Here is a 69187-nt window from a genome sequence, read left to right on the forward strand (position 1 = left end):
AAAGGCAGCCATGATGATCACAGCCACTGGGGAAGGCCAGCTCTGAGGGGCCCCACCCCACATTCCCAATCTGTTTACCTTAGGCCCTGACTGGGAAAGAGGTATGTCCCAGTCGGGGCTAGCCTGACCCCGTCACACAATTTAATGAGACCAAGTGAGGGGAACCAAGGAGATGAACAAAGGTGGGGCCCCAGGGCTGGGCCTTCACCTGGCAGAAGCAAACAGCTCAGTAGCAAAATCCACAGAGTGAAGTTTATTCCCAACAAAGTTCCCCTCCCCCCTCCCCAGCCCAGGACAGGGACAGACAGGCTGGGGCAAAGATGGGGCTCCAGGGGCTGGGGGGCCTCTCAGAAACAGGAAAGGTCCCTGGCCCCCAGGCCACACTGTGTCTGTGTCTGGCTCCTCCAGCCCAGCTGAGTCCACTGCACCTCCCTGCCCAGTCCTCGGGAGAGGGGAGGGGGCGCTGGCTCCTGGGTAGTTCCAAAGTGGAGTGTGAAAATAGAGAGATATATATATTTATACGCAGCGGGCAGTCCAGTGTGGCACTCACACCTCTGTCTGGAAGTCACCATCTGGTGGTTCTGTGGGCTCCCAGGCTGCTGCCCGATGCAGGGCCAGCCGTTCTCGGGGCTTCGGGGGCAGTGAGCCCAGCGTCATAGACTTGAAGGTGCTCCAACTCTGATGTCGCCGCTGTTGGGACAAGCTAGGACGCTCTGCTGGACTGGGCTTGTCCTGTGGAGGGAGAAGGAAGGGCCCGTGGAGATGGGACCATACCTTCTCACCCACTGTAGAGAAGAACACACCGAGGAAGCCCAGGGAGAGCCAGTGATGCCCAAGGTTAAAAAAGCAATCAGGTGCCAAAGTCAGGTTCAAATCCAGATCTGCCTGGCTCCAGAGCTGGGGTCCTGACCCCTGGGACCACGTTTCCTGAGTCTGCCCACCCTCCTCAAGACCCTGGTGGACCCCTCATCAATGCTCCCCATCCCCACACAACCCCAGAACTGCTGCTCATGCCATGGGTAGGCCCTTGGTGAGGCAGGCTGTTTGCCAAGGCAGAGGAGGTGGACAGGGAGGGAATGAGTCCCTCCAAGCCCCCTCACCCCCACCCAGCCCCGGGGGACTTACGCTGGACAGATTCCGTTCAGTCGCCCCACCCGAGGACACACTCCACCGCTTCTCCCTCTGTAACGGGGGCCATGGGTCAGGGCCTGACCCCAGGGACCACTGCACCAGGTTGGGCCTGGGCTTCAGGCACAGCAGCCCCAGGGGGAACCCTCACCTTGGCTGTGGACTGGCTGCGATAGCGGTCGAAAGTGTGGAATTTCTGGTTAAGCTCGTGGTAGAGTTCCGAGTGCCGTTTCCGGGTGTGCATCACCTTCTGGGAGCCACAGGGCGTCAGAGGAGGTGTTCCCCGCTGGGGCAGCACCGTGAACCAGCCCCCCACTCGGGGCACTCAGCATCCTGGGTCCCCAATCCCTGCCTGTTGCTGGCCCCCCTAGGACAAGGCCCAGCTCTCTTTTCACCCCAGAGCAATGGGACTGGATAGGGAGGGGGTGTTGGGAAGACCCCACAGAAACCACAGGCTCGTGGGATCAGGCTCCACAATGGGGCTTGGGATAATTTTTGGAGTGGACCCTTCAGGGACAAAATGTATATACACACAGCACTTACCTCAAAGTCCAGGTCTGAATACCGTAACTTCTTTCTCTAAGAAGGGGCAGCAAGGAGATAGTGAAGGAGAAGAAAGTTCTTTTTTACCACATGGGGGGGCTTTAGAGCCCCGAAACCTGGTACCCCAGGGTGACCCCCTGCCCAGGCCCACCCAGGAGTTCAGAATCCTTAAAGGGTAGCCCCTGGGGTTGTGGGGTGAGGAGCTGAGACCCCCCCCCCGCCCCGCCATGGGCCGCAGCTCAGACCCCAGGCCCGCACTCACTGCCACCCCTGCAATGCACACACGCAGGCAGACACTCACAGGAGGCGCGCACTCACCAGCACACGCGCACTCACCGGCACACGCGCAGACACACAGCCGCACATGGGTCAAATGTCTCAGTACAGACTTACAACGTGGCAGGCACATGGATTCCCACACGGGATCCCAGAGCAGACATTCCTTCCTGTGTGCCCTGGATTCTACCCCTTTGGCCCATCTTGGCTCTTTCTCATTGCCAGCCATGGGCCTCCCTGTCCTTAGAACCCTCCACTTGTCCTGCAAACACAAGGACTCAGGTGTTTAGTCCTTCCTTTGACCCTGTCTTGCCCCTTTTCCTGAAAAGCCCTGCCCTGCCTCCTTGGCCTCCCCGCTCCCTTGCTGGCCTCTCTGGCCCTCACTCGCCTAAGGGCATCTCCTCTGAGGCCCTAAAAACCGACTCTGTTTCCAGTGCCACTCAAGGAGGAGGCCTTAGAGTCTTAGAAGGTTGGCATGAAACCAAGGCCAGCTTTCCCAGGTTACATTGGGGAAACTGAGGTCCAGGAAGGAGAAGGGACTTGCCTCAAGGCCCTCAAGGATGATGCTGAAGCCACCACCTGAATCTCCCAAGTCCCAAGCTCAGCTGGCCTTCATGACTCCACTTTCCAGTCATCCTCCCACCTCCCTGCCTGCTCTTTCTCCACCAGTCACCCTGGCTTCCCCATCACCAGGCTCTGCAAGCTCTGTCCTGGGCCTTCCCCTGCCCTTCACGATGCACACATGTCCTCCCTGTTCCCAGCCTATTCCCAGCCACACCTCTGGTTCTGGAGGCAGCACACCCTTGTCCCTATGCCCATAGCTGTGCCCAAATGAATAAATTCGGAATCCTCCTCGACCACAAAACCATTCCACCACCTCCGCCCCATTGCAGTTTTCCACACCAGAATTCAGGATATCACCCTTGACCCCTCAAGCTGCTGCCACACTTATTGCCACCTCCCACACGGAACCCAGTGCTGCTCCTCCTCTCTGGTCCAACCACGGGCAGGTGTCCACAGACCAAAACCATGATGCTGAGCACATACACCCCCCTCCAATGCCGGCGTCAAGTTCTGTCTTTGTTACGCCTTCCTGTTTTTGCCATCTGCAACAGGAGCAGGCACCAAATGTTCAAGAAGCATTTTGGGGAAAAAATCTAAACTTGTGAACTTCCTAGATGCTAACTTAATTTCCTTCATGCGGAGGATGGGGAGCAGGATTCTGAGGCCAAATATGAGCTGTCAACAGTGTCTGAGCTATGACTCTTGTCCCCTTCCTTATCCACATCCTCCCTGTCCCTCCAACTAGAGTTCTAGAATGTTCTAGTTCTATAGAAGGTCACTACCACTTGCCTGTTCCCAGTGATTCTGTGCAGGGAGCAGGTCTGATGAGGCCAGAGGGAAAGTGGGGCAGAGAAAGGGGTTTACATTTCCTCAGAAAGGGGAGGGTCAATTACCAAGGTCTATGGGCAGTGATGAGGCTGATCGCAGGGATAACAGCAGCAATTCCCATTATCTACCACTTTTGACCTGCCTCACACAGAGATGAATGTTTTATAACACTCAGTCCCCCCAACAACTCTACAAAGAAGCTGCTCTGTTATCTCCACTTTACAGATAAGGAAACTGAGGCTCAGAGAGAGATTTTGCTCAAGATCTCACTGCTGATTAGCAGCGTCCTGACCTGAACTCATATCTGCGTGACCAGGAGGTCCAGGCTCTCAGCACTGCACCTGAACCACAGGTCCCTTAAGGGAAGATCCATCCTAACCGTTCACCCAAAAGTAGACATTAAAGCAAGTGTGAAGGCACCAAGTCGGGCACCCTCAGCGCATGAAGTCCAAGCCCCCTCGCAGAGTTCAGAGGAGCCAGGATTTCCTTGCATTCACCATGGGCACTAACAGAAGAGGTGCACAGCATAAGCACTCCTAGCAACTTGGTACAAAGATGCTGCTCTGGGGTGGTTGCTGGCTGTCCCTTCCTGGCTGCTGCTTGGGACTTAGACACAGTCTCAGGCATATGGGGCAGGCCTCCCATGCCCACTTCATGCCCTACAGCCCCTCACCTCCAGGGAGCCCAGCTTCATCGTGGAGCCAGGCACAGTGCGGGGCATGGTCCGGCTGCGCTCCCCCGGCTCGGGCACTTGGCGGGCGCTGGGTGTCGGTGGTGGTGGTTGGAAGGTCATCCCGTAGGGGTTCTGTAGCGACCCATAGGCAGGGCCCAGCCCCAGGCCCGAATGGTCCATAGACAAGAAGCTAGGGTAGCCTTCAGTGTGGGCCAGCGCCTTGGCAGCCCGCCGGGGAGTGCCCTCGGGCCGGGTCCTCGGGGGGTCCTCATTGCCTCCACCCCCACCGCCAGGTTGCAGGCTCAGAGTCCTTCGGGGCAGCACCATGTAGTCCCCCTCGGAGCCTGGCTCGGCTGGCCGTAGCCATGTGAGGTCCAGCTGCCGCAGGCTGCCCTCCCCACACATGTACACGGGGTTGGCCTCCTGGGGGGGCGGCGGCTCCCCGAGCCCTGGCGAGGCTGCCATGGGCATCAGGATATTCCCAGGCAGTGGTGAGAAGCTGAGGCCACCTTCAGGACCCACAAGGCAGGACTTGGGCTCCTCGTCTTCATCCAGGGACAGGCGGGACAGTGTGCCCGTGATGGTGGATGGGTTGCAAGTGTTGACCTCCTTGAACAAAACTGGGGGTAGGAGTGAGAGGGAGGTAAGTTCTGGGGAGGAAGAACCTCCAGACGCCCTTGCCCAGGCTGGGCAGGTACCAAGCCCCTAAGCTCAGACAGAGGGGGAAACTGAGTCTTAGAAAGATGGTTGGATGAGTGGTACTCTCTCCCACATCAGAGGGTTTAAGAAGACAACGCCCAGAGACCCAAAGCAAGGCAGGGCAAGGAATGAAGGCCTAACTCCTACAGGTCAGCTCTTGCTCCAGGTCCTGACCTCTTACCCCACAGCTCTGAGGCTGTCAAAAGGGCCTTGTTCCCCCCCCTCCCCAGGAGGTAGAACTGGAAAGAGATTCTGGTAAGAATCGTCTCTTGAGACGGACGGCTGCCGACGAATAGCTACTATGTTCCAAGCACCCTGCTAGGCATTTGATGTCCTCTAATTCATTTAAGGCTCAGAGAGGTAAGCTGTTTGCCCAAAGCCACACAGTAGGTATGTCCATAGCCTTGATTCCACTACAGGCTGCCTGACTCTAAAGCTGAACTCCACAGTCAGACACCTATCAGGGCCTCCCACAGTGGGGCTGGGTCATCTGCCTTCCTGCCCTTCCCTGTGGAACATTCTCACCTCTGTGCCAGCAGACTCACCTGTCTGACAAGCCAGATCCACATCCTTTTCAAAGTCTGACTATAGGCAGAGAGGGACAGAGCAGGTGGGCAGAGAGAGGATCAATGTATCGGGGTGGGGACTCAGTCCTCTCCCCACCCACCCAGAGGTGCTACCCACCCAGAGGTGCTATCCACAGCACACTGCCTGACAGAGCCCACCGGGGTCCCAGACAGGTCTACTCCCAGCCCCACTTGACAGGTGGGAAAACTGAATGAGGGAAAGACTTGCCCAATGCCCCCCCGTGGTCAGTGGCTGAGCCTGAATCAAACTTGATCTCTGTCCCCTCCCTGCCCGGGCCTCCTCGCTCACCAGGATCTGCAGCTGCCCATTCTTACAGGAGTCAGGGGAGTCTTCACTCTCATCGGCCCGGCACACGCCCATCTGGCATTTCACCACGTCCTGGACCTGGGGGCAGCGGGTGCCTGCTGGCCATAGCTGGCTGTGCCTCCCGCCCCCGGCACCCAGGCACGACTGGAAGGACAGAAGCACAGGCAGCCTAGGGGAAGGCTGAGGGGAGCAGGAGGCCCACTGGACCAGGAGGCCAGGTTCTTGGCTTCCACACCAAGGGCTGCCTAGCTGGAGGCCTGGTCAGGGCCTCAGTCCTCCCTGTCTGCACAGTGGGGGAAATGAGAGCACTGGCCCCGTAAGATGAGTGCAGAAGGACCGGAGAGGCCCAGCCCCACCTCTCGGCGCAGAAAGCAGTGCACAGCCGTGATGACAAAGCCTTGCGCAGAGTTGAAGACGGCGAAGAGGGCCTGGAAGAGGACGGAGCGGCGGTCTGTCATGGCCAGGACGGCGGACATCCAGGTGAGCGCCAGCAGGGGTAGCACCACGCAGGAGCTCCAGAGAGAGGCCCTGAAGACACAGCAGAGGGTTCATCAAGGTGACACTCCAGGAGACAGGCAGGGTTAAGCCCAGGGCCTGAACAGAGCCTGGGGCCCTTCAGCTGCCCCAGACTTGCAGGACCCCAAACGTCAAGACCTCAGTAATGTCCCAAAGCAGAGATGGACTGAGGAGCCGGAGTCAGAGAAACAGAACAGAGACAGAAAGTGGAGAACTATGGAGCCAGAGCAGGAACCAGAGAGATGGGAGGGACAGACACACAGAGGTGGAGGGACAGACACATGGACCCAATGGGACTGAGCCACAGCCAGAGGCAGCATCAGGGGACAGAGGCGGAGAAGGTGGAACAGGGCAGTGGGAGGGAAAAGGAGAAGGGAGACACATCCAGATGCTGTAAGAGAGGAGGGACAAAGAGGATGACATAGCGAGAAAATGACAGGCAGAAAGATTAAACAGGCAGAGCCCACAGAGGATGTCACAGGGCACAAATCTTTGGGGAAAAGATGGGGGCCAGGGCCGGTGCAGCAGAGGCTCCGCCCCGTCAGCTCCCCAGGGAGGGGCGCGAGGCCCCCAGTGGCTGCTCAGAGTCCTGGGTGAAAAGACCATAGTTAGGGCTGGAGCTAAAAACCAGGGTCAGGGCTAGCCCCACACATACCCTGTCTCGTTGACAGGGGAGGGCCGAGAAAAAAAAGGTAGCCAGGCCCTGCATCCAGCTGCCAGCACTAGCCCATCATCACTGGATACAGCCCACGTGGGCAGAGGAGGGCGGTCTCACTCTACTGGGCCAGGTGCCATACCCAGCTCACTCTGCCTCATGCATACCCCAGGTGGGAGAGCCAGGCAGGGTAGGCACAGCTCCGGACAAGGTAGAGAGATGGGTAGGGGGCCAAGACCTGCCCTATGAAGAGTGGCTGGGGGCTGCTCAGCCTGGCAGGGGCAGTCATGGTGGTCTCCACAGCCCTTGGGGGCAAAGCCAAGACTAAGAGAGGGCCTAATCACAGTCAAAAGAGCTGCCATTGATTAACCACTAATTCTCTGCCAGGCCCTACACTGAACACTTTACATACATTAGTTCACATTGTGATCAAAACAGCTTCAATAAACAGGCATAGTGGGGATTATTATCCCAATTTACAGATGAAGAAACTGGAGTGCACCCAGCTGGGCAGAGAGACCATGCTGGGATGCAAATCCAGTTTGGCTGCCTCCAAAGCCCAAGCTTTTAACTGCTAGTTCTGACAGACTGGGTCAGAGAGGCAGCTGGTCACCCAAGTGACAGTGAGCTTTCTACTTCACAGAGCTCCCCAGATATGGTGCCAGCCACCCCCAGAGGCAATGAGCAGCCTGACCCTAGGGGTGTGCAAGACAAAGCTGGACTCCACTGGTCAGGTGGGCTGAGGTGGCTTTCTGGCCCTGGTGGGAGGTTGGGCCTGAGGCCCTTGTGGATTTGTGCATGGCTGAAATTTTAAAATTCTCAGCTGCCAAGGCCAGGGGTGTCTCAATGACATAATTCTCTACCTCTAAGATTCTCTGTCTCCCAATTGGTTGAGATCCAATGCCTCTAAAACTCTAACTTTCAGATTCCATGATAGATGATAAGACTCTATGATTCACATTCTAACATTCTCAGCTTCTGTCTTATCCTAAGATTCTATCGTTCTAATGCTAAGGTTCTATGGGCTTAAAATTTCTAAGGACCTGAGATTCTATGAGCTTCTGTAGGTTAAGGTGTAAGGACGTGTCTTTAGCTGTGCCTAGATACAACATAAGCTGGCAGTGAGAAGGCAGGGGCGGGAATGAAGGGGTGGGCACAGGAACCCAGAATTTTCCAGGAAGCACGGACATTCACTCCCGATGCCCTCTGTCACCTTGACACCAAGCCCTTGGCAGGACAAGCTTTCCAGGGCACTGGACTGATATCCCTCCTCCCCCCACCAAGGGCACTGCCCCCCATTCTTTTGTCCCACTCACCCCCCACCCCCCAGGGGGCACAACTAACATGGCGTTCCTGGCCGAGGCTGAGCTGAGCAGGGGGCTGGGGACCGCTCCACACGCTGAGCAGGGGAGGAGCAGTCTGGCCCAGGGGCACCGCTCCGACCTCGGGGGCGGCACAAACACAGGAGAAGGGGGAAGGAAACACATGGGAAGCAGGAGGAGAGGGGCAGCATGAGCCCCGAGCAGGGTGGGAGGGGGAGGGCAGGTGAGAGAGAGAGAGAGGCGGGTTAGGGTGGGCGAGGGGCTGCAGCTGAGCACTCCGAGTGCCCACCTTGCCTGCACCCTTGATGCACCAAGGTTAGGGAGCCCCCATCAGTCACACTGTCAGGCCCTGACTCAGAGAGTGGCCATGGCCCTCCCTCCCTAAACCATTTCCCACAAGGTCAAGTCACAGAGAAACCCCCACCCTTACCCGGCCCTCTGTTTCTTGGACTTGTCTGAGATGCCATCTCGAGCCATGAGCTTGTTGAAGACGATGATTCCGATGAGCATATTCACCTGGGGGCCCAGTGGAGTGGGGGGAGGGAGACAGGATCACTAGGTGCCTTCCTGGCGGGGAATGCCCCAGGTGGGAGCTGGAGTGCAGGGAGCAGTAGGTCCCCTGGGCCACACCCCTCCCTGGACACTGAAGGAACACGTACCAGGACAATGACGGCCGCAGGGCCCACAAAGGCATAGAGCAGGCCACCCTCAAGAGAGAGCCAGCAGCTGGGGGTGGGGGGGAAAGGGAGCATCAGACACCCAAGCAGGCTCCTCCCCACCCTCAAAGACCATCCCTCAGAGCCCCCTGGACTGCCAGGCCCGCATCAGCAATGAGGCTGAGCACCAGACAGGGTTAGAGGGAGCCACTGGCTTTTGCTGAGCCTCAGTTTCCCCTCTAACAAAAGTGAAGACCATCAGGCCCAGCCCCATGGGGGTCAAGCAAGGCTGATCCCTGAGATAAATGGTTCTTAGAGATTATCCAATCCCAGATCATCCTTTTACAGTCAGGGAAACTGAGGCTCTGAGATAGGGAAGGATTTGCCCAAAGCCCCACAGCAGGCAGAGGCCAGAGGTGCAGCCTATGAAGGCCTGGGGACCAGTCAGGGGCCCTCACAGGTTCAGTAACCCCGTGGGAGGCCACGTACTAGCTGGAGGTACCGTATCCTTTGGTGCGGGTAAAGCCAACAGACACGGCCACCACCAGGGCAGGCAGACCTAGGGGAGTGGGGGAGCCAGAATGAGATGGCCAATCCTCAGAGTCCTCTCATCCTCCCAGCCCCCGGAGCAGGTGACCCTGGTGCCCACGAAGGGGGGCCAGGGCCGAACCTGAACCTGTCTTGCTGCCCCTGACCCCAAAGCCCATTGGCAGAGTCCAAGACAGGCCCTGCTCACCCCAGCCCAGGCAGAGGAAGCGCTTGCGAACGAGGCGGGTGCGCATCCGTCCAATGACGGCCAGGTAGGACTGCCAAGCTTCAGTGAGCACCCAGCAAAAGGAGGAGAGGAAAAAGAAGTGCAGGAAGGCAGCCGTCATGGTGCATACGCCCTGCAAGGAGAGGAAAAAGGAGGGAGTGGCCCTGAGCAACCACCAGGGTGGGGGGTGCCAGGCTTCCCACACCCGCTGCTGGGTGCTGCCACAGCCGCCCACTCAAGCTCCGCCCCCCACAGAGCCCTGGCAGGCACCCCCGTCTTCCTGCACCCACACACAGCACGACACAGACCCGGTGACATGCACACAGCATTCAGCATCCGAGAGGCAGGCGGGCAGGCTGCCCACACACAGATAAGGTTGGCAGGGAGGGGGACAGACAAGAGCACCTGCCAGGTCACGGGCAGGTGGGCTCCACACCTGGCACTCACAGTGCTGGCACTGTGCAGAGAAGGCTGAGGGGGCATACGGAACAGCCAGCACAGGTCATCCACAGGCAGATGGCACAAGAGGCCTTGCTGAGGCTCCTACATGTCCACAGACGTGAGAAGGCCCAGGCTCCACAAACGCTACCCACCCACACATGTGCATGCAGTCACTCAGCTCACGTAGACATTCACAGATGCACACGGACAGTTATCACTCGAGTACACACACCCCTCATCTCTAACGCCTTCATGTATGCTCACACGCATTACCCACACCTCACCAACACACAGCTGGAGTGTATACAAACACCCATCACTTAGGCACATACACACAAACACATGCAGCATCACCTGCAAACACTCTCTCCCTTTACCCCCTTCACCCCGCTCTCACTCCCCGACACACCCATGAGCCTGCACCTGCCTTGCTCAGCACCCGCGACTGGCCCACGAGGATCAGGATGTTAGATGCCAGGATGGAGAGGCAGAAATTGAGCAAGATGATGGAGCGTTCAGATTTTATGAACCTGAGAGGGCACAGCGGGCAGAGACAGAGGAGCTGGCTGCCCAGGCCCAACTGGGCTGACTGGTCACCTCCCACCCCGTCTTCTCAGTGACCCACCTACCTCCAGAAGGCAGCATAGATGGCAAGCAGGGTGAGCAGCGCCATGCAGGAAACAGCACAGCCGATCACAAGTGGGACCGAGGGGGAGCCCGCCAGCTCCAGGGTCTGGGGAAGACGAGAAGACGTTCAGGTGAGTCACTGGGAGAGGGCAGTTGCAGGGGTGCCCTCAGCCTCCCCACTTCCTGTCTAGTAAAGACTAGCACCTACACCTTTGTCACAACCACACGCAGAAGGGGACTCACCACTGTCCTCACAGGTGCACAGAATAGACCATGTGGAGGCATATTTATGCTCAGTCACCCACACTCTTGCACATACAACCAGACATGCACATGTGTATACACACACACACAAATGCCCACCAACCACACACCTCCAGGCACAGCAACACTGTGAGCACCGTCTCATGTGCAATCCCAGAAGTGCAGCTGCTCAGACACTCATGTGGGATCCCCAGCTTCCTGCTGACACTGTCACAGATGGCCGCCAGCTGCCCAGGCAACCCTCCCGGCCCGGCCTAGGCCCCTTCCCACTCACCAGGTCCTTGGGTGGCTGGGCCAGCACGGCAAAGGTGGACGGGTGCTGGCACTGGCAGCGGGTGTGGGCTGCCTGGGTCTCCAGGGTCTGGCAGCTCTCGGTGTCCCAGTCCCCTGAGCTGGCATCTCTTAGGTGGCGGAAGAGGTGCAATGAGACCCAGCCAGCTTCACGGCTCCACCCCCAGCACTGGCCACGGCCCAAGAACGGGGATTCCAGGGCAAGGCCACATCCAAGAGGTAGGACCCCCAGGATTTGCCCTTTATCCCTTAGACCAAGGATGGCAGCAAAGAGCCCTCCAGCCTTCCAGGTAGGGGATCCCCTACTGAGGAGAGGTCCTAGAGCCACACTTTTCCCCACACAGAGCTGCTGCCCAACTCACGCTCTGGAGTAGTCCCAGCTGGCGCAACGGGGATCTGTGGTGCCCTGGGGAGCAGAGGACATGAGTGCAGTATGGGCTGGCGACCTCACCACCTGACCACCCCCCATCCTACCATGCAGGACCCACGCAGCTCAGAGGGTCAGCCTGCCGTGGGGCACACCACCTCCCCATCAGACAGGCCTCTGGCCACCCACATTGGGGTATCCCCAAGGTCCCTGCCTGGGCACCCACTCACATTAATGATGTAGGAGAGCTCCACTGTGATAAGGGGCTCAGCTGGTGGCTGGGTAGGGGGCCGCACAGTCACTGTCATCACCCGGGATGTGACGGCCAGCGGGGGCCTGGGGACAGGTTCTGAGGTCAGCTCCTGCCAGCAGGTGCCCAGACCCAGTCAGGAACTCCAAAGTTGCTTTGGATGGGGGGAAGGGGGCTCCCAGGGGTCAAGTCCAGGGAGAAGCCTAGAGCTCAGTGGGGCCCAGAACTTCAGGTGAGGCCCTAGAACTCGGTCCAACACCCCTTGGACCCCAGCGAAGCCTCTGGGAGCTTCATGGACATCTTTGAGAAGCACCTGAATCCAGAGCCAGGCGAGGGGTCCCCGAGGCTGCAGGAGGATGCAGCTGAATCTCTCTGTGGCGAGCACAGGCTCAGTCCTCTTTCTCTCACCTGGAACGCCCTGGACCCTCAGAAGCCCCATTCACCCCTCCCAGAGACTCACCTGGGGGGTGGCAGGATGAGGCCCAGGGTGCGGTAAAGCACAGCACCAATCACAAAGTAGGAGGAGGAATCCTCAGGGTCTGCTGGGAGGAGGCGCTGATGGGAGTAGCCTGGGCCAGGGGGCACCGTTCCTGGGCCCTTTGCCCTGCCAGGACTGCCTGATGCCTCAGAGGCAGCCACCTTCCCTGTGGAGGAGAGGCTGAGCACCTCCTTGGGCAGGAAGAGGCGGTCCTCCGAGTGCCGCACCCAATCCTTCATGCCCCGGCGGCCCCGCATGGGGAATGTAATGTCGCTGGACACGGCTGAGACTGGCTCTCGCTGAATGCTGATCACTGCAGGGTGTTTGGTGGGCGTGGGGGTGGGGAGACCACACCAGAGACAGACAAGACACACAGAGGACATACACCAGGGAAGAGAGAGATGTGGGGGGACAGACACCAGGAAGGCAGATGCAGACATACCAGGATGGTACCAGCCCAGAGGTGTGGGGACACATACAGAGAAACACAACACAGAGATGGAAGAGAAGAAACATGGAAAGAAAGATACAAATAAGGTGTTAAATAAGGAAAAGATAGGGCCCCAAGAAAGAGAGAGAGAAATAGATACAGCCTTAGAAGCCATCCCTCCCCACTGAGGGCCTGGTTCCACATCAAGCACCCCCTCCCTGTCAGCCTCCTGTACCCAAGTTGTCCGTGACAATCAAAGAGCTCTGAAAGGCCTTGAGAGCATCGCCCACCAGGTGAATGAAGTCCTCCACGACCCGGAGCAGGTGCACAGAGCCAGGGGACACCTGGGGACACAGGATGTGTTTAAGGGTCCAGGATGGAGGTGGGTCATGGGGGAGGAAACCTAGAAGCCTAGCCCCTCACCTGCTGAGCATCATCCCACTTGTCCTTGTTTTCTGCATCCACCATGAAGCTCACCACCTGGAAGAAGCGCTGGGGAGAGAGCAGTGACTGTCAGGAAGTCTCAGCCCCAGGGATGACAGCTTCCCTATCTCAGCCACACTCGCCACCCCCAGCAGACTCTGCCATAGGGACCCAGACCCCCTCCCCCTTCAGTCTGGAGCTTCTGCACCCTCAGCCTTGCTTCCCTTCAGCAGGGCAGGAAGGTACCTGCACATCATCAGCTGAGGGCACATAGGTGGCCCTCTTGAAGGTGTCAGTGACATTTCTCAGAATGTCCACAGAGAAGAGCAGGTCTCCACTGTAGTAGGTGCGCCGGGCCAGCAGCTCCTGGAGGCTGCGCACCACTTGTGACATGCCCTCGCCTGCCAGCATGCGCTGCCCCTTGGCCAGGTGCTCCCGAAGCTGCAGTTGACAAGTGGGCTGCTGTCATCAGTGTCATGAGCTGGGACCAGTCCCTGGCCCATCCCACTCCAGTCCACCCACTGCTTGCATCAGGAGAAAAGAGGGGGGAAAGGCAGAGATGCTCAAAGGGACTCATGGGGAGACAGAGTTCAAGACAGAGACCCACAAAGAGAATCTCTAAAGATATTTTTAAAAGCCTGAAATAGAAATAGCTAGAGAAGGAAGATGCTCAGATGTACATATAAAAGATGATAAGCATGGTACAGGGATTGGGTACTCCCCTATCCCGAAAAGGTCATGCACCCTTTGCAGTTTAACTCACTCATTTTCACATTCTCTCTCTCTCTCTCTCTCTCTCTCTCTTTCTCTCTCTCTCTCTCTCTCTAACACAAGTTCCAAATGCAAACACACAACTAATACCAATGACAGTCAGACAAACAAGTACACACAGGCCATAATCTCTGACAACATTCTTACCCCAAGACAGGCCCTAAGCTTGGCACAGGGGGCACAAAAATAAATTCAATTCAGTCCCTGGGCATCAAGGAGCTCCCAGTCTAACAGGCAGGACACAGACATTCTGAAGAGCACTCATTACACTTAATGAAGGAAAAGCTGAGGGGCTGTAAGAATACAGAGGAAGGCACTAGAGATAAGGAAATACACTGGAAAGTTAGGCCTTGAGGTATGAATAGGAGTTGGCCAGACAAGAAGAGGCACAGCCAGGCAGAAGTGGGCACACATATATATGCCAAGGCACATGGGCATGAGTGGGAATCAAGCTCCCTTCACCCCCTGCCAGCATCTGGGGCAGGTCTTGGGTTGCCCCAGCCCAGCAGGGCACACTCACTGACAGGTACAGGTAGCGGTACTCGTGGGAGATGCAGCGAGCAAAGCTGGGCAGCCCCCAGTATGCCACGCCCTGGGCACTGAGGAGACAGCGGCGGCTGGCAGACCCTGCAGGGGACAGGACAGAAGGTTGGGGGTGGGGGCCAAGCTCTCACCCACTTCATTCCACACCTCAGGATGGAGGATCAAAGAGGCTGGAAACCCAGGAGGGGGCAGCAAGAACGACTGGGGTGGGGGCCTGAGGAGAGAGCTACCTGCCCCTCACCTGAGGCGTTGGGGGGACACTTGTTGTAGATGATCTCGCCAGCAGCTGCCTTCTTCCACGTCATCAGCATCACATACTCATCCCTGCACATCTCATGGAAAGCTGTGGGTACCATGAAGGGGCTCAGCCAGGCCCACATGCTTGTCCCCCAACCCCCAGGGTCCTGCAAGCAATACCTGGACACCTCTTCTCACTGCAGGGCTTCACCTCCTCTCCGGTGCCCTCACAGGGATAGCCCTGTGCGCCTGTGGCCTGGCACATGCGGAAGCGACGCTGCCAGCCTGTGTCACACGTCTTGGAGCACAGGCTCCACGAGTTCCATGGTCCCCACTTGCCATCTGTGGCTACAGGGGGGGGGGCATGAGTGACCCGGGGTGCCCCCAGGGCCAGGACAGTCACCTGCCGCCCTTGCCAGGACTCACCCGGGCACTCAAGATTGCTGCACTCGCGGGTGTCAGTGAGGGCACCCGTACACGTGGCCCAGGCTGGACCCGCCACGCTGCACTTCCGACTGCGCTGCTGGGTCCCATTGGCACAGGATGCCGAACACGGGCCCCAGGGCCCCCATTCTAGCCACTGGCCTTCCACTGCATGGGGAGACACAAACAGGGGTGGCTGTTGAGCAAGGGATGTGGGAACTGGCATGGGCAGAGCACCGCAGGGAGATGGCAGAGCCTGCTAAGCACTGAGACTTGAGCCAGGTCAGACCCACTGGATGGGGGGGTTGATGAAGGGGAAGAGGGGGCTGGGGTGAGCAGGTGGTGCCTGGGCTGGGTCCTGCCTGCTTGTCACCAGCTCCAGAAACACAGGGCACCTCTCCACTCTGCATGGAGGCATATGTTCTCTTTTGGCTAGGGAAATGGGTCACCTTCTGATTAATCTTTGTCTACACTTAAGGCCAGCTTTGTGCCCCCTCACCACTCAGCTGGCCATAAGCACCAAAGTGCTATAAACAGAAAAGGTAGCCCAGGGCTTAGGGAAAGGGGCACTGGCAAGCAGCCCCCACTGGATGGGGTCACAATGTGCCAATTCTAACTCTGCTGGGTGAGGTCACCTCCCACGCTGACAGTCTCCCCATGCTTGGTCAAAGTTCATAGGGCCCCCCAGGGGCAGGGCACTGGACCTGACTGTCTCCTCTAAGACTCCCGACCCCCACCCGGCTGGGCAGCGCCCGCCTGGAAGCCCACGGGCGCTACTGACCCGGGCAGGCAGCCATACTGCAGAGCTTAGTCTGCAGCTCAGGACCCTCGCAGGCCTTGCCGCCGTGCTGGGGGGGCACGCAGGTCCGCATCCGGCTCCGGGACCCCCGCCCGCAGCTGCGGGAGCACAGGCTCCAGGACCCCCACTCCTCCCACACGCCGTGCACTGCAAGGAAGCACGTGGCCGGTGGCTGGGCCGCACCTGGGCCCCGCCCACTGCCCATCCACCCACCAATCAGGAGCTCTGGCAGTTCTGCGACCACTCCTCATTGGCTCTGTCCTGGGCCCCAGGACTCCATCCTTTGGGGGATGTGGATGACACAGGTTTATAGTCCAAACTCACACAGGACACCCAGACAGGGAGACTAGAATCAACCCAGAAGGGGAGCCAGGGGTCCTCCTCTCCTGGGAGCACAGAAAAGCCCAGGAAAGAACTCAAGATCTACCCCCACCCTACCCTAACTTATCCCTCCTCACCCCTCCCCACCCCCAGACCCAGAGCAGGAAGTTGACACAGCAGGCCTGGAGCACGAGAAGTGTCCCTCTGCCCCCAAGTGCTCGGACACACAACAGACAAGACCCTCTATATGGACAATGGTACAAAGCGCTCACACTCCAGAACACAGCTTTGCCCCAGCCCTTTGCAAGCTCCTGCCACAGCCCCATATATCAAGACCCCTTCCCAGGTAGCCCTACTTGAGTTCCACAGCGGGAGCTAGCCAGCCCTGGGCACCACTGCATTCCCTCAAGGCATGGAGAGCAAGACTGGCAGGAGCTGCTCCCCCTCAGACTCCCTGTCCCAGGCAAGCACATGCACATTCTGGACTCCATGCTGCACTGAGGAAGGCTTCAGGGTCTATGGGAGGCTCCCTGGGGAATGGGATGGGGAATTATAGGAGGGAGGGGATGGTCAGGAAAGGTTTCCTTGTTTTTTAAAGGGCATTTGTCTTAGATCTTGAAGGACAGACTGAATTTTGATAGCCCAGGTGTGGGGGGTTGGGGGATAGGACTAGAATGAGGAAATGCAGGGAGGCAGGAAAGTGCAAGGGGTGCACGTGGAGGGCGAGGAGGGTAAAAAGAAAAGCCTGATTACCAGGCCTTAGACATCTGTGTCCCCAGTGCCCTGGGTGGGGCTGGGCACAGTATGGGGGACAGTCAAGTTTGCTGAATGAAAGTAGGCAACCATCTCTGGAAGATTAACTTGCCCAAGTCCCAGGCTGGACATAACCTGGCAGGCAGACCAGTCGGGGAGGGTGGGCGTACCTGGGCAAGTGGCTGAATTGTTGCAGGGCCGGGTCTCCCGCAGGGGCCCGCTGCACAGGGTCCCATAGGGGGAGGACACACAGGAGCGGGTCCGCACCTGCAGACCCTGCCCACACGTCAGGGAACACACGCTCCACGGGGACCACTCCTCAGCTGCGGGGTCACCTACAAGAGAGGGACAGTGTCGGTGGCAGGGGGTACCTTTCAAGCACTCAGTCTCATAGGAATCCTCCTACCCTGACCCCAAGTGACAGGCCCTTTAGGAGGCAACCCAGCCCTGCCCACGGGCCTCACATGGCAGAGAGATGCGACTGAGCTCAAGGACACAGACACAGACGGGCACACGCCAAGCACACATGCTCTCAGATGCCACACAGTCGGGCTCCCGCCACAGAAGAAGGGAGGCGGGCCCGAGTTACCTGTCTGCGCCAGGTATACCCCAGGCTCATCCGCAGACCTTGGCCACTGGGTTTTCACCTTTGGTTCCTCTTCCGGCTCCTCACCTGGAACACGGAGGTGGTGGCAGGGGCTTAGCCAAGGCCAGCTCTGTCCTGCCAGAGTGGCACAGAGGAGGCAGCGTTGCTCGCCCTCAGCCTGAGGGTCTAGAACCAACTGTAGGTGATGCTGAGAGAGCATCACATCCTGCCCCACTCCACCATTTTACAGATAAGGAAACTGAGGCTCAGAAGGCCACACAGGACTCGTCCACAGCCTCACAACTATCTTTTCCTCCTCTTGCCTCAGGCTGACTAGGGGAGACTGGAGAGGAGTGGCCGCTCAAATCAATGAGCTCTGGGAGACTTCTATGCCAAGTGCTGTCCACACCTGCTTCCTTTAATCCCCCCCTTGGAAGTAGGGACCCCCATCTCTATTTAAAGGTGAGGAAACTGAGGACTAGAGAGAGAAAGTGACCTGGCTAAGACCACATAACTTGGTGAGCTTGAAACCTAAGCTCTTTCCCTTCACAGGGTTGACTCCTAGAGCTGACAAACACCCAAGCTGGGCAGCTGTGACCACCCCCCAAGCCTGCCTCTAGGACATAATTCACACCAAGCCATGGGCTGGGTCTTGGGCCTGGATTTGGCTCCCCAAGCAGCACTGGACTATGACCTGGAGGCGCAGGTCAGAAGGCTGTTCCTCTGAGACCCAAGGGCTTAGAGTAGGTCCCTGCATCCAGCAGACCCTTCTTCCCACTGTCCCTTTGGCCAGGAGAGCAGCAGTCCTCCAGGAGGTCGATGCCGCCTCCCAGGGTTCTTGGATGCCCTGATTTATGTGTCTGGTCCAAGCCTTGGAAGCACCACTAGTGCTGGATGAGGCGCTGGGAGCTCCCATTCTCCAAAGCCAGGCCCTCCTGCTCAGATGAGCTCATCCAGACCCTCCCCCATGATTGGGTAGTAGGGATGGGGGCAGACATGAATGCAGAGGGGAGAGACCCAGCTGGGCCAGTGGGACTGGAACAGCATTTGGGGACAGGGCTCAGCCCAGACCAGAAAGTACTCCTCTCCCCAACCCTCAGGCCCTCTCCTAAGCCATGTCAGCACAGAACAGGCACTCTGTTTGAAAGAACCCAAGAGGGTTGTACTCTTCCTGGCCCCTGCTGTGCAATCCAGGCTCTGGATCAGAGGAAACGCTCTGAGGAAACCTGCTGTCCAGGAGACCTTCAACTGCCACTCAGCCCAGCTCCTAGTCTCATCGACTCTGGGGCCCTTCCTGCCACTTCAGCCACTGGTGTTAAGACCTGCTCTACATCATCCCTTGAACTTCTCCACCACCTCTGAAACCTGGACCTCCAGGCAACCCTGGATCCCAACTGGGCAACAGATGCTGACCAGCTGTGTGACCTTGGACAAGTGTCTCTCTCTCTCTGACCCCATTTTTGCCTCTATGAAACAATTTTTTGAATACTCCCTGACAGTAGTCCACCAAGCCCTTAGCACATTGCTTGGCACATGGCAACTGCTCAGGAGGCAGGAACTGTCTGGTTTATTTTTACCATCTCCCCTCCCCTCCCAACCGCCACCCCTTCTGCACCCTCACATGGCACCTTTCAGCCCCCAGGCCTCCTCCCTTTGAACAGCATTTGCAGTGTCTCCTGGCCTCAGTTTGGGCCCTGTCTCCATCAGGACCACTGAGAAGGTGCACTGGTGACACGCCTGACAGCTCCTGAATCCGCACACCCAGCCTTTCCACCACGCCCGCTCAGCCAGTCTCCAGCCCCAGAGCCTGGTGACAAGCTGCCTTCTCCACGCCCACCCCCAGGCTGCTGAAGAAACCCACAGCCGTGCCAACTGGCACCACGACAGATTCAGGGCTGCACATCCGCTGGGAGCCCAGGCTGCTCAGCAGCCTTCTCGGCTCCCTGCCTTCGCCATTCCCCACCTTGGCTGGCTGCACCCGACCTCAACCTCTCTCCTCAAGCCCATCGCCACCCACCCCCTCAGCAGCAAGCTCTGTTACAGAGAAAGCAGAAGCTATGATCCAGCACCCCAGCCCCCGCTTCTTGTCCCACCCCTCCAACTCCCAGCCTTTCCTGCAGATCTCCTCACAAATGCCAGCCCCTCAGCCGGTCCTGCGTCCCACTCCTGTGTGCTCAGGAGGGCTCCATCCATTACCCCCCCCTCCCATCAGCATCCCGTTAGCATTTTCTCCTCCCCGAAGCCCATGAACGCATTCAGGCCTCCTCCATTCTGGGGGGAAGCCTTCTTTGGCCCCCCTTCCTCCTCCAGCTACTGCCCTCTGGCTTCCCTTGGACATCAATGAATGGTTCACAGCTGGCACTCCAGTTTCTCACCTGCCACTCATGTCCTTGCTCAAATGTCACCTCGCCTGATAATCCACTGCAGTTTAGCTTCTGACCACATCTTTATACTGAAGCCATTCTTGACAAAGTCATCAATGCCCTCGTGGCGGCTTAACCCTACGGACACTGTGTAGGCCTCACCTCACTTGACCCCTTGGCAGCATTTGGCCCTGTTGACTCCTCTGCCTTGAAGCACTCCCTTGCCTGACTCTCTTGCTTTCCCCCTGCCACTCTGGCTCCTCCGTGCCAGGCTCCCTCCTGGCCTACCTTCCCGCTGCTTCAGGCATTCACACTTTGTACTGTTCTCATTGCACACTCTGCATCCTTCTCCAGGCTTAATTAACCCCTCTGAATGGCTGTTCCAAGTCATTATCCTCAGAGCCCCCCACCCCACCTCCTGAACAGGTCTCCCGATGAAGGGCCTTCAAACTCAGCATGTCCAAGATAGGACCATCATCTCCTCTCAAACCTCCACCTGCGTGCTCCCCACCCTCTTTGCCTGGAAAACTCCTATTTGACTTTCAAAACCCACCTCAAATGACCTCTCATCTGTGAAGTCTTCCTCATCCCCACTCCACAGGCAGAACTGGCTACCCCCTCTTCTATGTGCCCTCTCATCAGAGATGACTCCCTCTTTGGACTGTCTGAACCCCCCACCCCCACCCCTCCCATGAGCCCTTTGAAGGAATCTGGCCCAGGGAAGTATCAAAAACGCCAATGAACAGGCTGCTCCTAGCTTCCTCTCCCTGCAACCTCACGGGGGGTGGGGTGGGGGGCTGGTTCCTGGAAACAGTCATTTACAGTCTTAAGTATTGGCTCTGCCCAGCAGCCCTCCACCCATTGATTATGGAGATGCCTTCAGCCTGTTGCAAACCCAGCCAAGAGTCCCCTTAATCCAGCTCCTGCTTCGGTCTTTTGACCATCATCATGTCTGTAACAGACCCCCCACCAGACTGGCATCTAGGAAAACCACCAAACAGGAACATGTGACAGACCAGCCTGGCTTGCTTGCCGTGGACTCGCACGGCTTCCTGTGGTGTCCAGTCCTCTACTAACCACTTGCCAGCTGTCTGCGGGCCAGCCCCACAGTACAACCAGAGGTGATGGTGGTGGTTGCTGGGACCCACCCTAATGGAGAATCAGAACATGTCCAAGGTCCCCTTGAGTCCCTCTCCTAACCTCCTGGGCTGGGCCAGAGAGGGGAAGAAACAAGTCACCCCACAGAGCTGGGGACTGCACTGCCTGCCTTCCCCACACCCCCACCTCCCTCAGAGGAGTGGCCAGCGATTTATTTCTCCCACGTGTGAAAGCCAGTTCTCCTTGAAACAGAAAGAAGACAGAGAAGGCCAGAGGTGTCAGAATAAACAAATGTTCATTCAGCATCTATCATGTGCAGGCTCTAGATGCTCAGGGCATGGAACAGGGGGGTCTGAGAGGAAGCTGAGCCAAGAGGACAAGGAGGGATCCAGGAAGGAGTGCGAGCGCCCCAAGAACTCCCGAGTGTCCCATCCAGTGAGCCCAAGGCCTTACTGGGCCAGGGGCTCTGAAGCTCGCAGGCCTGCCATCTATCGGTTTTCCCACCTGGCTGCCTGATGTGAGCACAGATGGACCTGCTGCTGCCTGGGACAGGCTTCCCGGATCAAACCTTGGATGGTTCTGTTTTGTTTTGAATAAGGTGACATTTACTGCACAACTGCTATGTGCCAGTTACCATGCACTACATCACCTTACTTCATCCCCATTAGGATGTGTTCCCCCACTTACGAGTAAGGAATGAGGCTCCAAAGTCTCACACTGGAGAGAAGCTGATGGGGATTCAAACCGAGGCCTGTCTGACTCTGGAGGCCAGGCTTGCTCCACTGAACTGCACTGGCTCTGACTAAATACAACTCAATTTGGACCTCCTCAGAGACACCTTTCCTAATTCCTATGAGTCCCCAAGTCACTCCCTTGCCCAACCAAAGCTCCTTAGACTTGCCTCTATTATCCTGTTTTCACACCACTTTCTAATTGTTCCTATGTATACCTACCCCCCTCAACCCCCCACCTCAAGGTGAGCCTGATTCTCCTCTGTAGTGTCCAAAGTGACTGTCTAGGAGTCTGGCTCCAGACACACTCTCCTGCTGAGGAACCTTCAGTGGCTTCCCACTGCCACAGCCACAGTGCCAACCTCTGAGCCTGGCAGGCTCTGGCCCCCACTGGCCTATCCGGTCCTGTCCTCCCCTCCCCACCAAGCAGCCAAACACTCTGGGGGCCATATAAAGAGTGGGAAGAACATAGATTCGGGGGCCAAGCAAACGCAGGTCTGATTCCCAACTCTGCCAGTCTTGCTGTGTGCCCTTGGGCAAGCTGTCTCGCCTCTCTGAGCTTAAAAATCTTCAACTGATAATAAAGATGACACTTCCTACCACAGGTTCACTGTGAGAATTCAAGAAAGCAAGAGATATGGACCACCTGGAGCACAATAACCTTCCAATAATAAGGAGCTGCCACCCTTTCTTGTTTTTCCTTGAATATCCAAATATTTTCCTCCCTCTATCTGAATCTGCTAATGGTGTTTCTTCCCCTTGGAATTCCCTTCTTCCACATCAATCTGCCAACATCTTCTAGATGTCAAATGCCACCTCCCCCAGGAAGCCTTCCTAGGCTGGCCACACAGCAGTTTGGGTATGTTGGTCCCTTCTCCTGTGGCTTAGGCCCCAGGCTACCTCCTGTTGCAGCTCTCATGGGCCCTGAGGGAGGGTCTCAATCTCCCTCTCCCCTCTTGTACAGAGGACCTAGCTCTGAGCAGCTAGACACAAGACAGGCATTCAGCAAACACAGGCCAGATATCCTTAAGGGCTCTTCCACCCAACCACACAGGGGCCATTCTTGTCTCACCCCTGACACTGGCAGGCAGTGTGGGCACAGGCTCTGCCATTTGAGCAGGACTGCCGACCCTGCCCCCCAAACTCCACATAATCCAAACCCCCCCTTTTGTTGTGAACTTGTGAAAAAATAATCATAATCATCACTTCCACTGAGAGAGCAGTGCAGTTTATAAAATAGTCCCCAGGCTCTCTGCATCCTCCCTGAGGCTGCCCCAGAGCCCTGAGTAGGCACCAACTGATCCCCTCCGCACATGGCTCCCCGCCTCAGCAGTGCTTCTTGTTCCCCATAGTGCATCAGAATCCCAGGGGTGCAGGGACACAGGGAGGTGGCTTTTGAAACTTCCAGTCTCTACTGCTACAGTTCAGTACAAGTGGGTGTCCCTATGAGACCAGGAACCTAGCTAGAATGCAAATCCCCTTCCAATGACCTCCTCCCCAAGCTGCTGGCCTATCTGCCCAGCCTCCCAACAAAGCTAGCTGGGTCCCTGCTACCACCCCCACATGGCCAGGAGCTCCTCAAGAGCCGGGACCATGTCTGATTCACCCTGTCTCCCTCATCTCCCCAACATCCAACTTCTTGCTGCCTTACTTAATGCCCTCGGCCATCTGAGTAAGGTCCTAGTGCTTTCGGGTGGCAGTCAGAGCCTTGGTCCCGTCTCCCACCTCTGCAGGGAGTACTACCGTCCAGTAAGGCCATTCTACGTATCTCCCAGTACCTGACACGCTCACACCTATATGCCCCTGCTCAGGCTGTTTCCTCTACCTTGGAAGCCCTTTCCCCGATGGGGTTTCCCAAAGCATGTTGACAGGAGATGACTTGGGGTGGCTCATAAAGTGCCATTAAATAACACTGGATCATTGATAGAGAATCGTATCCCCTTTCCAAGTCTCTTTTAATTAGGGTGACTATTTGCCAACTTGCCTGAGATAGTCCAGATTGCACTGGCGCCCTGGTATAATTAACAGTACCCCTTACCCCCTTTATAACCTCATAAAAGTCCTAGTTTGGATGATGAATTATAGGGTACTTTCCTTTCATCTTTCCAAATGTACGAAAGATGAAGTCCCTGGGTTTCCCAGACATTGACCCCTCCCCAAGCACATGCTGATTTCTCTTTCTAATAAATTGAAAAGAGAGATGAATATTTTGCTAGAATTTGCTAATATTTCTTTGTTTTCACTGTTGCTTATCCTCTATTTCAAATAATTGTTATACTTTTTCCCTTTATGATATGAAATTTCTTTTTAATAAAATGAATTTTAAAAGCAAGTCAACTTAAGGAAAAATTTCACAGGCTAGTGAATTCCTATTCATGCCTCAAAACCCAACCCAGCTTTGCCTTCTTTAGACGGCCTTATCACCCCTTGACAACAGCACAAGTATGACATCATAGCTACTACACTAAATTATGACAATAGGCAACTATTTATTAAGGATTAACCATGTGCCAGGCACTGTGCTAAATAAGCACCTACCCACGTTCTCTTGCTTAATCCTCGCTATCATTCTGTGGAATAGCTCTACCACCCCCATTTTATGGGTAAGGAAATGGGGGTGAAGAAACTCGCCCATAGTCACACAGCTAATCAGCGGTGGGGTTAGGCATTGAAGCTGGGGTTGGGTGACTTCAGCCTGTGGGCTTGACCACTGTACACTAGTGGTCACTCCCCCTCAACAGAGGGCAGAAGGGGTGTCTGGTCCACCTCGAATCTCAATCACTCTGAGGTGGCCCCAGGCCTAGCCCAAACTCCACTCTGATAAAGACATGAAGATGTGAGTGATGGATGTGCCGGGCCTCAGCCCCTGCTGAGATGACTGGGGGAGCCTGTGCCCACCTCTCCATCCCGTGAGAGAGCACAGAGCTCCAGCAGCACATATCTGGGCCAGAAGGATCTTCTGGGGAACACACTGCATTTGCCAGGTCTTCCTCCAGCCCACCCGAGAGGCCCTGCCTACCCGATGTCTGAACCCTACCTAGACAGGCAGGTAAAGCCCCACTTCCCACCACCAGACCAGGCTGGCTAAAAGCAGGCCCTGAGTGCTGAGAGGAGAAAGGCCCACCTAGGACTGGGCTGGGCAGGTTGAAGGCAGCTTCCTTGAGGAGACAGGGCTTGAGCTGTGCTTAGAAGGATTCAGAAGTTCGGGACAACTAAGGGCAAAGAACATCCCAAATGAAGGAAACCCAAGAAAAGTCAGGGAGGCAAGAAAGCAAGGAGTTGAGGGGCCAGAGAGGAGCCTTGGCTGACAGGGTAGGAGATAATTAGAGGGAAAGCTGGAAAGCACTTGGCAGCTGAGTCCAGGGTGGGGCTAGAATGCCAGGCTGAGGAGTTTGGGCCACAGTGAGGAGTCCCTGGGGGCTGTATCAGGGAAGTGATACACAGAGAACTGGGGGTCCTGAGTTTCCAAGGGGCAGCATCTCATCTAAGTCACACAGGATCAGTGACAGAATGGGGATTTGAACCAGCTCTTGCCTCCCAGGCCTGACACTCAGGAGAGCCCAGGCTCACCTGATGGCCATGATTCAGGAATAGAGCCTAGATGGTAGGGAGGATAGGCTAGAAGCAACCAGCCCAGGGTGGGACAGGAAAGCAGGGACTGTGACAGAGGAGGGAGGGGGATTGCAAGAGTCAAAGACACTTACTCCCAGGTGACCCTCCTCTGGACTGGAGGGTCAGTGGCAGGAACTGCAGGCTGGTGGTGACCCCAGGAGCTAGGCTTTGCAGCCGGCTCCACCTCTGCAACCCACCTTCCTGCCCCGTCCTCAGCCAGCCTCCGTACCAGTCCTCTACAAGCTCCTTCCCGCCTGCCTTCTCCCCTTTCTTCCTTTCCCCACACTTAACAGATTGCAGCAGCAAGATGGCACAAATTTATGGCTCAACTCACCAAAAATAACAAGAGATCTATCAAAGGCAGTTTGCGTGAAATTAACAGGCGCCTGTACACTCTTGTCAAATGCACTCGGTTCTGAGGCGAGTCCAGCCACTCTGCTTTGCCACTGCCCACCAGTTCCCAGCCTCATCAGCTCCCAGTAACAACCAGCCCCACCCCACTTGACTTGCCATTGATCCCCCTTGGGGTGTCCCAGAAGAGATGAGCACAGCTTCCTGCCTCAGTACCTAGCAAAGGGGCCATGAAGGTCCTGGGCTTCCTGTTCACCGCCATCCCTACTAATCTTGTGCTCAGTCTGGCAGCTCTACGTGCCTGCCAGCCGGTTCCCCTACAGTTTGTACATGTGTCCAGCTGGCCCGTGGGAAGGAGGTGAAGAGAGGCATGGAGATTAGGCCAAGGGCTTGGCAAAGGTAGTGCTGCCACCAGGCGCAGAGTGCCCTGGGCCCTGATGATGCCGCTGGCCCTCAGACACTCCCTGCCACACAGAACAAACTGAGTCTTGCCCCAGAGAGACTGTGCAAAAGGAAGGAGGGGGCAGAGAAGAAGAGTCCTTTGCATACAAGGGGAGAGGAAGAAGCTGTGCCAGCCCAGCTGTGAGCCCCAATGTGCTGTGTGAGCCCACTTATGATGGCTGCAACTCCCTCACAGGGCCCTCCTGCAGGCAAGCCCACGGAGCAGCCTGGAAATGTGCCAAACAGGACAAGGGGCATGAAGAGAGGCCAGGCTTGGGAACAGCTGGAAGCCCAGGCTCCCTGCTCAGAGATGAAACCAGGCCTCATGTCCAAGGACAATCATCATCGTCTAATCCTCACTCATCCTCAGTCATAGAGGCTGCTGCAGAGTCTCTGATGATGGTAGGGACAATGGTACCCTTCCCATATCCAGTCCTCTCTGATTCCTAAAGACACCCAAGTTACCAACCAACTCCTGCTTCCGGCTTCAACCAAGCCCAGCTGGCATCTCCTGGCTCTGTGCTTCGCATGGCAGCCTGCCCAGATGGTGCTGCCCAGGAGGGCAGAGCTTTGCTTCGTCCACTACAGATTACTGGGCTGTGGACTAGAGGGAAAGCTAGACAAAAGAACCCACCCTCTGCTGAACATGATGAAGGCCCCCACAGAGTGACGGGAAGTGACAGCCAGTCTGGAAGAGCCATAAACCTCCTGATATATGCCTGGTACTCTCTACAGATGTTCGACAAAGAGGTGAAATTCAATTTCTTCCTGCAGGCACTAAATCCCAGGCCAGCCTCCAGGGCCTGTAACCTGCCCACGGCCTAGCTGTCACTGGGACAGCTTCATTGACCACTGTTGATAGGCTAAGCTGGCCTAGGAGAGGCCAGAGCAAGGCCACTGGGCACTTGTCATGGTTGGGCATGATGCCAGATGTCTCATGGGGGAGGCTCAGAAGTCCCTCCCCCAAAGCACTGATGCCCACAGGAGAGCCTCTGCCTCCTTATAATACTCTCAGTCAGATCCACATGCCCCCTCTTACTTATATCCCTGAACGACATCCTCATGATAGTCGGCCAGCACCTGTCATCCCAAATGGGAAAACTAAAGGAACTTTCTGTTAGTATCAAAGCTGAGAACCAGATCCCAGATCTGCCTCCCTCCCACCCCACTCCCTGCCAGGGCCCCTGGCTAGTCCTTTGCCAGCACTGTTCAGCAGTCACGCAGCTGAGGCGCTTGGGGCCTTGAAGCAGCGGGAAGGAGGGCTGGCAGAAGGGAGCTGGGTTGGGAGCAGGAGCAGGCAGGACTCAAGGGCTCAGGGAGCTTTTGCCCAGTCAGCAGGAAGCCGTAGCAGCTGGCAGCCTCGGTCCCAGAAGACATGGGCCCAGAGCGGGGAGGCAGTGGACGCTGGGAGCTGAGCCAACCCAGCCCTCCAAGGCAAGCTCGAAGCTTGGGCCTCTTCACCCAGCCACATTCTTCTGCACCTCCTTGTGCCCTGACCCTGGGGCCACTGCCAAAAATCAGTGACCCATGTGGGCAGGAACACAGCCCTGCTCCCTGCCTACTCCAGTCTCCAGGCAGACTTGTCAACTTGCAGTGCCAGGGCCTTCCACAGTCACTCCCAGCTTTGGGGCTTTGTACACACTGCTCACTCAGCCCTCAATGCCCTCACCACCCCTTTGGCTTGGCTCGCCTCCACTTGTCCTTCAGATTCCTGCTCCTGTTCACCTCCTTCAGGAAGCCTTCTCTGACTGCCCGATTAGGCGGTCCCCTCCCTGGGTTTACCACGATGCACTGTCTGATCTGTGCCCCCATTCATCCACCCAGACTGCAAACTCTTCAAAAGGGTGTGATTCTAATCCATTTCGGTGACCCCAATATCTAGACAAGGCAGGACACTGAGGGGACATGGGTGAAGGGCCATATGAATGGCCCTGGGACCTGCCAAGATGAGCACCAGCAGGCACCAGCAGCCCCCTGGACACAGGCACCCCACCCAGGCCCCGCTGAGACTCACCATATCTCATCTCAGTTGTAAACAGGTCATTGCTGCTCCCTGAGGGCAAATCGGCCTCAGCAGAAGGGGCTGGGCCCCCAGGCACCAGGGCATTGGACAGGGTGTGGGCAGCAGGGGGGCCTGGAGGTGTGGTAGTGGCAGGGCTGGCCCCTGCCTCACCTGGGCAGCTGCAGCCCGGCTGGGCAAAGCCGCAGGCCCTGCCGGCAGCCCGACCACACTCCTCACTCCAGCGGCAGAGCACACCGCAGGTGAACTGGCTGGAGTTGTTGTTGTTGATGAGCAAGACCTCAACGAAGCGGAAGGCCAGGGCCGTGGGTGCCAGCAGGCGCCGAGCTTCCGAGGGCTCAGCCGACAGGCACAGCTGCACGAAGTTCTTGTCGAAGTGTAGGAAGGTAAAGGGGCCTGAGCCACCGCACAGCTCCAACCCCGCTGCTGCCTCCTCCTCCTCCAGCCGCCCCACCTCGGACTCCGCCGGGGCCACCGCCTCCTCCAGGCTAGGCCGCAGGCAGGTGAAGTTGACCAGGTAGTGGTCCAGGGGCAGCAGGCGGGGCGCAAAGTGGGTGCACACCTCCTCCTGGCGGTTGAAGCGCAGGTAGAGGGAGTACTTGGTGGGGTCAGGATTCTCCAGAGTCCAGGAACAGCCCGAGGCGATGGTGGGAAAGAGGTCCTGCAGTGAGAAGGCCCCGTAGAGCACACCAGAGGCCAGGGCAGAGCAGGCACTGGGGTCGGGGTCGAAGGCGGCGGCCAGGCGCAGGGACAGAATCACAGATAGTAAGAGGGGACAGGCTGGGGTCATCCTATGTCCCTTGCCCTGTGGAGAGAGACAGTGTCAGTGGCCCCAGGCACAGTCAGCATGGGCTCTGAATCTCCTACGGCTAAGCTGTAGGTAGTGGGCCTCACGGTTAAGACCACCTGTATGGTCTTGGACAAGGGAGCCTCTCTTTCCTTACCTGTAAATGAAGACACTTGGGAGAGTGCCTGGAATCTTGTACGTAAACTCTTTAAAAAACATGCTTTATTGTTCTTACCATTGTCCTACGGTCCTTGGTCGGTCCTATCAACCACAAGCATCTCAGCTTGACAGTCAGACCCAGCCCCATCCCCACCACCCAGTGTATGCTCCCCAGAACTGTTGCTCTCAGTCGCAGTGTGTCGTGATCCGCTGTGGGGCGTGTCATGCGTAATCCAGCAGTAATTGTCAAAGCGGCGATGTTTGACAACGATTTGCTTTTTTATAAATCAGAGCAATTCAAGGTTATTCCCGGAACACTTGCTTTACTGAGTGGGAGAAAAAGGGGAGGCGTTATCACCAGAGAGCCAGGGACTGCGCACAACCCGAGCCATGTGCATGGGAAGGCGTTGCAAGTATGAACGTCAAGAGTGTGGCTGCTTGGATTTCCTGGTGGAAATAAACAGGAGAGGCACCTGCAAAATGGGTGCAGTAATTCCTCTCAAACTTTTCTTCCCCTCCCGCCATGGGGTTATCTTCCAAGACCTGGCTCAGGACTCTGACTCCCAGTGAGGTCACCATGCCATCTCCCTGCTCTTAGCTCCCACAGCTTTGGGGTTGAAAGTCTGCACTACTCACTCATGACCACTGACCCTTGCTATGTCCCGAGGGCTGGTTCACACATCTCTTGAGTCTTCAGGTTCCTAAGAGTGGAAACCAGAGTTCACTGATTTCCACCCTCCCCCCCCAAAAGTGATGCCCTAAACTGAGCTCCCAGCAGCTGCGAATGTCCTCCAGGTGTGGGAGGACACCAGGGACGAAGCCCAACCGTGACAGATATATCAGGCAGTCGGGCCACCAGCCATACCCATGGCCTGCTCAGCCCCACTTCCAGCCCTGCCCCCGAAGCGATCTGCACTGCCTCCTCCTCCATGTCCACAGCACAGCTTACAGCACTGGATGGGCCCCTAGAGCCTGCTTGTTCCACATTAGAGGAAAAAAGATGAGGCTCAGAGAAAGGAGGCAACTTCCTCAAGATCACACAAGAGTATCCAAGCTGGGACTGGAGTCCAGGACCTGAGGCCCCCGCGTGGGTTACTCTTTTACCCATCAATAGCCTCTTGCTTTGTCCCCTTCCCTCCTCAGGCTTCATGCCCCATGGACAAGCCATTAGTTCTGGGAACTAAATCACAAACATAGGAAAATACACAGGTGTGGCTAGATTTTTCCAAGACAAAGCTGCTCCCCTGGGACAGATATCCCGTCAGTTGTTCAGGAGTCTAAATAGTGGTCGGAGGTAAGGGGGCAGGAATAAGAACCCCAGAATTCCAACCCCTGTGCGGCATCCACAGAGCTCCTCACTGCCCCAGATCCCACATGCTACAGCTCTGAGCCAGGCCCAAGCCCTGGCCACAGATAAGCACTTGCCCCTCCCCAGCTGAGCACTAGGCAGTCCCATTTATTGGGAAGGAGCCATCCGCACCCTCCTCCAAAGACCCCCCTGGAGTTTTTCAGCAGAAACCAAAGAGGCTGTGTCTCTACTGTCGCCCCAAAGCTGAAAAAGGAACCAGACCCTTGGTCTTCCCCACCCCACATCATGCCTGTCCTAAACTGTTCAGCCTGCCCAGCCTGCTGTGGCACCAGCAAAGCCAGTGACTGGTGATGAGTGACATCCAATCTCCCCACTGCCCCCAATTATTTTTAAGCACACTGCAAAATTCAGGCCATGGCTGGGCTCAGCGGAGGGAAGGTGGGAGCTCATTATAACTGGCCTCACTTACTCCACTTAGAGCAGGTGGGGAATCTCCCCACACCAACACACATGAGCCTGAACATCCCTGTGCCCTGCAGGCATGCAGACAAAAGCATGGATGCATAGATGCATATTTAAACAGATGATCACAAGCATTCTGCATGTGAAAAGATACACACGCACATAGATGAGTGCAAACCACTGACGCATGAATTCACATGCACACAGGGCTGCACACATTCACATGCAGGAAGGTGTAAAGGGCCAAATGCTTATTCACATATGCAGAGATGCAAATGTACTCTTTAGTGTAAACACACACAGGTATTTGGTTCTCTGAGGCTCAGCATAGGACAGCTAAGTGTCAGGCAGGATCTGACCTGCTGCTACTTCCTTTGTGTTCCTGGAGCCTCTTGGGCCTCTGCTGCTCCCTATTCCCTAGCCCTGACCCACCAAGAAGCACTAGGTCCACAACCTTCAGAGCCACAGCCTGGCATTCCTAGAAGTGAGGCCCTCTTAACCCAAACCCCTCCTCTACTTGTCTCCTTCAGACACCCCCTTCACATCAATTCTAGAATTTCACCCTGAGTATGTATAACCCTCACTGTTCCTGTTGTGACATAAGACTTTTTAGGAACCCTTCTTTATATTCCTCCCCACCCAAAAAATAAGGCGAGGAGCCCAATTTCAAGCTAGGTCAGAGAGAGCCACCCCTGGGAGGGGACCTAGAAGAATCCTGGCCTCGAAGGCAGCCTGAGTGCTTATGAGCCATGACTAAGCACCCTGAGCCTCAGCTTCCCACTCTGTGGAATGGAACCCTGCCCTCAGTATTGCATACATCTCAGTCGGCCTCACAGAGGCTGGCACAGAGAGGGTGCCCTTTCCCTCCTCTCAGAATCTCACAGACTCCCCCTCTCTTTTCTGCTGAGGTCAACTGCTGCCTCTGGGAAGGCTCTTTGGGTTGAACCACAAGAGTAGCTTTGCCACCTACAAGCCCACAAACCCCTCCATGCACAAGAGCTAAACAGAGAGGCACGGAGGTCAGCCATGAGGAGGCATTTCCTGGATCAGGAGGTTAATGGAGAGAATAATGAAAAGGCCTCCTCCCTCGGGACCTCCCTGGGCTGAGATGGGTGAGTTGCTGGATGGAGTAATCTCAGTCTCAGGGACTCCCGCCCTCCTCAGGCTACCTTCCCCGCATGCCTGCCCAGCAAGCCTGGGAATCCCACCCTCTGCCCAAGCACACTCAGGCCCCCTTGCTCCCAGATCCTCAGGCTTGCCCTGGCTCTGGCTTCCCTCCCTTCTGCACCAATGAGGGAACCAGAGGCTTTTGAAGCAACTGGAAGGGCCGAGACAAGACTGGTGTTGAGAGGGGAGGAGAAGGTAGCAGAGCAGCGGGGTGGGGCATCGCAAGTCAAGGGCTGGAGTCTCCGGGGATCCCCAGGATCAACCCCAGCCAGCTAGGAGCAGGGGAGCTGGGCTGCAAGGAGCCGGAGCCCAGCCACAGTCAGGGGAAGGGCGGCAACTGGGGGAGGGGGCTCGGCAGTTTATCCACCTGGCAGCTCCAATTTGCCCGCCTGTCACTCACCCTCCACCTCCCTGGTGCTCGCAGCGGGTTATACCCAGGCGGAAGCGGGCTGAGACCCCCAGTCAAGGCCTCTGAGTCTCCCGAGCACGCACCTGCGGGGATGGGAATGGGAGCAAGGTCCTCAAGGACCCCTCTCTCGAAGCTCTGGCATCCAGGAAGGGGCACACCCTCCATCCAGCTTCTGAGCTAGTGGGCAGGATCAAAGGGAGGAGGCAACCGCCCCCCCCCCAGGGTGGCCCCTCCCTCAAGACTGGCAGAAAAAAACGCTCCACCTCTCTCACGCGAGGGTCTCTCTGCCCCTCAGGGAGCCTCCCGCACACCATAAGGAGGGGGAGGGGCGGCCCCCCAGCCCTGCCAGGCGGGTGTCGAGTAGGCGGCGGGGGAGGGGGCGGTGACTCAGCCGCCCTCCGCCCGCCTCCCCGGAACTTTGCAGCAGCTGGAGCCACCGTTGCTACAGGAACCGAGAGCTTTTGTTCCCCTATGTCAGGGCTGCCAGGGCAAGAGGGAGGCTGCCACTCCCAGGTGGGATCCAGGCCTGGCCACACTGCCCATAGGACTTCCAGCCCAACAGAATATCACAGATTCGAGCCCCCTTACCCCGCCCTTCACTCATGCCAAAGGCAGGTTTCTTCAAACTCTTGGGGCCCTCAGGTCAGGTCGCCCCCTAACTCTGATCTGAAGCGCTAACGACCCAGAAAAGTTCCTGATGACATCTGATCTCCTGGGTGGGGGAGGTAGAGACGTCTCTTTGCCCCGTGTGCTCCTCTGTGACTGATTGCCCACATAGGCCCTCCCTAACAGGTGGCCTACCTCAGGGGACCTTGATTTGGGTTTCTTATCTGCGCTTATCTCACCTGCCAGCCTCTACACCTGAACAAGGACCTCAGGGTCCCTGACCAGAGCTGATCCCAGAGTGGGCCAGTGGGATGCTGAAGGATGGGAGAGGGAGGGGGCAAACTAACAGTCATAGGCTCTCTGGACCCACTATGGGGGACTGCGGTATTTTCTGGCTTTATTATCCTGGGAGTTGTAGTGAAGTCACTAGAACCTGTTCTGCATTTCTCCTCTGGGACTAGAAGCGTTAGAGAGGGGCCTGACCTTGGCCTTGAAGAGAAACAACCCAACACATCTACTTTTGCTGAGCATTGTTAGGTGCCATACCCTCTATAAAATCTAATTTCATTCTCCCAGCAACTATGAGATAATTATCATTGACCCATTTTATAGAGGACTGACTGAGGCTGAGAAAGGTCATGTAGCTTGTCCAAGTCACACACCTTTTGAACCCAGGTCCTCTGACCAAAAGCTGAGTACCTAACTACTTACTCAGTTCCATCACCTAGGGGTTGGAAGGAGGAAAGAGGGCAGAGACAAGCCAGGACTTCAGTTTGGTGCATACCTAGACCTATTCCTTTCTAAAGTGTTGGAGGGTGAGGAGAGAGCAGAAGAGGGGAGGAGAAGAAGGGAAATCTCTGCCAGTCTTGGTCCAGGGAGGCCCTTCTCTCATGCTTCCACCACCACCAGAGCATACCCTGTACTGAGTCCACACTGACTCCCCACCACTGTGGCAGTGTGATGGGCACTCCCCAGGTGCCTGCTCTGTTCCAGGGCCAGGTAGACTCCCCCACTGCCTACTCCATGCCCAAGCCTGACAGAGCCTAGCTCCATCCCCACCCCCCACACAGATAGAAGCTTCCTGGGGACACCTGCCCAAGCCCAGACAAGCCCAATCAGACTATCTCAAATCTAGGGGCCAGTCCTGCTGGTCTATGCCTGATGGATCAAAAGGCTCCTGAATTGCTACTAGGATGAGCCCTCTCCTCCACCCCCCGCCGGAAGTAAGTGGCCTGATGATCAGAGCTGTTCCAACAGGGCTAGTACAAGAGGGCACCCGGCTTTGCCCACCAACCTCCTCTCCGCAGGGACTTCCCAGCGCTAGTCCCGCAGCCACCAATGCTGCTCGGGCTGCGGAAGCCTGGGGCTGCCCACTGAAGAAAAAGGGGCAGCGGGTCTAGTGTGGGCGGGCAGGGGGCGCCAGAGGACGCCCAGGGGCCCGGCCGGCAGCTGGCAAGGCGGGCGGGCGGGCAGTAGCTCCTGGCCCGGGAGCCCCTCCCCCCGGCGACACCAGACCCTTCGCCCGCTCCGCACCCGCTGCGACTCGGAGGACTTCCCTCGGACCCAGGCGACCTCCCGAGTGGCCGCCAACTCCATACCCTACAACCCCCTCCCCCGCCCACCATGCCAAGCCCCCAGGACTGTGGGAGGGCGCGTTTGGTGCCTGGCTCTATGCCCCGGGGTGGGAGGAGAAGGATGGGGGTGGACAGGAAGACTCCTGCCAAAGATGGACACGGGAGCCAGGGATGCAGGACCAGTCGAGATCCTGGCTGGAGAGGAGGGGGCTCCGAGCAGACGTGGGGGACACGGCTCCAAGTCCAGGTTGAGGGGGAGGGGACTTGCAGCAGAGATTGGCGAGGGATAGCGAGACTCCGGACAGATGGGGGGGAGGGGGCAATCGGACAGAAATAGGAGGGGAAGCATGGTCGGGGTACCGGCGTGGGGAAAGGCAGTAACTACGGGCAGAGATGAAGTGGAGGAGAGGAGCAGAGTCCCGGCATTCAGCCGAGGAGGGAGGATTAAAGGGAGCGACACGGTCGGTCGAGCTGTAGGTTGGAGAGAGATTCTAATAAAGGTGGTGGGGGGCGCACTGCCCAGATCCAAGCTGAGATAGGGAGAGGCCGGAGACTGCGATGGGGGTAAGGTTTAAGTCAGGACTGGGCAGGTGGCGGGGGGCTTTAGCAAAGATGGGTAAGGGGGAGGGGGCAGAAAAGGGACTCACCACACATAAAGGGGACCTCGGTCCCAGGCTTGCAAGTTCCCAAAGAGATGAGAGTGGGTAGGTGCCGAACGAAGTCAGTTCGGGCAGCGGAAAATTCAGCAGAGATGGGAAGGGGAGCGCCCGAGTGCGGGCCGGTGCGGAAACTCCGAACCACGCGGGGAGGGCTCGGTGCGGGGCCGGATCCGGGTCTGGGGCCGAGCACTCACCTGGGCGCCGTCAGCAGCAGGAGCGGGGACCGGCGCTGGCGGAGGCGACCAAGGGGCGCAAGTTTGCCATCCCTAAGGCGGGGGCCTGGCCGAGCGCGGAGTAGCTCGTAGCAGCCGCGCCGAGGGCCGAGGCTCCCGATCCGCGGAGCGGCGGGTGCAGAAAAGGCGCCGTGGAGCAGCGCGGGGCGGGCTGGCGGGCGCCGGGCCAGGCGCGGGCTCCTGCCGCCGCCCCCCCCCTTTCCCCGCCGGATCACCGTCCGCGTCTCGCACCGCCTCCTATTCGTGGGCGGCGGCCGCAGCCTCGGACTCTGAAAACCCGCGCCGCATCCTCCTCGGTCTTCAAGCGCCGCCGCCGCCGCTGTCGCTGCCACTGCCTCCTCCGCCGCTGAACCGGGTTCCTCCGGCCGCTCCGGCCGCTGACCGCAGCGCGCGCCGGGCCGAGTGACGGCCAAAGCTGGACGCGGCGCCTGCGCGGGCCGGGCCCGGGAGGGGGCGCGCGCCGGGCTCGGCGAGAGGAGCTGCCGGAGAAGGGGCGGGGGGCGGGGGCGACGCGCCCAGCCTCTTGTTAAAGGGGGGAAGCAGCGCCAGCCGAGCCTGGCGCTCCCTCCCCTCCCCTCCCTGGGCCCCAGGCGCCGGCGCGGGAGAAGCCCCGGGTAAGCCCCCTCCCAGCCCTCGGCCTCCAGGACCGCAGAATGAGGCGATCCATGACGCCCCTCCAATGATACCCTAGGCGCGAGGCATCTCATTCAGCCAGGGTCTCAGGGGCTCTGGGGACTGAAGCATTTGTCCACGCCCCTCCCCCATGTACTCTGCAAATTGCATATCCCTATGCATGCAGGTGCTACTCCTGTGCGCTGAACTTTGCTTATGCTTATGCATACAAGTGCTTTATATGTGCACTGCAATGTTGACTGGCTCTGTGCATGCAACTGCTACACACATGCACAGGATGTTTACACGTGCTCAGGTCCTGAATGCATGTTGCTTGTTCCCGTAGATAGGGATGCTATTTGTGTACAAGCTTACAAGTGCCACATATGTGTTGAGTGCTGTGAGACACTTGTATGTAGGAGACACATATGTACACTGCAGTGTAGTGTGTTTGGTGCATACTCTGGTGTAAATTCTGCAATGTTGCATGTCCCTAGGCACGGGGATGCTACACGTGTTCAGTGTGTTTCATGTGTTTCTCAGTGCCTGTCTAATCCCACAAGTGCCTTTCCTTGTGCCAGGGGCGCCCCCATGTTGCATCTGTTTGTGTAGAAGCAGCAGAAATGTATAGACCTGCCCCATCCTGGCATTCTGCCTGGGGACATTTGGGTTGGGCCAGAGACCACATGGCAGAGGCGGCACCCGGGGAGATGCCCATGGCTCAGGGCCTGGTTGGGTGGTTTGTGGCCTGGGCATGTTGCCACCAGGAAGATGGGCAGACCAGGGACACACCACTTCGGCCAAAGACAAGTAGGTTAATCAGATGGCTCTGGTCAGAGGAAGAGCCAGCAGGGGGACAGCTTTGCAGTGAGGGTGAGATGGTTTCAGGAACCCTATGTTTTGAAGGTTCTCTGGCCAGGAAAGGGCCAAACCTGGGGAACAAGGAAGCTCTCAGTCCACCCAACCCAACCCCACTTCTCCCCTGAAGCCCCTTGAGTTGTGTCACCCTGGAGAGAGGGACAAGATGAGAGGACTTCACCCTCCCCAGGGCAGGACCAGGAAAAGGCAAAAAGAAAAGCCCCTTATCCCCTCCCTTTTTTCCCTCCCCCTCCAGTAGTCTATGACATTTGTTGTGAGTTATTGTGAGAGATTATCGACTTTAATGGAAGGAGGTAATAAGGGGCGATGAAGGAATCTCACCCGTCATCTTAAAAGGGAATTTATGAGGCTGTAAGAGGCAGGGAGGAGGGTTGGCACCTTTCCTTTCCCATCAGGAGCCCAAGGAGGCCTGTGCCTTGGGTCTAGCACTGGCAGGCAGGGCTCCTGGGTTCTTTTGAGCATCTTCAAACACACTCCCTGGTCTCTGGGTTTGGAGGCTCAGCCCCTACTGTGAAAGCCAAGCCAGACAGCTTGCCATCTGCATGGTGTATTGAGAGCCATCCCAAGGGCAGCAGAAGATACCAGACCTGCTTATTTGGGCATTGTGAGGGGCAGTAGGATTGCTGGGGTTGAGGCCTTAAGGAGGTGGACAAAAATGCGGGGAATGATTGGGACATGGAGTACCCAGCTGGATGTAAGGGCAGGCTCTCCGAAGCCTTCAGGACCTTGTCCCTCAGAGCTCCAGCCCCTTCCACTCCTACAAAGAGCTGCCTCCCTCTTTATGAATATTCATGAATTAGCATGCTTGAGACCCAGAGTCCAGAGAAACTCCCAGCATGTTTCTTGCAGATGTGAGGCAGCTGGATCCCTAAGGCCCTCCCCTTCCCTGCAGAATCCAGCTGGTTATGGGGGTAATGGGAGGGGCTGGCTCCAGAGAGAGAGCAGCATTTTGTCTGTTTCTCTGTTAGCCCTCTGACTTCTTGACCCTATTCTTCCAACCACAAAAATGTATGCCCTAGGAAAGACAGGTGGTTAGACAGAGTGAGGAACTGACAGAAATAGTACCCCATACCAGGGACTCATGGTGGCAGAGTGAGAATGGCAAGACAGGATGGCCATGGGAACTGGGTGGAGAGAGCAGGATCTCCTAGAGTTGTACAGAAGCAGCCTCGATTAGGGCAAACGTCTGTAAGCCTCTCCCAGAGGTGCCTCCCTGCATCAGGGCTTCCCCACCTCCCTTCCTGGGAGCTCCTGCCCTTCCAGACTCACTCTGGTGATAATGCCACCTGGGAGGACTCAGAGTAATTACAAATCATTTCCATAGTCAAATCCAGCTGGTTGAAGAGAAATTACTTCTCCAACAGTCCAGGAGGGGCTGAGAAGAGCAAGCCTTAGTCCCAGGAGGGGCATTCAGGGAGCCCAGAGCAGAGACTGGACAAGGAAAGGAGCACCAGTTAAAGCCTGAGCACAGAGGGCTTGGGCAGAGTGGAGGGACATCCCTCCACCTACCCTTCCTCCACAGACTGAGCAAACGAAGCCAGCCCTTTTGCCCCATTGGGGCCCCCTCTGGAACCTCCGATGGGGTGGAGAGATCCAACCCCACAAAGGCAAGTAGAAGTCAGGCTCTTTACCCTCACGCTGCCATGCTAGGTGACCTTGAGAAAATCCCTTTAGCTTCCTGAGCCTCTGTTGCCTTATCCGTGAAATGGTATAAATGATCTCACTTGGGTGTAAATGGTGACTCCGGTAAGATAGAAGATATGGATTAGTAAGACTTGTTGGTCTGAAAGAGATCTTTTAAAATTATGTCTTACTACTTATTCATTTGTATTTTTGTTAGTAGCAATGGCCACCAGTGACCCAGTCTGGAGGCAGCACAGGCTTCAGTGCGACAGCTCAGGGGATGATAGTGGTCGAGGCAGGGAGCAACCCCAGCCTTACCCGCCTGGCCTCAGCCCTGCTTCCCACTGGGCCAGCCACTGCTATGCTTCATTCCCCTTTAAACAGATGAGAAAATGTTCTTCCCCTTCCAGTGATTTATTTGGCTCAGAGCCCGAACAGGTTTCCTTCTAGCTGGTGGGACCTAGGGGCGCCCCTCCTTCAGCCTCCACCCTCCATTGCCACTCAGCCAGGCACCATAGCCACCCAAAGTTCTGTGTACAAAGGTCTCTTTTCAGTCCCCCACCCACACCCCAGGCACTTCTCAAGAGCTCATAACATGTCCCCAAAGACACCCAAATCCATGTGATGGTCTTCTCCCAGGGTCTGCCCCAGAGCTCATATGACAAAACTTCACTGCTCTGGCTGTCACAGGTTCTAGAGGGGTATCCTAGGGACATCCTGCTTATCTAGCTTCCATCCTTCCTGCTGCAGATGCCAAATGGGTTAGGAATCTGTGGCAACCCAGGCTGGGTGTTTGTCATTTTCTTGGTGATGTGAGTTAGGGAGAGAAGGGAGACCTACTTGCTCCCTAGTGGAATCTTCCCAGAAGGTCAATACCTATATTCTCCGGCCCCTGCCCTTTAGGGCAGAGGGTAGAAAGGAACTTTAAGGTTCCAGGTGATCTTCATACAATATCTTATGCTGGAGAGTGAGCACAAGAGCCTGGCACTAAAAAGGTGCCTTCAGTCACTCATATGCTCTCAAAGTCTTGGTTTTCTCTCCTGTAAAATGGAAATGATGATCCTAACCTAGCAGAGCTGGCTGAGTCACATGAGATGATAAAAACTCAATGCCTCTCACAGTGCCAGACTCAGAGAGGTGTCACCTGCATGAATGTGGGTCCCTTTCAGACTTACACACAGCTGAAGGCTGTTCCAGATTCTAGAGTCAGGCAGATTACTCAGAATGGGCCCCTGACCTTAAGGCCTTCACAGTGCCCCTGCCCTCCCTGCCTCCCCATTCCCCAGAGGCATCAGGAGTTACCTGCTGAGATCATTGCAGCGAAGGCAGCAGTAGGAGCCACAGTGTAGCCTGCACTGTGTGTGCGTGTGATCCCTGCAGAGAAACTGAATCTGGACCCACTTCTCTGCAGCACCTCCTCTCCTCTTTGGAAGCCCTCTTCCTCTCTGCCTTCCTTGTCTATGTAAACACACATGTGCACTTACATGGATGCATATACACACAAACCCATACCACATACTTATACAGTGGCTGGCCCACAGTGAGTACACTTGACTGAGGTACACAAGTTTATAAGGAAGCACACACACATACAACCCCAAGACTCAACCAGTCTCCATTTTTCTGGTCCAGTCAGACAGAGGCCCAGCTCCCTCAACAGCCGTAAAGCATTCATTCTGGGTGAGGGGGCCTGGGCCTCTATCTCACTGGCCACCCTGTCTGGCTTATCTGTCAGCCCTGTCACGTCCTGCTTCAGGCCAAGGTCAGACACAACCTCTCCATGTTGACAGGACTCAGCCCAGGCATCCATCTTGGTAAATTCTCCTTGAGATCTAACCCCATGCTCCCCTGCTGCAGGCTGAAGGACAAGGAGCCCTGGTCACCACTCCCAACACCCAGAAATGAAAGCACCATACCCTATATCCACACCCCAGGCCAGTGGCCATGTAGGGGGTGCCTGAGAAGAGCTGCTCCCAGCTTCCTGCCTGGTAGAGGGGGCATAGGAGTCCCTCAGAGAGGGCCTGGGACACCAGTCCAGCAGGACACAATGAACATAGCAGGCAGGGGTGGCGGTGACCCAGCGGTCTAGAGGGACTGGCTCATCCTCGTGCGCCTTTCTATGGGCCTGACACTCTGCTAGCTGCTTTTAGCTTATTGTCACACTTAGCCCTCAGAACAACCACTTAAAGCACTCTGGTCTCCCGACCCCCCCCCCCATTTCACAGATGAGAAAACTGTGACTTAGAGAGAAGGCAGAGCCAGACCCCGTGTCTCCCCTCATTCACTGAGGCCCTGCCTTAGTCCTGGCTCATCCTTGTCCTCCTCGCCACCCTCAGAGGACGGACCATGTGCCAACCGTGGAAAAAAAATTATTTCAGAATTAGAGCTGATCTTCCAGAGAAGAGCAGCTCCCTCAGGGTGAGAGATTTGAGGGGGTCTGACTCCCAGGGCCTGGCTCCTGCAAGGGGAGGCTGGGGCTAGGCATCCAGATTTGGGGGAGACAATGAGAATTGCTGAGGGTGTTGGGAGGGAATCACACTAGGATCACTGACACCCACACACCTCCCTGGCAGGCACAGCACACTCCTCACGGACACCACTGCACGCTGACACACCCTGGGAGGTTACCCCTCTTACCTGAACACACTCTACCTCATACTGGCAGTAAGGCAATTGTGCTGGGTAAGGGGGGCAGGGCCTCTGCCTCACCGCCAACCCTGGCACAACTCTGACCTGTGGGGGTTACAGGCCTGGGGGCAAGGCCTGTGGATGGGGCAGGGGTTGGGAAGATAAGCTTCCTGAATGTTGTGGTTGGAAGAGAGAAGCCCTGGGGTGCATCACCAAGCCAGTGTTCTTCGTGTCAAGAGTGGGAGTGAGTAGGGCTGAGCTTGGGTACAGGTGTGGGTGGTTGTGTGCGTCAGTGTGTGGGGGAAGAGTCCGTGTGTGTGTGTGTACGGTGTGCCTGCGCACAGGTTTTGTGTGTGTCTGCCTAGGCCTTGTACGTCAGAAGCCTGGGCTTGGCTCTGGGGATCTCTGCTCTGCATGTGTGTGTGTCTTTTTATGCAGGGCGTGTGCCTTTGGCATGCACTTATTTTTCTGGGTGTGTGTACATATGGTGTAGAATGCATAAATGTGTGTGACAGGGGTCTGTGCATCCGCTCAGTGTCTGCGTGAATATGGGGCAGTGTTTGCCTGTTGTTGGAACTTGTGTGCAACCAGAGTATGTGGTGTTTCTTTGTGTTCAGTGTGTGCTTGAGCCTGTGTGTGATGTGTGTGTCTGTGTGTGTGGAAGGAAGTGTTTTCAGGTTTACCTGTGTCTGTGCCTTTGAGTTGGGGTGTATGGCATTTGCAGGTCTGTGTGTGGCTGTGTCTTGGGGTGTCCGTGTTTGGTATGTATCTGTGCCAGCCTGTGGTATGTGTCCCTGTGTGTGCTTAGGGATGTTGGCAGGCCTTCAAGTTCAGGATATGTGTATGTGTGTGTGTGTGATACCATTTGGTGTGTGTCTGGGTATTCATGAGCCTGGGTGGGGATTAGATATATATATGCTTAGACAGGGGTGTGGATTAGTATGCTGGGTACATCTGCAGACCTGTACATGTGACATTGTGATTCTTGTCTTCGGGGACTTTCTGAACTGCTTTCTAGGTTGCCCCCAACCCCGTCCCCATGCTGAAACCTTGGACATGGTCTCCACTGCCAGCCAACTTGGTCAGCTCTGCACCTGCCTTGACCTGGGGGGCAAGAGACTGCTGGCCACCAGGTCAAGGTCACATGGCAGGACCACAGGGGCTCCTTCTGCAGTGCCCCCCATGGCTCCCATCTCACAAAGGGCCCTACCACTGAGGCTCCCATGCACCCTGTGTCCTGCCCAGGTCTCCCCTGAAATGTATTTTAATTTCTGCGAGGGGCTGGTGGCCATAACAAGTCTCCGGAGCCAGTAGTGGCTGGGCAGAGGTGTTGGGGCCCACGGGCTGCAGCTGCAGCGGGGTGCAGAGCTGCAGAAGGGACTGCGGATTTGAATTTCAAAGGTAGCCGGGGCCCAAGTGCATCTGCCTTGTGCGGTCATGTGCATGCAGTTTTCATGTGTCTCCTACTGCGTGCCTACGTGTGTGGCATGTGCCTGGGTGACTGTATTTTGTGACTGTGCCTCTGCAAGACTCTTGTGTGGGCTGTGCATGTGTCAGTGAACAGCGTTCAGGGTCTCTGTCACAGTGACTGTCCACGAGAGCACATGGGAGTGTCTGTGCATGCCTGTTTGCCTCTGTGTGTCTGTATTTTTAGAATGAGTCTGTATGAGCTTGTCTGTATCTGTGTGTTCTGTTCCAGGCCCTGCTTGTGCCTGTGAGTGTCAGTGCCTTTGGGTGCTCACTGTCTGTGTCACTGAGTGGACATGTGCAGAGGTGTGAGGGTGTGTCCTTGTGTCTGTGCACTGTGCACACATGTGGATGGGCATTTGCTCCTGTGAATCTGTGTGACCATGCATTTTTAGAAATGAGTCTGTTTTTGTGAGTCTGGTTCACAGGCCCTGTGTGGGTCAGCGAGTGGGTCTATGCATTTGTGTGCTTGAATGTCTGTGTCATTGTGTCTCTGCGTGTTTTCACCGGCAGGTGTTGGTGTGTCTGTGTGAGTGCACCTGCTGGGACGGGTGTGAGTGAGTAAGCGGTAAGGTCACAGAGCACAGGAGTGTGAGGTGCGGGAAGGCTAAGCCCTCTGGTGCCCCAGCTGCCCATCCCCCAACCCCCATCCTCCACTGTATGTCAACACCACTGCCACTGCCCTCTCTGGGCGTCTGTAGGGAGCTGATTGAATTGCCTCTCCTCACAGAGACCCTGAGTTGCAGCCAACCCCAGGCACACCCCGCTCCTCCCCCAGCTGCCGGGCTTGCCAACCCACAGACACTCAATGGGCTCTCAGGCAATGGCCAGAGAGGACGGGCTGTTAGCCAGTGGGGTGGAGCCATGCTGGTTCACATTCGTGCTTTCCTGAGAGTGTAGGGGCAGCTCATCCTGCTTGGGCAATGGGTGTGCATGGCCATGAGACTTTCATGGTCCTGTGGTTGCACACGAGGCTCAAGTTAGAGCACAGGAAGGACTGCCGGATCCCCTAGGCAGTGCCATCTCATCACAGGCACATACACACATGAGCCTGACTTAGACACACCTGGGCACATTCCCAAACACATAACACACACAGGAGTGTGGGACAGGCTGCTGACATGGGGCTCTCTCTGGGGACAGGCCCGCTGGTACCTACCCAGGAATACACACACACGTGCATGCGCAAACACACACACACAAATGCAGAGATCCGGGTAAGTTCATGTGCACATTTCACTCTCAAACAACCTCACCCCTTCCTGAGTTTTGGAGCCTTTGGTGTGAAGTGGGCTGAGGCTCAGAAGTCTCAGTGAAAAGGGGCAGCCTGAGTCACCTGATGTCCCTTCTATGCTGTCTGGCCCCAGGCTGGGCCTTGGGGACCTAGAGGAGGTTCACCCTACATCCTATCTCCCACAAGTTCTGGGGTAGTGGGTAGGAGAAGCAAGCCCCCCAAAGCAGTTGTTCCCAGTCATTCCCATACTGTGCCAGGGGCAGGCAAGAGCCAGGAGCTGCCTCCTCATGGGGGCCCCAGAGGCCTGGCTGGGCCTAGGGAGGTGATGTCAAGACGAACGAGAGACGAAATGATCATCTCAGGTCCTCTTTCCCTTCCAGATTGGGAGTATTTGGAGAAGGGAGGGGGACAACTCCTCCCAATAAGGCTTGGCAAAGTGCCTGGCGTCAAGGGGCTGCTCCAGAAACACTTACTGACTGCATGAGGGAAAGAAATAAATGAGTCAGAGAATGCAGAGGACCACCTGAGGGCTGCAGGAGCACCATACAGAGGTGGAAATAGTCTATCCAGGCTTTGTATGTGACCTTATGCTTGTGTGTGTAAAGGGAGTGGGGGGTGATATTTGGGGGAGGATATGTGAAGCCAGAGGTTAGGCTGGAAATACACCACTGAGAGCTTTGGAAGCTAAACCAGAGGTAGATTTTACTCTGAAAGCAACAGATCTATACAGATATTAGACAGGGAAGAATCATGGTCAAGTTTGTTTAAGGAAAGGCAACCGGGGCAACTGGAGGGTGGATGTGAGGAGTCAGGACTGGAGAAGGGGACTGATTAGAGGCTCCTTCATTCATTCACTCAACAAATATTTGCTGAGAGCTTACTAAATGTGTCTGGCACTCGGTGAGTAAAACAGATACAATCTGCATCCCCAAGGAACTTCTAGAACCTGACCACATAACTGCTGAGCGTATGTGGAGTTTACCTTCTAGTGGGGGAGGGGAGGCACACACAAATACATAAATATGTGAAATGTTAGTATTAGTAAGTACAAAGAAGAAAATAGTGTCAGGTAAGGGGGCAGGAGAGAGAGGGGGCATCAGGGGGCTATTTTAGGTACGATGATCAGGGAAGATGTCTCTGAGAAGGTGACATTTGAACAGAGTCCTGAAGGGGGTGAAGGGTTATTTAGAGGAAGAGCTGTACAAACAGGGGAAATTGCAAGTGCAAAGGCCCTGAGGGGACGTGTACCATTTGCTCAGATGGGGAAAGGCTTGTGGGAAGTCAATGATTTCTATTTTGGACATGCTGCATTGAGGTTCCTTCAGGACATCCAGGGATGGTGACCAGGAAACAGGAGAGATCTGGGTAAAGACAGGAATTAAAGAAAACAGAATCCTGGGAATGGACGCTGTAGCATGGAGAGTAGTGGGTGGGGGCCATGTGACTATAATGGCATCCCCAGAATGACCCCAGTTCTAGCTGCCCCTCCTCCAGATCCTGCCTGGACCCACAGCCTCTCCTCACTTGCCAAACTCCTCTGCTGCCTGGGAGAGAGCCAGGGAAACAGGCTAGGTTGTTGACAGGGGCCCCTTTCTACATGACCTCTATGGTCCCCAGTGCTCCCTCTGCCCCCACCCCTGATCATCAGAGCCAACCTGTTCACCTTTAGTGCTGCCTTCCTCTAGCTCAGCGGTTCTCAATCTGTGGGTCACGACCCCTTTGGGGATCAAACGACCCTTTCACAGGGGTCACCTAAGACCATCGGAAAATACATATATAATTACATATTGTTTTTGGGATTAATCACTATGCTTTAATTATGTTCAATTTGTAACAATGAAAATACATCCTGCATATCAGATATTTACATTACGATTCATAACAGTAGCAAAATTACAGTTATGAAGTAGCAACGAAAATAATTTTATGGCTGGGGGTCACCACAACATGAGGAACTGTATTAAAGGATCATGGCATTAGGAAGGTTGAGAACCACTGCTCTAGCTTGAGGCTGAATCCTCAAGTAACTCTGTGGCCCCCTCTGCTATTATCAGTCCTGGGAGTCGAGGAGCCTGGACTGAGAGCCTGCAGGGCCACAAACTTCCTAGGTGGCCTCTGAGCCTCAGTTTCCCCCAGGTGTTCAGATTTGGAGGGACAACATCTAAGCAGGACATTCCAGTCCTAACGTGATCAGAAGCTCTGGGGCTCTTTCAACAGTCAGATGGTTTCGGTGTGCTGAGAACTGTTCAACACTGGCTCTAGTAGGGAGTGGGGAGCAGAAGCCTTGATCTGTGGCATCTGCCAATCTCCAGGGTGTAAATCTTCCCATGATGACCAATTTAAACTACCAAGGTGAAATCAACTGGCTGGCAAAATTCCTAAACATTTAACAATCAGGTCTCACAAGCTGGTCTGAACTGGCTCTAGCACCTTTGCCAGAGAGATGGAGAGGCAAAAAGCCTGGGGTGGGGCTTGGGGGTGTAAGGAGGGAGAAAAGCTGGGCTTTTTAGCCTCCCCATCTTCCCTCTCAATGCCCAAGTCACTCCCCAGGGAGAGGCTCAGAGCCCCTTGTCTGCCCCCATTGCACCTCCGACCTCAACCATTTGTCATCCTTCCCAGGCCCTCTTCCCACTGTACTTCCTCCTCAAAGGTGGACTGGTCCACACAGCCGCCCCCACTTTTCCTGCCTACCCCACAAAGGGGCTCCTTTATTTGGAAACAGGGCAGACAGCCACGGGCCACACCATCCTGACCCATAGCCAGACCACAGCTGTCACTGTAGACAAGTGGCCTGGTTATCTGACCCAGCTCTGCCCCCACTTTCAGGAGCTTCCTTCCTCTACCTGTCCTCAGTTTCCCCCTCTCTAAGATAGAAGGCAAGGGCCCGCCTCTCTAAAGGCCCTTTCAACAGTGAAAGTCTGCCATTTCTATCATTCCTTATTCCAGCCCTGACAACAGCACTGAGCCTTCTCTCAGAAGCATTTCCTCCTCAGCCTCCTAAGACCCTCCCTGCGCCAGCAGCCCCCCTACCACCTCTGGTTCCCCAGGCTCCCCGATAAGGGGCCCAACTAATTACATTAGAATTTTATGCCAATTAGCAAACAATTACACGGGCAAATTGGTGCCTAATTTGGGGCACTAACGACAGCTCCTTTGGCCGAGGTGAGATAGTTGCAGACAAGACTGTTCACCAGCCCTGGCCCTGTCCAAGCCCCTGGAGGATGGGAACCTGCTTTTACCCTGACCTGGGCCACAGTCTGCAGTTCTCCTTTAAGGGTCTTTAAGCCACTGTTTGAGCTGATGACACGGTCTGTCCAGACCTTTGCTAAGTGAGGATACAGAGGAAGGGAGGGAAGGTGGGTTGAGGGGACAGAGGGGAGCTAAGGCAGACAGGACTGGCTTCACTGGGGATGTAAGAGAATCCTGGGAGGCAGGGAAGGGAGAAGACATAGGGGAACAGTAATGAACGTGAACAAAAGCTTGGATGCAGGAATGAGTCACGTGAACTTGTTACAGAACCCCTGGGCTGCTCCAACTGAAAACAAACCCACGCGCTCTTTAGTTAGGGGTCCGATTGCCCGCCGCCAGAATTACAACTCTTAATACTTCAGCTGAGTGAAAAGAAAATTGTTTATTTAACAGTTACACATATCCTTGCCTCCCCCCTACCAAACCTAGCCAGTTTTAGGAAGGTCAGAAACACCGTTTCCCTACTTCCAAAACACAGTTCAGCTTTACCAGCGGCTGCCAATCATTCAATCTGATTGGGGAGGTCCTTTCTGTGCTGTGGTGCCCTTCAGCTCTCAATACAAAACTGCCGGGATTCTCAGCCTCCTTGCAAACTGTCTTCTTTTTGTAAACCGTGTGGACCTCCTCTCCTTCGCCAGAGCACCCCTGCGAACACCCGCCAGCGAGGGAGACAGCCCCAGAGCGCGCCGCCCCTAAAGTGTTCGCAGCTGCCTATATATCCCTGACTGCGTCCTCTGATGCATGGGTGTTGCCAACAGTTCTGACCATTCACAGAACCCCACGTAGGCTCTGTGTGCTTTCCATACCGTCCCCTGGTTCAAGACTCCTCCCATCCACCTGAGGCCTTGGAAGCATCCAAGCAATTTTGCATAATGAAAGACACCAGCCACCAGCCTCAGGCATGTGGAGGCATTCTGAACGCTGCTTCCTTCTCCCCATCCCCCAGCTGCAAACTCTGGGGATTTTTGGACTCCCCTGTTTCTGTAACAAACTCAAAACTGATGGAGAAACCAACTGGGCCAGAGCACAGGGTGGCGGGGGGAGCTGAGGCAGCAGAGGTAGGTAGAGCCAGACCGGGAATGCCATTCCAGGGAATTTAAACTTTCTCCAGGAGGCCTCAGGAGCACTGGGTGCTCAGGGTGAGCAGAAGACACTATGGTGAAAATTCATCTTGGGCTCCTGACCTTGGATCACCAGCAACCACCTCTCCCACCTATGGCTGCCACGGGGTCCCATCTGGTATCCCCTCCTAACATCTCTGAAACCCACTGCCCTGTTCAGGAACACAGAGACCGTATCAGTAGCTGCCAGTTCTGCCCCCATCTCCTGTCCATATTTTCCCCAAGTGATCACCCTAAAGAAAAAAATAATTACTTCTTCCTTTGCTTAAACTCTCAATGGCTCCCCATTATTCTCAGGATAAAGTTCGAACTCCCTATCTCAGCCGTCACTTTTACCATCTAGTCCCTGAAGACCTCCTAGCTTTCCCTGTATCCCCACCTCTACATCCACCCTGTGCCCAAGGAAGTGGTCCTCAGTGCCTAATTGTGCCAGGCTCTGTCTCACCTCCCAGCCTCTGGCCATACTGTTTCCTCCGCCTGGATTACTCTTTCAACACCCCTTCCTTGTTACCAGATGCATCCTTCCGGGCCTCTACCTCTGCCTCCCAGATTCCTCCAGGAAGCACCAATTCTTCTCCCGCCTAGGCTCCCTTTGTAACCTCCTCCTTCTGTAGGACTGTTCACTCTGTAGAGGAGCTGTTAGTCTGAGTGTGTCTGCCTGTCCCACTGGATGCAGAGCTGCTCATAGGCAGCACCTAGAGCTGATTTATCCTGTGTCTCCCTCATCCAGGACCAAAAGTGGATGAACAGAGAAGACAAAGGGATGAAATGAATACATTGTCCCCTGAGGATGGTGGGGAAACTGAGGCAAGGGCCCAAAGAAATATTCACAAATATGGTGGATGCTTCACTTAGAAAGGAAAGCGGGGTCAGCCTTCAGCCCTCGGCCCATTGGAGCCAAGCCCTGGCCCCATCCCTCCAGGGTTTTTTTCCTGAACACCTTCACGAATCTTGGACTATCTCACTAAAACCCACTCTTACCTAGGTGTTTTCACCTCTCGTTTCATCAGATGAGATAAAGAAAACCCCTACTAAGCTAAGGCTACTCCCAAAAGTAAAGGCAGCTCTCATGAGGGCAATGACACAGCAAATTGAACTGCAACATGAAAGACTATGGGCAGACTCAAGGAGGAACTTCCTCACCATCAGGGCTCAGCCCCTAAAGTAATCTCTAAAGGGATGACCAATGGGAAAGGGTAGTGGATTTGGCCTATCTAAGGGAGACCAAGCAGAGGCCAGAGATAGAACACATACCTTCCCAAAGGCAAGGGGTTGACCTGACTGACTTTCCTGGGAGCTTGGTTCTCATTTAAGTGGCTGCCACTCAATCTTAAAGCCCATCACTCACATTAATTACCAAGAAAAAACTGATTTCTCCTCATTTCCAGTCTCCAAATGACAGTATCATTAGGCTGGTAATGTGGAGAGAAATTGTGCGTGTCTGTCTTGGAACATGTCCTGAGCCAGAATGGGAGAGGGCACCCCATCCAGGGTTTGTCTCTAAGACGCCTCCTGTGGCAAAGGGCCAATCTCAGGAAGAGATGCTGTGGCACCAGGGCAAAGGTGCTCTCCCTCTCTATTCAGTGGGCACCATTGATGGTGATTAAACCATAGCAGGCAGGCAATGGTGTTGGTAACAGCCCACAACACACACACCCTAGCAGCTGCAAACAAAGCTAGCAGTTCCCATCCCAGACATACATGAGGACACAGATACCTTTGTTCCAGCTCAGCTTGAACTCAAGCCTGTCTGCTGCTACAGCCCTTGACCATACCCTTTACTCTGAGCTCCCTGCCCATCTCTAGACCAGGAGGCACCTGAGCACCATCTTGTCTCAGGGAGGGGAGTTGACCATTCCCTCACATTCCTTCTTGCATCAGCAAAACCGGCTCCTTGAATATGAGCAGACCACAAACAATAGCCACTGCTCACAGCCCTTCACACACCTCTTCACAATTTTCATTGTGTTTAATCCTCACTCAAACCCACTTAGCACACAAGGAAACCGAGGCCCAGACAGGCAAAGTAATTTTCATGAGTTCATGTCTCAGAGCTCAGCTTGACCCCAGGTCTGCTCAAAGTCAAAGTTCAGGCTGAAAACAGAGTCTACAATTCAATCCATGCCACGCTCTGGGAACACCGCCTCTGTCTCTGCTCCTGATACAGAGAATCAGACCCAAATAGGCTCTGCCCTGCAGAGCTGAGGTCAGTGAGAGAGGCAGGACGTAAAAACATAATTATAGCTCAGTGTGATCTGTGCACGAAACAAAGAGATATAAAAGGTTTATCCTCACCAGTAATCAAGGACATGCAAATTAAAACAACAATATGATGTGGTTTGCCTACTGAAATTAATAGTTTTTTGTTTTCTTTTTAAAAGACAGTACCAGTGTTGGTGAGAACTGAAATCTGGGGCACTTTCAGACCTGCTGATGGACGGGTAAATTAAACCAATTTTGCTAGAAGGCCACTGGGCCATGGTGTCAAGAGCTTTAAAAATACACTGACCCCTTGGTCCTGTTAATCTACTTTTAGGAGTTCAATCCAAGAAATAACCAAAGCTGTTGAAAAAGAACCATGCATAAGGATGTTTATTGTCATTATTTATAACTGTGGAAAATCACAACCAACATAAATGTCCAGCAATAGAGGGTTGGTTAGATAAATTATGATATATCCATATATAAGAATATTATGCAACTATTAGAAGTCATGTTCTTGAAGAATTTTTAATAACCTGGGAATATGCTTACTGTATAATTATAAGTGAAACAAAACTATACATATGGAATGTTATTAATTGTATAAAGAAAATATTTAATCAATTCATTTAAAGAAAGTCTAGAAAGAAATAAACTGAGAGTTAATCTGAGGGGATTATGGGTGATTTTTTTTTGTTTCAGTTTCTCCTAAATTTTCTTTAAATTTTTTGGAAAAAAATTAATTAGAAATACATGTAATGTGTGTGTGTTTGTGTGTGTGTTAGCAGGGGTCGGGAGCATATCCCAAGATGTTTTGAGAACACAGATGCTCCTAACCCAGCCTGGGGGCAGTCAGGAAAGGCTTCCTGGTGGAGGTGATGCCTGTGCTGAGGCTCAGAATGCTTTACCCAAAGGAAGACTGGTTCTAGTCCAGGAGGCACAGAGGCAAGAGAGATTCTGACCTCTTCTGGAAACTCTTACTAGCTTGTGTGACTGGGTGAAAGGGCAACAAGTAAAACCTGGACGGTGAGCAGAGCAGACTGGAAGACCAGGATGAGCAGCTGGTGCTTTGCCCTGAGAATAAAGTGGAACATTAATGGTCCTAAGCAGGGGGTGTAACACGATTCAAGTCATGTTTTAGAATAATCATTCTGGCCACAGAATGGAGCATCAGAGATGACGTGAGGCGAGAAGTGGAGCTCAGAACCCAGGGGAAAGCGTCAGGAGACTGCTGCACCTTCTGGGCGAGAGGGCGGTTGGCCTGGCCTGGGCAGTGGCAGCAGAAGAAGAGAGGAGGGGCCAGCTGGAGCAGTGATTAGGAGCAGGTTTGACAGGACTTGGTGACTAATTGGAGAGGGGAGGCTGGATGGGGGAGGGGAGGCTCCGTCACTGACTGCGACTAGAGCATATGCAAACACAAGCACAGGCTGAGAGATTTAGATTGCAGTTTCAGGCGTGCCATCACCCCACCTCCCCACCCCCCAAAGAGGCAGATTTGGGGCTCACCTGACATTTGGCAGCAGACCCTGGGAGAAGCTGACCTTGGCCCAGTCGCCACACCTGACCTCTGGCTCACCCTGGGCACCCCTGTCCTCTTACACTGCCAGCCTTCAGCTCCAGAAAGTGGGGTGCGCAGGGCTAGGGGAAAGCCCACCGGGAGCAGGGAGAGGGGGCACAGGCAAGGACAGGCATAGAAAGGCCGCAGCTAGGTCTTCCCTCAGGACATAAATACACACTCACGCATGGACCTGGATCCACAGAGAACGAGCACAGTCACCCGAGGGGATTCTGAGCATCAAGCCACAGGCAAAGATGCACACAGAGACACAGCCCCTTGTAGGCTGTCAGACACAGGCCCTGTCCCACAGTCAGACAGCCTCTAGCACAGTTGGACCCACACAGGTCTCACAGTCAGGCCATTGTGCTCAGCTGGATCCCCCAAGGTCCTCCTGGCTGCTCAGCCCCCAGCCCCACACCCACTTCTTCCCCAGAAGGACAGGACCAAGGGCTGGGAGAGGGGCCAGCGTAGGGGACTGACACAGGGACCAGCAGCCAAACGGGGGCAGCCGGCAGCCAGGAGGGAGGCCTCTGAGAAGGGGTTGTCAAGGCAACAGGCTTCTGTAGAACCAACCATGGGCTTAGATTCTCTACTTTTATTTTTAGAAGTTGGGCCTGGGCTGGTTGGGCCAGTCAGTGGGCCGGACTCCCCCAGGCAGTACCGGAGGGTATAGACAGCAGCCTAAACTGCCCCTCACCCCTGGGACTCCAGTGGGCACAGCCCATGTCCAGTCTTCTTCCACAGGCTCCAGCCTTCTTCCTCAGAGTCATGTCCTGGGCAGCATCTCCTACTCCCTCTGTCTCCACACAGATCCAGGACCTTCTACCAGCAGTACCCTCTACCCTCCAGGCCCCAAGAATGAGGGCCCAGCCTGCCCTCCCACTGCAGCCTGTTGATGTCTGCAGTTTAATTGATGAGGATCATGTACTCCGGGGAAGAAGGGGGCGGGGCTTGGCCAGATTTGTGTGGTGGTGGACGTGAGGCCTGTGTCTGAATGAGTGTATGTGTGTGTGCATCTTTAGGGGAGACGCTCACTCTCACAATTCTTGTGCTTGGGAGTACATGTGTGTGTTTGTGTGACTTCCCCTTCTACATGGGTAAGACAGAGTTCTCCCTCTTTCCCAGCCCCACTCACCAACCCCACCCATAACCTCCACCCTTGCCTTGATCTCTTAAAAGCGGGGGTGAGGGCAGAGACCTCAAGCTAGGTTGGTGGAGGGCCTGGGCCTTGGTATCCCCCATTGTCCAGACCCCCCGCTATGTCTGAGCAGATAGCCCCTAGGGGTGCAGCAGAGTGGTGGTAAACACAGAGAAGGACCAGACAGTCCAGGTGGACAGAGGCTGGATGAGGGGGTTCCAGGAAGCTCGGGAGAGCTGACTTCATGGTAACTCCTCCAGCTGCTGGGGATTTCTCTTTTAATCTGGGATTGCTCTGTTTGCATCTCATTTGCCTATATTTGCATAACAAGGGCCTGGCTGGCACCAGAGATCAAAATTCCTAGCTTGGGTAGTTGTGTGAAAAAGCCTCTGGAGACCCAGAGCAGGAATCCTGAGGGAAGGGAAACAGAGGCAGGGAGCTGGATGTGTTGACAGTTGTGGCCCCGGTTTAATCGAAGGAAGCCTCCACTTCGCCCTGATCCGTGGTGCAGCAGGGGTGGGGATGTCAGTGGGGACTGGTCTGAGGGGTGACAAGACTTAGCCCCTGGCACCCAGATGGAGCTGGAGAAAGCATTGCCATGGGTTCAAATGACCTAAAAGTGGTAAGGGCAGAGATGGGAGTGGGGGTGGGGAAGTAAAACTCAGCAACTGCTGCCCCCATCAGCCCCCTGACCCCCTTAGCACCCCCAAGTCTGGTTAAGAGCTGACTCCAGGCAGAGTGCCTGGGATCATATCCTAATACTCTCAGGCCCAGGCAACCCAGGAATGTGACCTGGACCTTTAGATGACACCATTTGGTCCTTCTTCTGTATGGGGTTCACAGGGTTGTGCCCACCTGGGGCTCCAGCCCCATTCTGGACCATACCCCAACCCAGGACCCTGGAATTCCCTACACGAACAGCCCAGGGCCAGCTGCCAGGGCCTGGGTGGCCTCTTTCCCACGTCCATTCTCCTTAAGCTCTAAGTGTGGCAGAAGGGTGGCTGTTTGCCAGCAGTGTGGACCAAGCAGGAACTCAAGTGTTGGGGCATCCACAGGCCTGCATCCAAGACCCCTCATGCAGCCCCCTGGAGCCCAGGGATGGATGGATAGAAGGGGTGGGGGAAGGATAAGAGGGGTGGTGAGGTGTAGGTAGAGGGCCAGGGGCTTCTTTTGTATTCCTGCCCTAGGCTCTTTAAACATTTGGGCCCTGGCTGGTGTGGCTCAGTGGACTGAGTGCTATCTTGTGAACCAAAAGGTCTCCAGTTCGATTCCTAGTCAGGGCACATGCCTGGATTGCAGGCCGGGTCCCCAGTTGGGGGCATGTGAGAGGCAACCGGTCGATGTATCTCTCAGACATCAACACTTCTCTCCTTCTCTTCCCCTCTCTCTAAAAATAAATTAATTAAATCTTTAAAAAAAACACACACACATTTGGGTTGGCTCTGATAAGCTATTACCCTGGGCAAGTTACTTAGCCTCCCTGTGCCCCCACGTCGGGTTAATAATAGTAGCTGCCTCATAGAGTTGTTATGAGGATTAACTGAGGTAGTTCATGTTAAGCACTGAGAACAGTGCCTGGCACAGAGTAAGAAAGTGCTATTATTATTATTTTGGGATTTGGCTTTCTTTCTTCCTGCTGCAGAAGAAGCATCTTTCCTTTGGCTTTGAGAAACTGAGGAAAAGGTAGGGAATGGGGACATACCCTCTGCTCCCTCCCCCTCCTCCCACAGAGCCCAGACTCCCCATTTCTTCTTCCCCAGTTACTGTGCCCCCAGGCCAGGATGCCAGGAGCACAGGAGGGCAGCCAGGCTGTTGAACTGAATGTAATGATTTGTTTAATGTCTTTACTGTTGGTCAAATGAATGAATGAATGACTAACAAAGACTAAATGAATAAAAGTCAAGTAGAAGGCTGACCAGCATATATAGTGGCTCTAAGGCCCCTCTGATCTATTTCCCCGAACCACGTCACCATTTTCTGTTTATCATTATAGAGTGGGAGGCTGAAAAGGGGGTGAGGGGCCTGGCTAGGCTCTCTGCAGTCATCTCTGGATTCGGTGAGAGGGCTCATGCCTGGGGAGGAGGTGCTGGTGCCTGTGAGTGCTACAGAGGGAGCACCTGCCTGAACCTGGGCCCTTTCGTGTCCTGTGGAAGTCTGAGCGTGCATAGGTGTCTCCATGTGAGTGTGTGTGTCCCTGTCTGTGTGTCCCTGCTCAGAAGCTCCTTCCTGCCCAATAATGAGAGGCCCTGGGGCATGCTGCTGCATCAGAATCTGGGGTGGGGGGAGGTTGGTGAGCCTCATTACCTCTTTATTGACACCCCTGCCCACCTCTGACAGAGCCAGGCCTCAGTGAGCCCGCCTGTCAGCTGGCAGGTTAGCTGGTGACGGAGAGCTCTCATGGGGCCTGGAGTCCTTGGCCATCTGGCCAGACTAGCATTGGGGAAGGTGAGGGAACCTGTCGCAGGATGCCCCTCTGGCCCCGGGGTCTGGCACTAGGCTCATCTCAAGAGTGATGGGAGTACGGACGTGTGGGAGCGCAGGAGTATGTGTGTCATAGCACATGTGCTGGGGCGTGTGTGTGTGTGAGAGAGATTTTGTGTGTGTGGTGAGATTGTGCGTGGGTGGCTCGGTCTGGGTACTCCTGTGGGTAGGATTTTATGTGTTTGTATTCACAACTGTCTTATGTTTGTGTGTCTGCACGACTGTCTCCTGGTGGTCTTGGATTTCTGTATATGACAGTAAATGTCTCAGACCGCGGGATAAGTGCGTGGGTCTGGGGGTTTTCCGTGGAAGCTCTGCGGTGGCGGCAGGAGCGGGGAGGGCTCAGGCCCAGTGGGGACTGGAGCTGTGGTCTCGAGAGGAAGCTGCCCATTCTCAGTGAATTTCTGCCTCAGCTTTCCACTGGGAGGAATTAACCTCCAGGTTCATTTCTTTAGAAACTGTTCTCATCTCTCTCCTGGGCAAGGCCCCATAGTACTGAATCCAACTAGAGGGGCTGGAAGGCCCAGTGAGGGAAACCAAGGTAGCCTAAGGAATCCAGGAGGATCCCTGACTGTCTTCGAGCCCTGTCTCCTGGAGGTAGACCCTCATTTCAGGCACCCTCAGAACTCGCAGGCTCCCTGGGAGGCACCTTGTAGGCACTCCCCTCACCTGCCCCACCACAGACACAGGACACATGTAAAGCCACTCTGAGGCATAGTCACACAGTTACCCAGATGTGGGCACGGGCACAGCATCACACATGAACCAGAAACCCACGTGTACAGTCACCAGTTTTCTGTACACAAGCACATGTACACAACCTGTGCACACATCATGACACACAAACATTCATTCAGGGACACATGTGTATAAGCACATGCCTCTTTACACACAGGAACATGCTTAGACATTGGTAAAACACTTGCAAGGACACATATGCTTAGTGACATGCCTGCAGACATGCTTTAATGTGTGTTCACAGATGTTCTGTCCCTCCCACCCTTGCTCCAGTTCCCAGTCTGACAGGCTGCTACAGCTCTCACCCACTGCATATGGCCCTTTGTAAGGTGGGCATCAAAGAAGGCCAGATGCCATTTGCATAGGGGGCACTGAGTAGGTAGCTGTGTGTGTCTACATCTCCAAATTTGTGTATGTGGCTGTCACTGTGTGTCTGGTAGCCTGTGTGGCTCTAACTGTGTAAAATAGGGAAGTGTGAAGTGTCTCTTCATGACGCTGTGGGTATTTTTCTGTGCATGTCTGTGTGTACCCATTTGCATGAATGTGAGAGTGGATTACAGTGGAGAATTTATTTATCTGTATGACTGCATCTTGTGGACTCTCTGAGCATGCCTGCATATGTATGACTATGTGCATGTTTGCATATCTATGCCTTTCTCATGTGTTTATGTCTCTGTGGTCTGCAAGTCATCTAGCTGGGCTGGCTCCCTTCCCAGCAGAGGCTGTGGCCTGGGGTGGGGCCAGGTGGGACTGCACGGAATCCCTCAACCATTGACAGTCATATTTACAGGGCTCAGAGTAGGACATAATTGCTTCTATTAATCTTTCTCTGGTTGTTAATTGCTCACTTATCAGGTTGTGTATTATGCCGACTGTTGCTCTTAATTCGCCTTCATAGCTGCAGGTGCTCACTGCCTTATTAACTGTTAATCAGCGCCACTAGGGATGGAGACTTAATTGGCCCCCAGAGTAGGACACAAGCAGGCCAGCAGGGCACTGCCAGGTTCTCAGCCTATCCCTGGAACCCTTACCTATGGAGCACAGGTGGCTACCAAAGAAGGAGTTGGCCCACTGCCATTCACAAGCAAATAATAAGTAGTCCAGCATACAGCAGTAAGAGTGACAGCTGCAAGGTATGGCCCCCTCCTCCAGAAGTCAACCTACCAATTAGAATCCAGCTCCTATACTACCTCTCATCATCAACAACCTTTCTCTACCCAGGATAGGAGCCAACCTCATTTATTGCAATATCTGAAACTCACTGAGACCTAAAAGATCAACACTTCCTCTACCTCCCCTCTGACCCTGGCAGTCAAGGCTGTTAAGGTAACAGAGACACTGGGAGAAAGGAGGGCAAGACAAAGGAGATTCTGGCAGAACAGGAAGGTGAACTCAGACCCAGGAAAGACTTCCCAGTTTTTAAGAGACCATCTGGAACAATCAGAGTCCAAATAAGACTAAGAACTTCCAGGACATCTGCTGCTTCATGCCAGCCACCCTCAAGGGCGGCCTCACCCTCTGCTTCCACAGCCCCCGCATCCCTGTGGCACTGCTACATGGCTGCAGCAGTGAGAGGTTCTCCCTACTGAGCTGACTTCTGCCTTTCCCTGCCCCATGTCACAGCAGAGGAGCCCCAATTGTCCACAATGAGACACTGAGGCCCAGTAAGGGCAAAGGAGTGACTCCAGGGTCCCCCCATCCTCTCTGGTAAAGGCTCAGATATGTGGGTCTCCAAGCAAAGTTTCTTCCCTCAGCCTCCCCCTAGACCCTGCTCCATCCCAGACATCTCAGACCTGGAGGGGACTTTCTCCATCACCACCTTCTTAGCTTGGGTCTTTAAACCTCTGGACCTCAGCTGCCACAGCTGCAGCTGCCTCAAGCTCCAGATAGGAATGCAAGGTTTCAAGAAACAGCAGGCCTCAGAGACAGACAAGTGTGTTAAGTGTATGCCTGTGTGGTGGTGGTGGTGAAGAAGTGGGGATGGGGGGCGGTCCATGCTTCACCATCCTGGTCTGCAACAAACAAGCAAATCAATAGTCCAAATCCTGTGCCTCAAATCCAGTCTGCCCTGACATCTGGAAGTTGATCCTGATGTTACTTGTCATGTCTTCAGCTGCAAAGGAAGTTGGGCTCCTGAGAGGAGCTGGGCTCTATGGACAGAGGGAGGAAACTACCATTAAATGCCTACTGTGTGCCAGGAGAAGCAGCAATAAGTGTATGCAAAAGTGACATCTCACTGAACCCTCACAAAACCTGCTGAGTTAGGGATTAGTATTCCTCTTACAGAGAAGGAAATGGAGCCACAGAGAGGAAAACCAAACTTGCCCAAGGTCAGCCAGCCAGGAAAGGGCAGAATTGGGATTCCAACAATAGCCTAGGGGGCTGGTTGTCTTTGGTCAGGGGTATCTGGGTGGATTCATGCTACGGTTCAATAAGGTGACCAGGGACGGGAACCGGTGGTCATTATTACATTTTACCCATCCAACCCAAGTCTGGGAACATTAATAAAAAAAAGAAAACGCTCACGCATGTGCAGCCCATGTGCCCATCAAGTGGGATAAGCAGATAGTTGCCCAAGAAGTTCCAGCCCCGCCTCTATGTTAATGACATGCAGATATATGTAAATTTCACAAGCAACCGCTCACACCTTTGGAAGCAATGGGGTGGTCCAGAAGTTGCTATGGAAACCCAAAAGTGACACCCACTCCCACCTCACTGCACAAGCAATCGCAAACACATGTACAAAGAAAACCCCAGGGTTCCTTGTTCAGAGCCCAGAGAGGATCACGGAGTCGCCGAAGGTGTGAACTGGAAGGTCCGGCAGAGCCGGCGTCAAGCCGGTGAAGCTGATGCCTGGAGACAGTCTCGGGGAGAACAGCGTCGTAGGGCGCCTTCCACTAAAACGGAGGGGAGCTCGGTAGACCTTCGAGAACCTGGCGACTCCTACTCCGGCCTAGCAACGTGAGCCCCGCCCAGCGTTGCCTAGCAACATCCATCGAGCCTAGCAACCACCGGCCTCGCCCCTAGCAACAGCTCGCCTAATCCACTGTCCTGGCCTCCTCTGCCCAAAGACAGACAAGGGGCTTGTAGACTAGGTCCAAAAGGTGGGTGGACGTCATGTTGACCATCCCCCAGCCTCGAAGCAGTCTGCAGGATTTGGGGGCCCATCTATACCCTTCTCCTTACAGAGGGGAAAACTGAAAGGAAGTCCCAGCCCAGAGTACAGAGCTTGTTTTTTCCTGAGTGCCCCGGGAAGGCAGCAAATGCTCTCCTCTCCTTGGGAAGAAGCCCTGGAACTCGGAGGAGGCGGTGCACAGCCGTCTCCCGCGCCAACTCCTCCTGCTTCAACTGCGTTAAGAAAATGACCCAAATTGCCGACTCAGAATAGAGCTGCAGGTTGCATAGTAATTTGTGTCATTTACATATACCACAGAGGCTGTGGCGCTCACAAGCCGCTCGAAGCCGGAAAAGTTCCCGAAGGAGCCCCGACCCCACTGCTGGTTCACCCTTCTTCTCCCTTCTCTCTGTCCCACCCCGCACCTCACCCCTGCCCCCACTTCCAATCCCTTCAGCTAAAATCCCACACCTCGCCCCACCCCCAACTCAGCCTCTAGTGCCAGCCCCGACCTACATCCCAAGGCCGAGGGCCCCCTCTGCTGTCATCCGCGGGTAGGGCAGCAGCAGAGCTCGTGGGGCCCCACCCCTGAGAAGAGGGACTCCCTCCAACAACAAACACACCATCCTTCCCAGTCCAGCATGGTCCAGGGTGAGGCTGGTGCATAGGTAGACTTCAAGAAGGGATGGGTAGGGGTACAACCCTTTAGGCCCAAGTGAAAGGTGGGGTCCTGTCAGAAGTTCTCCAAGCCAGGCCCTGTTTATCCATGTGGGTTAGGGAGCCAGGAGCAGCTAGTTGGCAGGTCAGTCCCCAGACTCAGTTCACCCAAGGTGCACCCCACACTGATACGCTTTACAACTGTAGCTGCTGTTAGTAGCTCACTCCAGGCCCCAGGCAAAGCAGCACCATCCAGCCCTAACACCAGCCTGAATGTCCAGCTGCCAGGCCAAGACCCTTGGCTTTCTCCAGTGTCTGGGAGCTGGCAAGAGATCCAGAGGAGTCATCCTTTATGGATCTCTCGACTTCCTCAACAGATACCACACACAGATACACACACACACACACACGCTCTCTGACTAATACACACAGACACAGAGACACATAGGGACTATGGTGGTAACCCCCCACTCCCATTCCAACCATCCAAAGGAAAAAGTCTTGGTAACTGAAAATTTTTAACAGCATTGCAGCTTGCTCTCCAATTTCTCCCTAACAATCTGTACATGTTTATGCCCCTTCAAAAGCCTGATTTTCTCTCTCCCCTGACCCCAGTCCTGCCTTCTCTCCCATTACCTCTCCTTCCTCCTAGTTCAGACCACTTGCAAAACTGCTTCCAGAACCCACCATGGCAACAGCTGTGACCTGGCACAAAGTGACAGTTAGGGACCTCAGAGAAGCAACTGGCAAGATTGTTCCCTCCATCCCAGCACTTTAACTTTGCTACTACACCTGTGCACAAAAAACTCACAGACACACCCACCCCAACCTACACCTGGCCAGGCCCAAGGTCTCTCCTGCCCAACCAGCAGATGCATGCAGTCTCAACTTTGTCAAAATCTTTATTGAACCAAAAACCAACGCTAAGCAGCTTGCAGAACAGAAAACTCAAAAGGGGCAGGTGGACTGAGCTGACTCTCCCTTCCTCTGCCCCTGTCTCTCCCTGAAATAGCTCAGGGTTCGGCACTGGTAATGAGGGTCATGATTCTCTAGGGAGGGGACACTCAGAGCCAGCTCCATTTGTAGGTTCTAAAGAGGAGTCAGGGGCTGGTCCAGGGGGTTCTGGAGCTGCAGGGGACTGGCAAAAGAGGCCCAGAATTCCATGGGCTGCAGGGGGCTGGGGAAGGAGCTCCTGGCCTGGAGATCTCAGGGAGGCTTGGAGCTGGTGGCTCATAGTCACCAGGCATTCAAGATGCTGGAGCAGAGCTCGTTGGGGACAGAAAGCCCTGTGGAGGTGCTGGCCATGACCAGCTGGTGCTCCTGAATAGGGGTGCCAGGACTGGCGCCAGCCTGGTCTTGTGGGCCCCTGCCCTTGCCCAGGACTCTGCCAGGTCTCAGGCTCTTCCCACAGTCTCCCCCGGCCTCTAGAGGGCCTCTGCCAAGCACAAATTCCCCTTGGAGCCAGGCTGCCTTTGCCCTGGCTTTGCTGCAGGGTACCCCCTGCAGGAGGGGACCCCTTCTGGGCCACGTCTGGCCTCTTTTCGTTCCGCTGGTAGCATCTCACCTCCACTTTTTTGTTGAAGGAGACCATCTTGCGAACCTTCCCCAGCAAGGCACTGAACTCTGCTGTGTCTGGAAGCCCTGCCTTGGGGAACAGCGCAGCCAGCAGCAGGCTTGAGTGAGTGGCTTCCAGGCCTGGGGAAAAAGGAGGGGAGAAACCAGAGGAAAGAATGCATAGTCCCACAGAAGCTGCATTGTCGCGTGGCAGGAGATCTGGAGGTTAGACCCTGAGAAGAGCTTTCCAGCAGTGAGACTGGCACCCATGGGATGCTGGGGAAAGTGGAAGGATGAACCTGTCTCAGAAGATTTGCTCTCAGTGTGGGAAATCATTTACCTGGCTGAGGGTAGACATCTGTGAAATGAAGAAACTAATAGTACCATTCTGCTAGAGTTATTTTGAGGACTAAATGAATTAATGTAAGTAAGCAATATACAGAGATTCCCCAGCTCAGGGAGAAACCTTCCATGGAGCCACAGGACAGGTGTGGGGCTGGGGGCAGGGAGGTGGAGGAAGCCACCCGCTGGGGCAGCAGACACAGCATGGGCTTTCCTTTCTGTGGAAACTTGGACAAATCTTACATCTTTTGTGGGTCTCAGTTTCCCCATCTGTGCAGTGGAGCTAATCATTCTGGCCTACTGGTTTCCCCCTACATAAGGTCATGCTTGGACCAGGGTTCTAGCACCACCCGTGAGCTACTGTTGTTATTATCACATTTTCCTATCTCAGGAATTCTCTTCTGAGACATGCCTGCCTCCAGAGAAACATGGGTAACTGTGTCAACAATGCCCCATCTGATCACCAAGTGAGGGGAGGCAGAGTCTGGTATGGGCATTGGGATACTCACCAGGGCCTCCAAGAGAGCGCAGGCTGGTGGGCAGGGGCTGGAAGGCAGGCAGGGGCAGCAGCACCACCACCACGTGTTCCACAGCTGCCAGGCAATGGCATTGCTTATTGTTGAGGTAGGAGTAGAGCAGGCGGCAGTTCTGGGTGTCCTGAGCCCCCTGTGGGCACAGCCTGACCACACAGATGTCCTGCAGTTGCAGGAAAGAGAGCAGCTGTAGGAGCAGTCATACTTCACTTCCGCAAACACCTCTGCTCTTATCTAAACCCCTGGGGGGAAGTGCATCCCCATTTTCCAGAGAAGAAAACAGAGGGACTTGGCTGCAGTCACAGTGGGAACTTGACCCAAATATCCTACACCAGGTCTCTGCTCCAGAGGTAGAGAGAAAGGGAGCACAGAGCTGGGGGGACAGTGCTAGCAGAAGGGGTGGTGCTGAAGGGTGGACAGTTACCTTGGCCTTGGCTGGGCAGATGCTGGCCAGAATGTCCCAGATGGTGTTGGGAGGGATGCAGCCTGCTGAGCGGATCACCTCGGGCAGGGCCTAGGGGCAGGTACATGGCCAGTCAGACCCCCAGATTCTCACCCACTTAGGGCAGACTAAATACCAGGCTGTGGCAGAGAGGATGGGCAGGCAATCTATCAGGAGCCCAAAGGGCTGCCCAGGAAGCTCTAATTGCCCCTGGGGTCCTACGGCCTGTCATAGCCAATCTCCTACAGCTTCTCAGAAGCCCCTCCCTCCCTCCTCTAACCTCCTGCAGTCATCCCACACTTTAGCTGATCATTAGTCACTTAATCACTCCTAAAATCTCCTCTGGGCCAGCAAGGCATAGACCCCTCTCCTGGGTCCTTCTTGCTTTATGCTTGGGTTACAGGAGTCCTTTGCCCATGCATGTCTCTGTAGGAGTGGGGCTGGCATCTCATTTGCCCCCATGTGTACTGCAGAGCCAGGCACAGAGAGAATCTTACAATGAATGAATGAACGAATGAACGAATGAATGAATGACAGTGTGAGGAGCTGACTGGGCTCATAAGTGTGTGAGGGACTCCCTGATGAATAGGGCAGTAGTACCGTGGTGAGCTGGCAGCTGAGTCCTGAGACCAGCTGGGCCTTGGCCCGGAACTGCTTGATGGAGAACATGTGCAAAGCTCCCTCCCAGGGCAGCTGGCTGGGCAGGGCCTTTGTGGGCCCAGCAGGCATCTGGAGCCTAGAGGGAGGGACAGAGACAGGGCCAGGCAGAGCAGGCCATCAGGGCTTCCCCCAGCATCTCCTTACTTTTCAAAAAAGATCCTGCACCCTCACAGGGGGTGCTAGAACCCTGGTCCAAGCATGGCCTTATGTAGGGGAAACCAGTAGGCCAGAACGATTAGATCTACTGCACAGATGGGGAAACTGGACCCACAAAAGATGTAAGATTTGTCCAAGGCTCCACAGAAAAGAAAGTCCATGCTGTGTCTGCTGCCCCAGCGGGTGGCTTCCTCCACCTCCCTGCCCCCAGCCCCACACCTGTCCTGTGGCTCCATGGAAGGTTTCTCCCCAAGTTGGGGAATCTCTAGAGAGGACACAGAGGCTGGGCTTGGGGCTCTCTGGAAGACATTGTCCTTCACCCTTCTGTTGGCCTTGGAGGAGCCTGGATGCTCACAGGAGGACTTCCAGTCTGCAAACAGCAGAGGCAAGAACTAAAACAGGGGCAGGCAGCCAGGCTGAAGCCAGCCCAGGGCTTTCCCCACCCTGCCACCTCCTTCCCAGGGCATGCATCCATTACTGCAAACCCCACACGCAGCTCCAGTGTGCCCTCGCCACCCCCACCCTGGACCCTTCCTCTGTCTCCTACAACGCTTGCAGATGTGGCAGTTGGCGTCTAAGAAGTGGTGCTCATGTTGCTCCGTGGAGTCCTCCTGCTGCTCCGTGGAGTCCTCCTGCTGCTCTGTGGGGTCCTGCTGCTGTTCCGTGGGGTCCTGCTGCTTCTCCGTGGGGTTTTCCTGCTGCTCTGCAGGGTCCTCCTGCTTCTTCACCGGGTCCTCCTGCTGCTCCGTGGGGTCCTTTGACATGACAGGCAGGGCCAGTGGGCTGCAGTCAGTGGACACCATGGGTCCCTGGGAGGCACAGGAGGAAAGGGGTGGACTGGGAAAGCAGCTGGGGAAGTCAGGAACCCTCCATGAGCAGAAAGCCTCAGGGATGTGGTTTTATTTTTCCAAATAGTATATTATTTTATTACAAAAGTATTGTGAACTTGTCAAAGAAAATATGGAAAACATAGCAAATTTGAAAATTAAAAAGAAAAATAATCACCCCTGTCCTATCACTCAGAGAAAACTGTTGATATTCTGGGCATTCCTTTATAATAGTTTTTTGATACACAGGTTTTAGGGATCCTTTTACTAAAATAGCTAGGATCAAATATTCAACCTTACAGACATACCTCAGAGATATCGTGGGTTCGGTTCTAAACCACCACAATAAAGTGAATTTTGCAATACAGGGAGTCAGACGAATTTTTTGGTTTCCCAGTGCATATAAAAGTTATGTTTACACTATTCTATAGTCTATTATGTGTTCAATAGCCTTGTGTAATAAGAATGTGTTACTATGGTGAACACACAATACAATATACAGATGATGTGTTATAGAATTGTACACCTGAAACCTATATAATTTTATTAACCAATGTCACCCAGTAAATTCAATGCATTTTTTAGAAATAGAGCAAAGTACGAAATACAGGAAGACAATATGCTCAGGTATCTTAGTGTCCCCCAAATAAATTTTAGGTTCCCCCAAATAAAACAAACAAAAAAATACTTTATTGTTAAAAAATCCTAACCATCATCTGAGCCCATGGGAAAAATTGTGCCAACAGACTCACTTGACGGAGGGAGGCCACAAACCTTCGATTTGCAATAAATAAATGAATAAAGCAATATTTGCGAAGCACAATAAAGCAAAGCACAACAAAATGAGGTGTGCCTGCATTCTCATTTTGTCCCAGAATTGTAGCAGAGCCATTTGCCATGTTATATAGTCCCTGCAAATATGACACGGATGGGGTGGGCGGCAGTGTGTACACACATCACCTTGGTTGCCAGATGATTGGCTCATTTCCAGGTTCTGACTACCACCAATGGAACTGAGGACATCCCTGAGCAGAAAATATTTTCCTAAACTTCCAATTAGTTCCTTAGGACAAGTTCTCAGAAGCAGATGACAGAATCAGGGAGAGTGGACATTTTTAAGACTCTTGATGTCCATTGCCAAAGCACCTTTCTTCCTCGCAATAGAAACAGCTTTAAACACAAAACACACATTGCTTTAGGAAGACTCGGGAAACTCTTTAAAACTCTCCTCTTGCCCCTATAAACCACCTCCGGAGCGGGGCCAAGGCTCAGGCTCCGGACTCAGACAGCCAGCTTCAAATCTCAGCTGCCCCTCTGCTAACTGGTTGACCTCAGGCAAACGGCTTCTGGCTCCTCATCCAGGAAACTGGGATCACCTACCTCATAGGTCACTATGAGATCTGAATGAGGCAATGTTTGTAAAAGGCACACAGAGTAGGTGTTTCAATAAGGAGTAAAGATTGTTGTGTGTGATTTTCCCTCTCCTACTCTGCCACCCCCTGCTCTTCCTCTCTCTCTGCCCTCCAGGTCTTCCAAGCTCCTCGCCCCACACATATTCAGTTGGTTCAGGGAACACAGATTGGATTTAGCTGGGGAGCAGCCATACCCCTGAGGGCTCCTCTCTGCACAGACAGCAGCTCTGGTTGGTGGCCTGGTATTGGGTGGAAGGAGCAAAGATTTCTGTCATGTTCGCTGCCATTTCCCCAGGGAACATGGCTCAAGGGGCCTTCCCTGCACTCCCCGTCCTAAGCACACAGCTGAGACTGGGATGATCATCTGACCCAACAAAAGCCAGAGCCACCTTCTGAGAGTGACTGAAGGGAGCCCCGGGAGACTTCTGACAACTGCAGGATGTAAGCTGATGGGCTCATTGACTGGTGGGCTGCCGAGCCACCTTGCCAGGCCATGTGCTAGATGGAGGGGCCAAGGAGGAGGAAGGAGCAGGATGGACATGAAGACGGGGCAGATCCCCAGCAATAAGAGGATACTCTGCACCAACTGCCTTGCAATCTGGGTGGTTCCCTGCCTGGAGCACCCTTAAGTCCTGCCAAATAGAGCAGGCCTCTGTTTCTTTTTTCTTTTTTTTAATATTATGTTTCTTTCTTTCTTTCTTTTTTCGTTTTTTTTTAAACAAGGTTACTTTATTTTTATTTTGTTATTTTTATTATTTATCTGTTTTGTTTTGTTTTTTAGAGAGAGGGGAAAGGAGAAAGAGAGGGAGAGAAACATCGCTGTGTGGTTGCCTCCCACACTCCCCCAACTGGTGACATGGTGTGCTACCTACTCATGTGCTCTGACTGGGAATCGAACCAGCGACACTTGGTTCGCAGGCCAATGCTCAGTCCACTGAGCCATAGAAGCCAGGGCTAGGTCTCTGTTTCTTACATGCACAAAGGCACTACCTCAAACAGTGTAGCCCCCCTGCTTCCCAACTGGGTATCTGATCAGAAGGTCTGCAATTTGGGGGAACTGCGGTTCTAGGACCACTTATATGGGGTCCCTTGGGGTTAGGACAAAGGTAGGGGGACCAGCATTGAGAAGGAGCTGCCAGGCCCTGCGCTGGCAGCTGTCTTGCCCCATGCTCACCTGAACCCTGTGTGTTAGGTCATTACCCAGCTTTACATCGAAGACTGTAGGCCTCAGAGAGTCAGATGATTTGCCCAAGACAACACAGGTGGAGAAGTAAGGAGTGGGATCCAGGGCACAGACCCTGCCCGGCACCAGGTCAGGTCTCCGCTTACCACCAGATCCTCCAGGGTTAGGATTTGGTCTGTATCACGCAGAATCTCGACTTCACCCTTATGGGTCAGTTTGGAGGTCGGGAGGCTGCAGGACTCTTGCTGTTGCTGCTCAATGATCTCCAGGCCCTGGTAGGGTGGAGCAGCCCAAGCTCAGCAGGTTTCAGCGGTCTCTGGCCACCAAGAACCCAAGTGCCCGCTGTCCTCCATTGAAGCCTCTCTCCTGTGGTCCTCTTCCAGGCCGGCCTTTTCCCTTCCCCCACATTTTTGCTTCTTCCATTCCCTTCACCTGAAAAGCCCTCTACCCTCAGCCCTACCTTGCCATATTCCACTCATTCACCCTCCAACACAACCTCTGCCTCCTTCAGGAAGCCTTCTTGAACTTTGCCTTTACCCACATGTCAATTCTGCTTCCCACTGCACCCCACCCTCCGTCCTGGGAAGAGTGCCGTCTTTGAAGTGCCAGCTGGGCCATTAATAAGACCCACAAGGTAGTGTGGCCTTGGGGAGGCATTTTACTGCTCTAAGCCTCAGTTTATCTGTTCTCTAGGAATTAAATTAAGAGCGTTATATTAAACAGCATACGTAGAGTGCTTAGTCTGGAGCCTGGCTCATAGTAAAGGCTACTTGTGGTTCTCGTTGTTGATCAATGCCATCCTATCTGAAATATCTCCTGAAAGCCTGTGTCTCCCTTTGTAACCACCCCTGGAGGACAGAAGTCCTCTCCTGCCTGGCAGCGCTGGCTTCATGGGCATGGGCACTGGGGCAGCTGCCCAAGGCTCTGTTTAGAAGGGCCCCATTTTTAATGCTGCCATCACTTTGAAACTCTTAAGAGTTGTTGAACAAAGTGCCCCACATTTTCATTCAGCACTGACCCCACAAATTATGCAGCTGATCCTGCTCCCTGGTCCCTCACAGTGCCTGGATAAAAGTTCAACCTATCATGGACAGATTCACCTAATGGATTCTAGTAATTAATTCTAATCAGTGTCTACCAGAACAGGAGCCTTCACAGCCACTCCATCCCCCTGGCCTCACTCCCTGAATCGGTCCTTCCCTGTCTCACTGGGCCAAAAAGCCACTACGCAAACATCCCCACAGCCCACTCAGTGCCCACACCTTCCCTGCCCCTGAACAGTTCCCAGGTAGGGGAAGACCCATGGACACAGGGTACATGGAGATGTAACTGTGAAGTGCGGGGACGGTGGGGTCCCTTACCCAGCCTGTGGCGCCAGGAAGACTTCTGGCCTTTTCTGGGACTTTTGAGGCTGTAATGGGACCAGAGGCACCCCAGGGGGTCTATCCCCCATGGATGGTGGATGTCAGCCATGGACTCCAGAGTCTGGACCATCATCCCCAGTTCCCTCTCCCAAACCGAGCTCCACAGAAAAGCACGTGGAAGACACCTCTTGGGTGTGTCACTCCTCTCCCATGCCGTCCACTCCTAATCCTCTTCATTTCTGCCTCTTTTCCTAATTTTTGGGGGGTGGAGTCTCTCTCTCTCTCCATCTGTCTGCTTGTTCTTTTCGTCTCCTCGTTTCGACATTTCTCTCTGTCTGTGCCCCCCACGTCTCCCACCTTCCTCCTCACTCTGCCCTGTCTCCCTTCCTGCTCCATACTCAGGTCACCCCTCTCCCACCTGCTCCCCCCCTGTCCTGTCACCTATCCCAACCTGACCCAACAGCTCACCCTTTTCTCCTCCTGGTCCCGCCAGAGAGCCAGCTCTTGGGGGGCCAGCTG

The 69187-nt window shown here is 54.9% G+C and overlaps 2 protein-coding genes across 11 annotated transcripts in view; both read right to left on the reverse strand.

Annotated features, from left to right (window-relative positions):
• Positions 1–226: 226 nt before the first annotated feature.
• Positions 227–35586, reverse strand: ADGRB2 (adhesion G protein-coupled receptor B2). 8 transcript variants are annotated; one of them, XM_090268991.1, is made up of 31 exons: positions 35455–35586; positions 28123–28933; positions 17516–17599; positions 17097–17261; positions 15835–15999; positions 15057–15221; positions 14811–14972; positions 14635–14736; positions 14371–14477; positions 13326–13520; positions 13080–13148; positions 12892–13000; positions 12209–12539; positions 11729–11834; positions 11494–11537; positions 11115–11241; positions 10579–10682; positions 10377–10479; positions 9491–9641; positions 9244–9313; positions 8758–8824; positions 8529–8614; positions 8121–8219; positions 5962–6133; positions 5588–5683; positions 5257–5296; positions 4013–4632; positions 1672–1707; positions 1280–1378; positions 1126–1182; positions 227–732 (listed from the first exon to the last, which is right to left on the reverse strand). In XM_090268991.1, the coding sequence occupies exons 2-31, from the start codon at positions 28916–28918 to the stop codon at positions 547–549; spliced, it is 4713 nt and encodes a 1570-aa protein (XP_090125117.1). In that variant the 5' UTR covers positions 28919–28933; positions 35455–35586; the 3' UTR covers positions 227–546. The 8 variants fall into 8 exon arrangements, with proteins under 8 accessions (XP_090125117.1, XP_090125116.1, XP_090125115.1 ...); XM_090268990.1 differs by having other exon boundaries at positions 1280–1375; positions 14811–14978; XM_090268989.1 differs by having other exon boundaries at positions 14811–14978.
• A 25493-nt stretch (positions 35587–61079) lies between these two features.
• The window catches only part of SPOCD1 (SPOC domain containing 1), an 8174-nt gene continuing 66 nt past the window's right edge, over positions 61080–69187 (reverse strand). Inside the window, exons 1-9 of one of the 3 annotated variants that reach the window (XM_090271530.1) lie at positions 69137–69187; positions 67451–67576; positions 64650–64691; positions 64433–64499; positions 64102–64252; positions 63667–63802; positions 63049–63138; positions 62601–62787; positions 61080–61890 (exon numbers count right to left, since the gene is read on the reverse strand). The exon at positions 69137–69187 is cut by the window's right edge and continues 66 nt beyond it. In XM_090271530.1, the coding sequence (XP_090127656.1) occupies positions 61235–61890; positions 62601–62787; positions 63049–63138; positions 63667–63802; positions 64102–64252; positions 64433–64499; positions 64650–64691; positions 67451–67576; positions 69137–69187 (1506 nt within the window). In that variant the 3' untranslated portion in view covers positions 61080–61234. Of the gene's footprint in view, positions 61945–62600; positions 62788–63048; positions 63139–63666; positions 63817–64100; positions 64253–64432; positions 64500–64649; positions 64692–67450; positions 67577–69136 lie in introns of all 3 variants that reach the window. The other 2 variants (XM_090271529.1, XM_090271528.1) reach the window with 2 other exon arrangements.

This window comes from Furipterus horrens, unplaced genomic scaffold, assembly GCF_987537825.1.
Source record: "Furipterus horrens unplaced genomic scaffold, mFurHor1.1.pri manual_scaffold_3, whole genome shotgun sequence".
In the NCBI taxonomy this organism is placed as follows: Eukaryota; Metazoa; Chordata; class Mammalia; order Chiroptera; family Furipteridae; genus Furipterus; species Furipterus horrens.

Excerpts from the sequence above, each read along its gene's own strand:
- ADGRB2 (XM_090268989.1), bottom strand. The coding sequence starts at position 28,918 with ATGACCCCAGCCTGTCCCCTCTTACTATCTGTGATTCTGTCCCTGCGC. Across the intron at positions 5,684-5,961 it reads ACTGCTTTCTGCGCCGAGAG|GTCCAGGACGTGGTGAAATG; the intron begins GTGGGGCTGGGC and ends CGCTGCCCCCAG. Across the intron at positions 733-1,125 it reads CTGAACGGAATCTGTCCAGC|GACAAGCCCAGTCCAGCAGA; the intron begins GTAAGTCCCCCG and ends CTCCCTCCACAG.